General features: G+C 48.0%; 3 protein-coding genes and 1 long non-coding RNA gene across 4 annotated transcripts; all 4 read left to right on the forward strand.

Moving 5' to 3' along the window:
* The first annotated feature begins 31,753 nt into the window (after positions 1-31,753).
* On the forward strand, positions 31,754-33,820 carry LOC136489618 (putative disease resistance RPP13-like protein 1). The gene has a single exon (XM_066486197.1). It carries the CDS (start codon positions 31,754-31,756, stop codon positions 33,818-33,820), a length of 2,067 nt encoding a protein of 688 aa, XP_066342294.1.
* A 4,908-nt stretch (positions 33,821-38,728) lies between these two features.
* LOC136485698 (uncharacterized) lies at positions 38,729-40,451 on the forward strand. The gene is made up of 3 exons (XR_010766524.1): positions 38,729-39,752; positions 39,874-40,266; positions 40,355-40,451. It is a non-coding gene; the product is annotated as an uncharacterized lncRNA (long non-coding RNA).
* Positions 40,452-43,256: 2,805 nt separating this feature from the next.
* On the forward strand, positions 43,257-46,891 carry LOC136489619 (putative 3,4-dihydroxy-2-butanone kinase). The gene is made up of 8 exons (XM_066486198.1): positions 43,257-43,381; positions 45,470-45,595; positions 45,685-45,728; positions 46,079-46,162; positions 46,260-46,327; positions 46,405-46,517; positions 46,592-46,687; positions 46,814-46,891. Exons 1-8 carry the CDS (start codon positions 43,307-43,309, stop codon positions 46,889-46,891), a joined length of 684 nt encoding a protein of 227 aa, XP_066342295.1. The 5' UTR covers positions 43,257-43,306.
* Positions 46,892-52,497: 5,606 nt separating this feature from the next.
* On the forward strand, positions 52,498-53,377 carry LOC136489620 (putative disease resistance protein RGA3). Its single transcript, XM_066486199.1, has 2 exons — positions 52,498-52,797; positions 52,862-53,377. The coding sequence occupies exons 1-2, from the start codon at positions 52,498-52,500 to the stop codon at positions 53,375-53,377; spliced, it is 816 nt and encodes a 271-aa protein (XP_066342296.1).
* The last annotated feature ends 8,236 nt before the right edge of the window (positions 53,378-61,613 follow it).

Consider the following 61,613-nt stretch of genomic DNA (forward strand, 5'->3'; position numbering starts at 1 on the left):
TCAAAGCATAACTACTAAATATTATGAGCATTTTTATTCAGAATGCAGAGGCATGTTACAATCGAACTACTCACGGGGAGCATTGTGAATGATGTCCTCTACATCCACTGTGGCCAAGTTGCCATCACCCATGGTGGAGAACTCACCGATCATGTTCTAGCGCTGCCGATAGCTCATCTCTCTCGGGAACCCTAGCTCCATCACGGTCAGGTCCTCACCCAGCCAAAGCTGGGCGGCGGCCATGGTCGAAGCGGCCCCTAGGCAAATACAGTACGTGGCCACCTCCACGACCCATAGCGGCATGGTGCAGAGCCGGTCTACCAGGGTCGTCCCCATAGGCGCAGGAGGCGAAAGCACACGGACGGTGTTTCCTGCTGTAGCGTGGAGGTCCTGGAAGTGCCTGTTGCTCTCGGCCACCACCCAAGAGGAAACATGGGCATTGTCCTCGGCTACCTAGCGAACACGGATCACCTCCGTGGCCTCACCCTACGCGGCGATCAGCTGCTCCTGGACGGCTGAAAAGGAGACAAAAAATGCTACAACTTAAGACACGACGTCGCACGTAGTGAAAGAGCAAGATCATATCGTGCCGAATGCCTTACCAGTGAGGCGTGCCTGGACCTCGGCGGCAGCAAGCTCCACCGCGACTGTTTCTCGCTTCGGGGTGGCAACGGAGAGGCGTAGCCGGTCCGCCTCCCAGCTCTCCTCATGGAGAGCGGAGGTGGCCACGTCTAGCTGCTCCTCCAATGTGAGGACGTCATCCGTCCCCCGCCGTAGTCATCGGAGATAGCTGGAAGCGGGGATCGGCTCTCTGGTGGCGGCGCCACTGAGCTGCCCTCCCCGTCCCGTCACAACATTGCACGAAAGTGGGGACAAGTAGGGAGAACCTTTGGTGTCTCTTCTATTGGGCGCTTTGTTGCTCGATCCACCATTGGATGAGATGTGAAAGATGGGGTGTCGAGGCGGAGCGCCAAATGAAGAAGATAGAATGAGAAGATAGGTAAGTGTAACGAGTTTGAGAGAAAAGGAATCATGTACTTGCTTCCCTGCCTTAGCCTCTGCTTTTATAGAAGGATGGGTGAGATAGGCACTAAGCGAGAGCAGGAGTTAAGGCAAGGCCACGTCTCACACGATCTTAGTGGAGCACGCTTCTCCCGGCGGAAGTAATGGTGATGGAACGGTGTTGGATGTTGGACGGAGAAAATTGACTCGAACACGTGGCTCGACCCCTCTAGCGCTAACCACGATCTTAGGGGAGACGAAGTGACGAACCATTAGCCTATTTTATTCTTATCAACTGCTTTGAATTATCTTTTGTAATGGCGGATGGGTAATTTACATGCAAAATTAGGGCGTTCACACGGTTTATGCGGTTCACACGGTTTACAGTGTTGGGGCCTCAAATTAGTAATCATAAGACAGTATGATAAAAGATTCTTTCATTCTAAACTTTTTTCGCATTTTCATACATGGTTTACGCGATTCACATGGAGGATGACGATTCACTTCCCCGAGACGTTCGACATCCCACGGCGTGGAACCTTAAAGAATAGAGCGATCATAAAATCCCAAGTGGGGTTTTTGGAACTCACCTTGTTCTGCTCTGATCCCCCTCCCCAGTGCTCCACTCTACCGTGATGTCGCTCTCCGACCCGAGGATCCATCTTTTGCAGCCGCCTCGCGTGTCCTCGTTCAATGGAGAAGCTCCCGATGAATGTGGCTGTTGAGATTGCTAGCCGCGTTGCTACGGCTGTAGCGGATCCCATGGAAGATCTTGGTAGCCTACGGGCAACCTGTTCGTAGATGCGTGGGTGTGTGATGATGCCATAGTGGGACAGAGCATACCACTGTGGTGAGTGATGCTGCGTGGGATACACCTTGGGACCTAGAACAGGTTCTATGACCATGAGTACCGCGCCAAGCTCATCGCTAGGCTTGCTAGCGTTGGCAACCCGGAGGCCTACTTCTACGCTGGCATGCGCGCCATCTTCGTGGAAGACCGCAGCATGCTCATGCCATGGCTCGACATGCTTGAGCACTCCACCGCGATAGGCCATGATGTTGCTGCATTTGTTCTCTCCCTTGTGCTCCACAGGTCCAATAGCAGTGCCGGCAACGACAACATTGCCCAGCGGTGGTTGAGGAAGGTCGAAGGTGATGAAGTGGGCCTAGCGACAAATGTGACGTGGAACAACGAGATATGTACACGGCGCCTGCAACAAGCCATGTTCATGTTGCAGGACTTGGCTGGGCGGCCGGTGCTGGGTGAGTCTAGTCATCTGCCTCCTCTGGCCATGCCGGTGCATCGCCAGGACAGACATCAGTGCGGAGGCAGAAGCTGTGGCGTCCACGCATGATGGGAAGGTTGGGAGGAGTGGGCTATGTTCTGCAGTGAGGACTGTAGGATCCGCAATGAGTGTGATAGGTTCTTCAGATCAATGTAGTAGATTCTGTGCAGATCAATGTTGATATGTATATATCTGGATGATGGGGATTTGTATGGTAAACTCTTCATTCTCCTTAATACAATGATACACAAGTATGATTCCTTTCTAAACTCGTTACAGTTTCCTTCCTTCTCATATGAGGCGGTTTAGATTCCCTTGCACATGTTTCCAGTTTCTTAATACAAGTTATTCAAGTCATCTCCACTAATAAACATGAGCGGGGAAGGCAACAGTCAAGGTCCGCGACATCCACGGCCACCCACGTGAGTCGCGGGCGACGGAGCAGGGAAAACAATGCCGACCATTTGATTCCCTGCACTTTGCGATCTAACACTAACGCTGAATCACCATATGAAACAGCGACGGGAGGTGCAATAATGACAATTTGCAAACACAGCAAACCAATTTGCAAATTAATCAAGGCAAACACCCCAACACCATCTTAGTGAGGTACTTTATCTCATGTCTGTGTAGGTAAAATGAATAAGGTAAATACTTGATTGACTTTGGTGTGGTTTGAGCTCTATTTGTAGACCTTGGAGCACCAAACCCCTGCTGTTCCTTGGCAACTTAATTACTTTCATGATTTGATTGTAATCCACTTGTTGGTTAATAATTAAAAGTATTTACTCAAATGCTTAATTAGTAGATGCATATATGTAAGCCTTGTGATTGCTGTTTGTATGCAATAATCTGAGATGATTGATCAAGAATGTTAATGCTAGTTTAATCTTTTGGATAACATGTATACATGATCTCTTGTTAATATGGTAATTAATAAGTGTGTTGTTTATACAAGTTTCCACCCTTTGCTTAGCTTTACTTGCAATGTGTTTAAATATGTTTCATGATAGCTTTGACTAGTGATGAGTAGCTGAGTTAATAGTAGTTTACAATCTTGGTAATTAGTTGCTCATGCATAGTCTTGTTAGTAGGTTAAGCAAAGCCCTTGGTTGCACTTGTATGTTGAAATGGCTGCATGAGCAGTTCTGTTTAGTGGCTGTTTTCATAATGTTAATCATGTTTTCTATAAGTGTATTGAATATAAAAGTTGTAGAGAACTTCCATGTCTTTCTTGTCCTAAAATTTCATGATTTTAGGCCAGCTGGTTTGGGAGTTATGCCTTTTTCAAGTTCACTGTCAGTTTCTTTTTACTTTCTGAACAGGTCTGAAAGATGATGCTTTTTGGCTTAGTTAACATGTTAATAACCTTTTGGTAACAACTAAAAAGTTTCAGTACTTTTCATAAGATTTCCAAAATGTTAAGGATGACAACTTTTGGTGACCTAGAACTCCAGTTTTAAATGTTTTAATCTTGATGCCAGATTCTGTCCAATTCTGGACAGAGTTGTTTCTTTGAGCTGTATGACCTTGCTAGCAGCTTAATCACCTTTTGATGATAATAAGAAAGCTGTAGGCAAGTTCTTAAGATTTTCACAAAGTCTAGTATCACCCTTGCTGGATGTCTAAATCTTGTGTTATGATTGCTAGAAGTGGCTGTTGTGCTGCTGTCCTGGAAGTGTGTGTACCTAGAGTTGTTGTTTGATCTTGCTTTTGCTAAGTGAATCATGGCAACGCTGGAGCCCTTTTAACAAGCTAATCTTAACTAGCTTTAATAATTACATGTCTTGCTGTAGATCAATCCAATAGCTTGTATGTAAGCTTGAGATGTTTTGCTATCTTAGTATGATAGGTTTGTGTAATGCTTAATTAAATAACTTGGTTTCTGGTGCCTAAGGTAATATGATGTGGTCTTGCCCTTGACTTGCTTGACTTTTGCAATGTGGTAAGTGTTGCTTTCTTGATAAGCACATAATAGACTTGTTAACCAAATAAATAGAATGCCTTCTGTAGTTGTACAGCGAAGGAAAGTTGTACTCAACTTTCTTAAGTTAGTTTAAGTTTCTTCATGCACTTGTGCATCTTTCATCATGCATCATGTCATGCATTCCATCATGTTAAGAAAAGCATCATTTATTACGTGTAGTACATACGAGAGTGGGAAGGTTCATGTTGATCAAGTTCCAGAGAAGATCCATCCACCAGTGGTGTTGGTGCCTACTCTGACTACTGAATCTTTCTGTGGAATCTAACCTTCTCTACAACACAGGCAAGCCCGGAGCATAAACCCTCCTCTAGTATTTACAAATCTTTATTACACTTTAAGTCTTGTGAGATGTGCATTAAGTAATTAGGAGTTGGTCGAATACCATTGCTGCATGATTACCTTGATATTCAGGTATCCTTAGTTCTACCCTGCTAGTATGAATAGGTTGATATCTCTAATGCTTAGTAATGCTTAGACTTCGATAGAAGTCGAATGTTGGTTTCATCGTGCGCAAGAAAAAGGTTTACCTGGTTCTTCTCGGCTCTGTTTTTGGGTCGTGTGAGTACCATAAAATGTTAATGTCAAACTAAGATCCGACGGGACTCAATGTTATGGTAAAGGTTCTTGGGCAGACAGGCTCGCCTGGTCGTGCTTGTCCCGCCTGTGTCGATTAAGGACCGATCGTTGTAGGGCCGCTTGTGATCGTGACTTGTAGTACTGGCCACATACTCCGGTAAGCCTGATACCTCGGCTATTCCATTATGTGAAAGGCCAACTGCGCACTAGGAGTGGAGAGATGGCAAGAGTAGCATGTACACATCCTATGAATCCGCTCGGAGCGGCGCAGGGAGGTGGAGTACTGTGCTCTCGGGTAGCGTAGGACCCTTTCACATTTTGGATGATCCGAGTGAAGGTTGATATATGTAGGTTCGGGTTCGGGTCTGGGTCTAGCTAAGGACGGCTATGCACTCAGGAGGCTCACGAAGACTTGTCACATCTGAAGATTGAAGCGGAGGCGGAGCAAGGGTGACTGCCAGCGTTGAGGGCAGACACGGCGGCGTGAACCGCAGGTGACGGTCGTGTCCCGGCTCAACCTGAAGGAGAAATGTACAACCGATAAGCCAACAAGCTTCGCGGTGCCAAGGCGAGTATGGAATAAAAGATAGAAGGGAAAGAGGGCACCCGAAGGCGGCTGGCCATGGCGAGGTGGTGCTCGACGGCGCTGCGGGTCGCCGTGGTGGCAACCGGTGACGAGGCTGGTTCCAATGGCCATAGGTGATGTGGGCAGGCTCAGTGGATGTGCAAGGAGAAGACGGAGCTTTGGGCGTGAGCAATTGGATGGAGACGCAATGGCAGTGGCTAATTTGGCCAGCGAGCTGGGGCTACTCGGTGGCGGCGCAGAAAAGAGAGAGAGAGGGAAACGCTGGCGACGGGGTGGTTTAATGGAGCGGGCGGGTTCTCCAGACTCACAAGTAGGTGCGTGCCATCACGTGAGAAGGCGGTAAACAAGGGCGGCGGTCGACGGCATGATGTTCGGTGGCAGTTGCTTGCTGGCAGCACTATAGCAACTAAAACGTTCGTCTTCTTCTCCCTTTTTCGCTTGATTTCTTTACTGAACACGATGAGCTCCCTTAAGCAAAATTGTTCACTGATCTGAGCTCTCCAACTTTGCTTAAAAGATCAACATCAAAAGGTTGATAGATTTTGAGATTCTGTGATTCAAACAAGGGTCCAGGTTTTGAAAACTGTTTTACTCAAACATTTTTGGGTAATTAATTCATGATCAAACATCTATCAAACCTATCAACCAATTACATGATATCAAAGCTCAAACATCAATGCAATCAATGGAACAAAAGTTGATCAAATTTTATTTGTGAAAAGAGATCCAATAATTCACCAAAAATTGAACTTAAACATTGATATTTAAGGACTTAGGCAAAAATTGACTAAATTTGAAAATCAGCCTTAAATCCAGTCTTTGGGCTCCAAATAAAACATGTTTGATTTGAAAACATTTCCCAACTTTGCTTCCATATTAAAGAGCATATTTTAAACAACAAAGTTCATATTTACCAAATTTTAATTGTTTAAGCAAATTCTCATATATAAATTCACAAAATTTCTTAATCACAAATATAGACATTATTTCATGCAACAAAAGAAACACCACATATGCAACATATGAAACATTATATATGCAACATAAACGTGCTATACTTGAAACATGGAATCCATTAATGCCACAATACTTGATGCTTATACTTAATGATGCTCATGATCAGAATTTTAGTTGCTTTTTAACATCTAGGATGTTACAATTGTCCCCCCTTAAAGAAATCTCATCCCGAGATTGTGGAGTGCCAAAAGCCTTGGGTTGAGTAATGGAAAAGGAAATGTGTCAGGCACGTTGGCTTTGCAAGGAGTTCATAAAACAATAAGGGTTGGTTCGAAGATTACAACCGAAATGAAAAGAAGGATGTATTTAACAATGGATTAGGAAATCCAGGAGAAGCACGGATATGAATTTCCAAAAGAAGTTCCAAGGAGAGCGAAAGCACATTAATTGTAGTCTATAATGGATCATGACCATAGACCTTGATATCAGCGAGTGTCCAGCAGAACTTCATGTGGTTGCAATCCACAGGTGATTCCAGGTTTCGATGCGGTACCATGGTCACTGATCATGGTACCACCATAGGTTACAACTGTAGTAACTTTCAACCAACACATGTCGGCTATCAAAGTCAAGGGTATAGCATGTGTTGTGGTAGAAGAAGACAAGGGCTAACACATGCATAGATTGAGAAGTCAAGGATTAGCCAGGTTTTCGTATTGAGTTGGCATAGTAAATAAGTACATCCAGAAGTTCCCAAGGATTAGAAACTTATGGGGCAAAAGATTATCAAGAGGTGGTAATTGACAAAAACCTGGTACATGACGAGATTCATTGGAATAGAACAGCTATAAGGCAAAATAGCTGTCCCGGAATAAAAGAACGAAATCTTATCATCATTATATTTTAACCTCATGTGAATGATATGATCCATGCTCGTCCTATACGTCTTGACAACGTTAGCAGTACCCAAATTACTTATATAGGGCAGCATTTTATACATTATCTTTACTGTAGCAGACGGGATGTTGAGTACCACTCTGCAGAGCAATGTCGGAGAAGTTCGACTCTTAACTTGACTTGCTAAAGAAGAGTTGAAAACTTTTTGACGCCTTCTGCTTGAATCACCAGAAAGTCTTCACAAGGCCTTATAACAAGCATAAGGGAGGTTCAAGAGCATTTTTAGTTTGTTCTCAGGGTCTGTTAAACCCTTGTTGTAGGTGAGCCTCATGAGCAGCTAGGCTTTTGCCCCTGCTGCATGACGGTTTAGGAGGAGGAGTCCCAGCAGTAGGAGTTGTCGTGCACCCTTGGGCAGGGTGTCCCTGTTTTGTGTGATGTATTATAAGTGGTACCTGTTTTGCTACCCCACTGCCTTGATGGCCAAAACTTTCACAGCACTTGGCCATTTTGACTAAGTCTTTGAAAAATAGTTCTTAAGTTCAATTTTGGGAGAATTATTAAATGAATTTTCATAACTAAAATTGGTCCAAACTTTGTTCCATTGCTTGATGCTATGTTTCATCTATGATAATATGTAATTAGTTGATATGTTTGATTCATGGTTGATCACTAATTAATTGCTCAAAGTTGCTAACCCAAAACTATTTTTGAAACCCTAACTGAATGTTCTGAATCTAGTTTCAATCTACCTCTGTTTTTCTCTCTTGATGTCACTAACTAATTAGAATTAGGGGATGGTTCCTAAAGCAAAGTTGAAGATCAGATGAAGATGAAGAACTTTAATTCTTGGAGGTTTTCAAGCTTAAAATGCACAAATGACATGACCCTTAGTGATTATGCTTGATGATACTCATCATCAAGTTTTAACTGCTTTTTAACATCTGGGATGTTACAATCATCCCCCATTAAAGAAATCTCATCCTGAGATTAAGGAGTACTAAAAGCCCTAGGTTGTGTAATGGCAAAGGAAATGTGTCAAGCAAATTAACGTATAAGAAGTTCATAAAACAACAAGGGTGGATTCAAAGGTTACAACCAAGATTTGTGAAAGGTTGTAACTAACAAGGGGTTTAGGAAATTCAGGAGAAGCAGGAACATAAATTCAGGAGAAGCACATTAATTGTGCCAGCTCTAGCTCGGGCTCGACACGCAAGCAGGTGCATGTCCGCGTGTGTTAAGGTGGCAGCTGGCGGCGGCGAGCAGGAAGGAGAAAGAGAGGACAGCCGGCGGCGCTGCGCTTTTAAACAGCAAGGCAAGGCTTCTCTAGACGCGCCAGCAGCTGCTTAGGGCAAGCCACGTGGGCAGCTGCGTGCCACAGTGCGCAGGAGCGGCGAAACAAGGGCGGCGGCTGTTAGTGAGCTGCTGCGTGGCAACTGCTTGCCGGTATCACTGTTCACGCCTGAACCCATTTCTTCACCTCCCCATTTTTCCCGATTTCTCTACTATGCGCAAAGAGATCCTTAAGCAAACTTGTTCACTGATCTGAGCTCTCCAACTTTGCTTAAAAGATCAACATCAAAAGAGTGATGGTTTTGAAGATTTTGGATTTCAAACATAGGCACTTTGAAGCTAAAAACTGAACCTTCAATTAGGGTTTTGAAAACTATTTTAGTTAAGCATTTTTGAGCAATTATTATAGAGGTTAAACAGTAATCAAGCAATACAACCAAATGCTCATTAACATACCTCAAACATATTACCAATCAAAGGAACAAACATTGGCCAACTTTTATTTATGACAATTAGTTTAATAATTCTCCAAATAATGAACTTAATAACTGGTTTCCACGACAGCCAAAAATGCTAAGTGAGGGAAAGACAATATTAAATTCAGTTTTTGAAGCTCCAATTCAACTTGTTTGATTTAGAAACACCACCAACTTGTGATTCCACATTAAAGTACACACTATGCACTGCAAAGTTTTCATTTTAACAAAAATTTAATTGTTCGAGCAAATTCACCTATATAAATTCACCAAATTTCTTAATCTCTATTATTGACATCATTTCATGCAACATGTGAAAAATATTATGAGCAACCTATGAAACACTATAATGCAACATATGAAACACTAATCATGCATCATAGCAATGCTATAAATGAAACATGGAGTGCATACATGACATGATACTAGGTGATTATGCTTGATGATGCTCATGATCAAGTTTTAATTGCTTTTTAACATCTAGGATGTTACACAAGGCAAATACCACGACACTTAAAAAAATAGAGTAACAAGCATAGATCGGGAGCCTCGGGGCTCGGGCAAGCCCCAAAGCCCCAAGCGGAAGTCGTGGTGGAGCTAGGCTCGACCGGGCTTCTTCTCAAGAGGGTGCGCGCGAGAGTACCTGATGGGTATAGACCCCGAGCCCTTGGATGATCCCAGAGGGGTCGGTTGGGGGGTCTTCATCGTTCAAAAACCATTGGACCCGAGGCTTAACATACCCATATGTTAGGATCTCGTCAGGAGCCCCCGTGCCCTTCGTGGCCTCACTCGGCGTGATGGTGACGAAGGGCTGAATTCGATCTTCTGGTGACCGAACCCTCCTTGGCTGGAATGGCTTCCACTGACAAGGGTGTTGTGCCCTGCTCGGGGTCTTCTTCTACAATGTGATGGGCGTTGCTCGGCCATTGGGGTCAAGCAATGATGGTGCTGATCCCTCTATGCGACTATGTCGCATAGGTCTTTGACTCGAGTGAAGGCTCAGTGAACTCGTCTAGGAGTTGCCGATCTTCAGCCCAGAGGTGCCCCCCTTTTTTATCGGAGCCTACCATGGGTTGGGTGATCAAGAGTATCTGGGCTCTAGCTCGGGGCGATCTGATGATCCAGAGCGTCACGCCCTTCTGAGGGTTGTGGTAGTAGGTCCTGGTGCTCTTGAGCCGGCCTTCTGGGGTCGACCTTCTGCTATCATAGATCAGGGTGCGGGGAGCGCGCCGAGCCTTAGACGGGGGCCCTTGCTGGGCCTACTACTTAGCTGCTCCCGCCCCAACTTCAGAGAGTTGGTTGGTTTTTTGGGGATGCATCACCCGAGCGCCCGTCGATCAGGGTGTTGGGTTGCTCCGTCTGGGGGGCTAGCACAGTCCCCGAGGTGGGGCCTCCCTATCAGTGGGAGTGGCGGCTTTTGGGCACATCCCTTCCGTTGATGTCTTGTGCAGGCGGTTGATGGCATCTAGGCCATCATGCCTGGTGGAGGAGTTAAGGCGTGCACCACCGTGCCATCCCACTTCGTTTGGGAGATGGGATGTGGATCTAGGCCATCAATGATAGCTTGTGGGCCTGAGGGGAGTCAGATCCCCCTAAGTCCCATGAGGAGGCATGCACGGAGTGGGCAACGTGCGTGGTGGAAAGTGGAGCGGGGACTTGACTCGTTGCCAGCGGTTCCCTGACTCCGCCTTTACTGTGCGTCCGTCATCATGCAACCGCCCGAAGGCGTGCTGTGGGCATTGAAGAGGCACCTAGCCAGTTCCCCAGGGCCCCTTCTTGGCCGTTGATGGCTGGTTGGAGGGCCCGGAGCCACTCATAGCGCATCATCTGGGCTATAAAGGGGGAGCCCCGAGGGATGCAACGTCTTCAATTCCTTCCTCCGGCCCCTTCTCTTCTTCTTCTTAGATCCATCTTCTTCGACAGCGATGGCGACGATGAAGTGTGACGCTTCCCTCCAGGTGAGCCTGTCTTGGTGCGCCGGTGGTTGCGTCTCTGAGGGTGGAAGGACCCTAGCGAGGGGAAGTCTGGTTGGGTGCAACTGGATCTGGACGAAGATAGGTGGCCTGGAAGATGTCTCCGTCCCCAGCAAGCTCCCAAGAATGGGTGAGGTGGGGTCGGCCTGCCTTCACTTTGTCTGTCTGTGTGCCACAGAAGCTCGGTGGAGAGCCTCGACCGAGGGACCATGGCTTTTGCCGCCGTGGCGATGGGTCGATAGCAGTTTTTGCCGCCATATATTGTAATCGGGTCATTCCCAATTAATGAAATGAAATTACTTTCGTTTGTAATCCCATTGCTCTCAAGTCATGCTCAGAGACTTCGTCCCTCATTGGGATGGGCTATTACGATGATGGCCTCATTGGCCAAGATCGTTGTGCCCATGTTACTAGCGGGTAAGTCCACGAGAACCCCAGGTTTATGGTCGTTCCATGCCCCAGTCATGTCCCCCAGACGGTAGATCCCCGGCTTCCTGATCGAGCCACTCGTATAGTTCCCAAGCGCATCTATCGGTACTCAGGGGCTCACTGCCTCCCTCGTTGGGTCACCATGAGTAGCTCAGGGTTGGTACTCGGACATCACTCGTATAGACTAATGGGACGCTTTTAGGCATCCTGTCTACAGCCACATGGGTTCGTCTCCCGAGCGTCTTAGAACCCTCGGTGATGCCCCTTTCGGGGGCCTCCAGACCATCATGCGGTGGGGTGGCCCAGTCCAATGAAGGATCGGGAGACAGGTAGGTACCTGCAAAGAAAATGGAATGGACACAAGAGAAGGGAAAGATGACATAGCTGGTAACGCGGTGGTCGGGGCCATTCCGTTAGCGCCTTGTCGATCCCTTTCCTGGTCCTCTCGCTCCGTCCGTCCCATCCTCGCCTCACTCGGGGGCCTTCTACGGTGGTTCTCCTTCAGAAAGGTCAGCAGGTGGTTAGCTTGGTCGATGCTTTGGTGCCACCAAGCCAGCTATCGCTAGGGTGGCTCAGGATAAATGAGACAATTATTATGAAAAGCAAAGCAAGAGGGAAAGGAGGACGAGACTTATCTTGGTTTTTGTTGTTGGAGAGGTAGGCCAGCGAAGAAAATCGGCAGGCGAGCCATGGCTCGTGAGACGGTGCTTCTAGGCAGATGGCTCGGCGTTGGCCTTCTCTCATGGGGAAAGGTCAGAATTCACCTCGATCGGGTCAACCCCTTTTGGGGGGCCGAGCACCTGGATGGAGGGACCAGCCGAGCAACCATAGTTGCCTGGAACCTTGTCCACCTCGCCGATGCTCGGTCGGTCGAGCGCCGCTGCTGTCTTGGTTGCTTCCTCCACCGATTCCCTTCCTACGTCATGGCTAGAGCCATCGGGATCACTGGGGGTGATGAGCACGGCCACTTGGGCGATGCAGTCTTGCTCACTGTAGTAGGCTTGCTTGAAGCTTCCTTTGATGGTGATGACCCCATTTGTGCCAGGCATCTTGAGCTACAGGTAGGTGTAGTTGGGGACGGCCATGAACTTGGCGAAGCACGGTCGATCGAGGAGGGCGTGGTAGATGCTGGGGAAGTTAAGCACCTCGAAGGTGAGTGGCTACTTGTAGATGTTGTCTGGCTAGCCTAAGGTGATGTTGAGTCGGATGCGCCCGAGGGGCACGGCTTCCTTCCCTAGCATGATCCCGTAGAATGGTGCCTTGCTGGGGCATAGGTTGCTATTGGGGATGCCCATCTTGTCAATTGTGTTGGCGTAGAGTATGTTGAGGCCACTGCCCCCATCCATTAGCACCTTGGTGAGGCACGAGGTGCCCACGATTGGGCTGACCACGAGCGGGTAGAGCCTCGGATGTGGGACACTATCAGGGTGGTCTTCCTGGTAGAAGGTGATGGCCGTCTGGGACCATCGAAGCCGCATCGAAGCGGCAAGGGTGTGAACGGCGTTCACCTCCTACTTGGTGATGCGGCGCTGCCGGTGGGATTCGTAGGCTAGGAGCCCTAAAGATCATGAGGCAGCACTCGGCTTCCGGGAACTCATTGTCTTCCTCCTAGGCGCCTCCCGCCAGGCCGTCGTCCTTCGATGCATGCTTCTGGGCCTTGCCCTGCTAGCCAAGGGGGCCACGGATGTAGCCCTTCATGGTAGCATAGTCCTTGAGGAGGTGCTTTGCTTGCCCACTATGGAATAGGCAGGGGGGCTCAAATGCCTTCTCGAAGTGTTCTGGGCGTGCACCTTGCCCATAGGGATGAGGTCCGATGGCGTGGTCGGCCTTGGCCACCATCTCCTCCCCGCGGTGCTTCTAGTCCTTGTTCCTCCTATCGCGATGTCGCTTGGATGAGGTAGGGTCATCGCCACCGTCACCTCCGCTGAGGTGACCGACGGCCTTGGCTTTGTCGCTGAAGTTGGCCTAGACCACCTCCTCGCCGGTGGTGATGTCATGGAGCTTCCGCATTGTGTGTGGGGTCTCACGGCCGAGTGTGTGGACGAACGCCTCATAGGTCATGCCACAGATCAAGGCATTGATGATATCAGTGTCAGTGTTGTTGGGGAGCTCATTATGCTTCTTGGAGAAACGCTAGATGCACTCCCAGAGGGTCTCATCAGGCCTCTGCCTATAGTTGCAGAGGTCCCACGAGTTCTCGGGCTGATTGTACGTACCTCGAAAGTGGCCGATAAAGACAGAGCGGAGATCGCACCAGCAGCGGATGCTACTAGGCTCGAGCTACTCAAGCCAGGCTCTAGTCGAGCCTGATAGAAGCAGAGGAAGGTACTAGACAGCAAAATCATCATCTGACCCCCTGGCCTTCATGGCGAGGCCATAATCCTCTAGCCAGTGATCCGGGTTGGTCCCACCATCCTACTTGGAGATGTGCATCGGTGGCCAAAAACGCCTGGGTAGGGGGCCGCCTAGATTGCTGCACCGAACGCCGAGGGGCCAAAGTGATTTAGGGCGGTGCCCCCGCCCCATTGCTCAGGGGTACAGGACTGTGCCTGAGCATGGTGCCTGGCCTCGATGGTGTCACGGATGTCATGGTCATCGCCGATCCGGTGGTGTGCGGGGGGACGCCGAGGAGAAAGGTTAGGCCTTTGCTCCTACCGAGGCTTGGCGCCCTGAGTCCATGACTGGTCGAAGTTGTTCCTGGAGGTGTCGCCATTGCTCCCCCTGCCTGTGGGGCGTGAGCGTCGGAGCGGTCCCCATTGAGAGTGGCCATCATCTAGGACGGCTGGGAAAGCACGACATGGCGCCGGGACATCGAGCTCTCAGCCTACTGCTCGATGGCGACGCAAAGGAGCCGCTTCGCCTTATTCAGCCACTCATTGGTCTTCGGGTCCAGCGTGTCGGAGATGTCTTCTAGGCAGCAAGCGGTGAGCCGCCATATTGTATGTCGCATGGGAAAAGCAGAGGCTGCTGGGAGCCCCCGTGCGGGTGTCGTCATCGTCGTTGAGAGGGTGCACGGGTCACTGCCATGCAAGGTGCTACCTTTTGTTGGTATTTCTTAACACGAACAGAAAGGACCCGCAAGCGCACGAAATTACTATTGTAGCTTTCACCCGAAAGTATTCAGGGTACCGTATTTTCACAGGGAACGGAGGTATTTCTTCTACCTAATTCATCCAAGGACAACACAAGAGTTAGAGTTGTTAAGGGTAGAGACGGATTCCTATGGCCTTTGGGTCTAAGGACAGATAAATTCTACATTTACTTGCTCACTTCGGGCACCGGAGTGCACCTGGTCTGCCAGGCGATACCGGCATATGGCTCTATGCCATATCCAAACATGGTGGATTACGAAGGACAGACAGGGCTATCACCACCTACCGCCTACCCCTCAACCGAAGGATACGAGGCAAACAAAGGTAGCCTCTAGCCTAGACACCATGTCTACACTATCGACTACTACTCTAGCGTTCACATAGGGTTATCCGTCTTTATCAGGGCCCTCAACTAGGGTATCCACCACAGAGACAGATGATGAACCCGCAAACAAGTAAAAATAGAGCTTAACTATTCAAAGGACTTAATGCCACAAGAACCACGGACACTCACTTTAGCAGAAAGCTCCATTGAGGCACAAATGTTCATCGAGGTACAAGCTTGGGGAGACACCGACAAGTTCGGCTCTTCCACGAACTCTCCCTCACATCTCTCCCGAGCCAAGTCTACTAGCTATGGACTAAGCCTTGGAGTGTAATTCTTGTGGTGTTGCTCTTCCTTGAGGTGTTGTTGTAATAAGGAGGGCTCTACCCATGCTTTTATACAAGCTTGAGGTCGGTTTGGCGGGAGATAAAATAGGAAACTACGCAAACCATCCTTAGCAAGCCGCCATGCAACCGCCAGAGCTAGGTGGGGCCGAGCAGGCTTGGGGCGGTGCCCCTGGGTTGCCTCGTTTGCCACCGCCTTGATCTGGCAAGCTCCTGGCTAGGTCTAGACGGCTCCCACATTGGTGCCCGGCCTAGGTTTGTTGTGTGGGTAGGCTTTCTCATTTTATTCCATTGCACAGTTCTGCTTTACGTTTTCTGAATTGCGCCTTTTGATGTGTTTTCCTATGTATTCCATGTATATGTCCTAAAAATGACCAACTCACCAAAACTTATGGAATACGTTAGTGTAAAACCCTATTTACTAAGTTTTGATGTTTGTTTGTATGGAATTTGTGTAAAGTTGGTGGGTGAAAATATGAGTTAAGGGCCGCCAACAACTCCCCACACTTAGCCCTTTGCTCATCCTCGAGTAAAGTTAAGGACTTAGATGGGTCATCTCCTTGATATGACATATGAACACAAGGTATTCCAAGCTTCACCTGTACTTGAGAATTTTCGAAGTGTCTACCACATTATCTTGGGTAATTGAATAATGGAACAGCATGGATTCAAATCCCCTTGCATCAATCAATTCACAAACTTGGGTTTCCATTTGATTTTGAAAATGTAAACATAGCTTAGCTCCTCAAATGATTCTCTCAAATCGCTCATATATGTGTTTGGTTCCTCACCAAGGCATATCATAGTGTTGCCTTCTTTCTTTACTACATCTAAAAAGCTTATATGGATCTCTGGGTAGGGAAAGATATGAAGGCATACTTACTCTGCATATTTTGTTGAGTCAAAGCTCGGATCCAAGGAGAAAGATGCCATACCCTTTGATCAAGAAGTGAAAGTGTGTGGATCAAACATTTCTAAATCTATACTATACTCCTTTCGTATGAGTGATCTCTCTCTAGCTTTTAATTTTGAGACATGGCTATCATTTCATTTTTTTTATTTTTATGAGCCTTGATGTGCTCATCTTTTTTTCAATACTTTACGACCTTCATGTGTCCCTATATTTTCTTCTTCTTTGACCTTCATGTGTCCATATATTTTTTTCTTTTTCATACTTTTGCATAGCCCATGTCTCTTAAACCACATATTAAGAGAGACCACTATCTTGAAAAACATGGAGAATTTTCCTAACACACATTTTTTGTCTACTCCTAGTGTAGGAGCAGAATTTTAGGTGGATGTAGGCATGTTTTAGCATATTCCCAGTGTAGGAATAGCTTATATATGTGGGTGTACATGATCTTGATCTTGGGGGCATGATAACTTTTTCAACAAGACTTGACAAAACTCAATGCAGGAATAAGTAGCATATTTTTTGGAGATTTGGAGCTCAAAGCACTCGATATGGCTCTGGTAGGAGTTTGCATATCATTGAGGAGCATGCTATTTGAATTTTGATTTTGCAAAATAAATCCCAAGTTCTTTGCATAAGAGAGCAAGGTTCATTTTCATCCTACTATATCACATATTTCAATTACTTAGATAATATGGGGTCCCTATGATGAGTTATCCACAAGTTTAGGGATATTAGCGAGGAATAAAGAGTATGCAAATCTAATTCAAGGATAGCATAGAGATGAAGCGTTATTTGTTTTATATTTTAGATTTGTTCAGTTTTAAATTTCAAAATTCTAGAGAGATGAGGGGTAGTGTCGCACAAACCACCGTTGAAGAGAAAGAGTTGAGTCAGAAGTGGTTTGGCTAAACCATAAGTTCAGCCAATCCTCTCTTGAGCCATTTATCTTGTCCTTCTGCATGTTGAAATAGTCGATGTTTGTGCGACGTGGTGGTGGGAGATCTCGAATGAGTGTTCATCATGCTTGAGAGATCTCCCCCACATTTGTTCTTGTACCTGTTTTATTTAAAAAGAAACAAAATGAAAAGAAAAAAGATCTCTTCCCGCTGGAATAATGAAGAGCCTAAATTTTATCATTTTTATTATTATTATATATATATTTTATTATTATTATTTTAGTATTATTATCTATTAATCTATTATGTTTATATATTTTTTATTTCATTTTATTTGTTCACCAGACTTTGTATACTCAAGCAAGGCTAATGTAAAGTTTGAAAAATAAACCTAGCCTTTATTCATCTCCATTAAAGATTACTTCGATTGTTTATGAAAATAAATACTCAAAGTTTATTAATCAAATTTCAACACCATGTCAAAATTTGATTAAAGTAACCTAAGCACCATGCTTAATTTAAAAGCCTATGGATGTACTACATGGGCCCATGTGAATACACCCAACCAAAGTATACGACATAAACAAGGAAGGCATGAACTGAGCAAAATCATATGGAGACAAAATATGAGTAAAGGTGTTGGTGAATATTACATTTGCATACCTGAGTGCTTTTACCGGCAGCGTATATGGATGATGCTTGAAACTGCTGCAAATGTGGCTTGATCGCACATGGTCCTTCTCAGGCAAGTAACAAGACTAGGCCACACACACAATTAGTGTGCATAGACCATGGGCCTTGGTGGTAGTAGCAAAGGTCTAGAATAGGAGCGCACGTCTTACGGCACCTTCTCCTTCTTTTTTTTTCTTTTTTATATATATCATTTTCTTTTTCTCTCTGTTTTTTAGCTCTCTTTTTTTCTTTCTTTGTTTCATATATACATCATATTTACTTTTCTCTTTTTTTTAACAAGATAGAGCTGTCATCGTCATTTTTCTTTTTAACCAAGGTGACCTTTGGTGTGGATGGAACATGTGGCAAGGTTCTCACCATCCTCCCCCACATTTTGACTTTTGTGTAAAAGCCAAGTGTGCAGTGTTGGGGTGTCCTCTTGAGTGTGTTCTATCTCCAAAGGGCATCACGGCGTTTTAGTTGATGCGGCTCTCATGTTTTCTTGCATGTAAGTCCCTTGTTCTTTTTATTCTTAACCTAAAATGGTTAGTGCCAAGAATACCCGAAGGTGCATACTAACTTGAAAACATGTCTTGCTTTCATTGAAAGAAAAATTATGTTTTTTTATGATAATCCGGGGTATCTCCCGGCAGTGCTTGATTTATGGTCTTAAGCTCGACCATGGGGACTTCGTCTTGCAGCTATCAATGGTGATATAGTTCCTAGCTTCACCACCAAGCATTGGGCATTTTCATTCAAGCTGCAAGGTTGGCACCACAATGCCATCATGGGATTTGTAATATTTATGATAAATGAATGCATTCACAACCATCCTTCTAAAAAGCTTGGAAATGAGTAGAAGGAGGTTGGGATCCTCATGGGTGCACGTGGTTTTCAGCAAAATGAACTCTAGAGATTCCAAAAGTGAGCATGAAACATGAGGGGTCTCAAATGAGAAGCTTTCATGCTCGTCTATGGAATTCATTTCCTTGGTCTCTAGAGTCGATGCTGCAGGAATGTCCATGACACAGAAGTTTTTGTTTTCAAGAACAATGTTTGGATAGCCAGAGGAACAAGGTTCTGGCTCGAGTGAGGGTGGTAAAGGACATTCAGTTTCATTAGAAAGCCTAGATGAAACAAATGGGGAAATGAACTTCGCCTCCTCGAACAGGTCATGGTTGGGATGATGCTCCACCATTGGGGAATCTACGTGAGTGGCTGAAACAGTTTTCCCAAACTTTTCACTAAGGCTCCCATGGGAAGGATTTTCTTGACAAAGCTTTTCAACAGGGTATCCTATGAGAAGATCAAACTCGAGGGTGGCAAAAATGTGAAAGTCTATGAAAACCTCGATCCCGTTTATTATGATTGGCACGGCCCTAGCAATCCCATAACACTCAAAAATGAGTCCTGACGGGCTTTTGAAGAGTTTGATGGTCGAGACTAGCGGCATTTTGCCCAAAAGGGTTTCCGCAAGGTATTCTGACATGATATTGGTCTCGACCGTGGGGTTGTGCAGAGCTTCTACAACTGTTCCCCTTGATGAGCAAGGCATGGTTGTGGAAGGTGAAAGAATCCGAATTGCTTCGGAAGAATGTTTCACTTCCATTAATCATTCTTTTGATGGATTTACCCTAGGGGAAACTTCCTTGGGAGGATGTGTAAGCTTTTCTGCCTTAAGAGTTTCGAGGTATTGCCATAATCCTTGAATTTGATAGGGAACTCCAAAGGATGAAGCATTGTTTCCTTCGGTGTTCATGGTTTGGGTGAGGGCTCATAAGTCGAACCTAGGGATGGTATGGGCTTGGATTCGGGAGATGAGGACTTCTCAACACTCGACATGACTTTTGCCTGGAGAGTTCTAGGGTTCATGACAGAAGAAGCATGATTGGCTATGAAGTGCTCCAGGAATTCTACTTGTTTCATCATGGTTTTATGTGTAAATGACCCTCTGATGGTCATGTCAAGGTATAGGACATCTTCTATGTCGAGACCCGAACAAAAGAGTTGCAACAGCATGCTGTCAGGTAAAGACAAGTCTGGGCCAGCATGTATTAACTTTGAAAACTTGGCCTAGGCTTCTCCTATAGATTCCTTCTCATACTGCTCGAAATCAAGGATTGCCCTTGGTAGGGAGTCGATACGGGACATAGGGAAGAATGCAAGACAAAACTTGCCTTTAAGTTCATCCCAATCCCCATTCGTACTTCCTACAACAAATGTGTACCATTTTTCACCTTCCCTATGGGGGATAAGGGAAACAACTTCCACATTAGTGTTTCTTGAGTCATGCTTGAGATGCTCAGGCACGAACACATCTCCTTGAATTCGTGCAGGTGATGGCATGGGTTTTCATTTTCTAGCCCAGAGAAGGGTTGTGCCCAAACCATAGCTTTTAAACTAGGGTGGAGTTCATAGCCAGATGAACAGTTAGGTTTTGAAGGTGGCTTAGGGAACTCCCCCTTTGAAGTGAAAGGGTATAGGATAGGCGTTGATGTCATGGTGATAAAAAGGAAAGAAAATCAGGGTATCGTATTTCCACAGGGGACGGGGGTATTTCTTCTAGCTAATTCGTCCAAGGACAACACAAGAGGTAAAGTTGGAAAGGGTAGAGATGGATTCCTATGGCCTTTGGGTCTAAGGACAGATAAACTCTACATTTACTTGCTCACTTTGGGCACCGGAGCGCACCTGGTCCGCCAGGCGATACCGACATACGACTCTATGCCATATCCGAATGTGGGGGATTATGAAGGACGGACAGGGCTATCACCACCTGCCGCCTACCCCTCAACCGGAGGATATAAGGCAAACAAAGGTAGCCTCTAGCCTAGACACCATGTCTACGCTATTGACAACTACTCTAGCATTCGCGTTGGTTTATCCGTCTTTATCAGGGCCCTCTACTATAGTATTCGCCACGGGGACGGACGACGAACCCGCAGACAAGTAAGAATAGAGCTTAACTATTCAATGGACTTAATGCCACAAGAACCATGAACACTCACTTTAGCGAAATGCTCCTTTGAGGCACAAGTGTTCATCGAGGTACAAGCTCGGGGAGACACCGACAAGTCCAGCTCTTCCCCATACTCTCCCTCACATATCTCCCGAGCCAAGTCTACTAGCTATGGCCCTTGGAGTGTAGCTCTTGTGGTGTTGCTCTTCCCTGAGGTGTTGTTGGAATGAGGAGGGCTCTACCCATGCTTTTATACATGTTTGAGGTCAGTTTAGCCGGAGATAAAATAGGAAACCACCCAAACCATCCTGAGCATGCCGCCATTCAGGGGCCGAGTGGGCTTGGGGGTGGTGTGGCCGCACCCTGGGCTGGCCCGTTTGGCACCGCCCTGCTCTAGCAGGCTCCTAGCTGGACATGGATGGCTCCCATGTCGGTGCCTAGCCCAGGTTTGTTGCGTAGGTAGGCTTTCTCCTTTTATTCCATTGCGCAGTTCTATTTTATGTTTTCTGAGTTGGTCCTTTTGATATGTTTTCCTATGTATTCCATGCATATGTCCGAAAAATGACCAACTCACCAAAACTTATGGAATACGTTAGTGTAAAACCCTATTTACTAAGTTTTGATGTTTGTCTGTATGGAATTTGTGTAAAGTTGGCGTGTGAAAACATGAGTTAAGGGCCACCAACACCTTTGGCGCTCGAGCTCTGCCTCGGCGGCCTCTAGGTCCACCTGCCGAGCCCGCAGGCGATCCTCCTTGTCTTAAAGGTAGGCCGCGTGGCTGCGGGGACTCTAGTCCGGCAGTGTGAGCCCAGGCGCCTCCTCGGCAAGAACCTCACTGTCGATGTGGTAGCACATGCGTGGAGGGGTGTTGTAGTCGACATCATCGGAGTTGTACTCCTAGTCGCTCCCCAAAAGGATCTCGAGGAAGGTGCATAGCGATGCGACGTCAGTCCCCACCACGCGAGAGAGGACGACACTCCGTGGTGCCTCGCAACTCATGAGGTGCTCCAGCTCCATTTAGAAGGACGCCGCCGCGTTCTGGATCCCAAAAGGCAGGTCTAGGAGGTAGTACCAGAAGCGGTCAGGTGGTGGGAGCACTCACCGGTGGCGATCTGGTGGTGGACATTGGCCAGCATGTAGAAGGCATCAGCCATGATGGAGAACTCGCCAGGGAAGCGGACACCACCGTCTAGGGCGGTGCCGCTTGCTCTGGCGACGAGGCGGGTGGCTCCAGCCATCGTAGAGTCAGAATCACACTTGATGCTAGCCCCTACCTACCGCGCCAGCTGTCGTGGGGTCAAAACCACGACAAGCATTGTTGTTCGAGTTGGTGTCAGAGTATGGGTCTCTGATGGCTTGGGTGGACTCAAGAACACAAGAATCACAGAGAGGACGCAACGATTTATCCTGGTTTGGGCTAATCGGTACCCTACGTCTAGCAGTTGATGATCCTTATACTCAAAAGCACCCAAAATCGGGGGGTGACAACAGGGTTGTAGAGAGATTTGGTAGGGGGTTAGCTCGGTGCTAATCCTAAGGTTGCCTCGCTACCGTTGGTGCCTTCCCCTAGTCGGAGAGGAGGAAGACGACGGGATGTGGTGGAGGAGCTCTCGGTGCCCCTCAGTGGGTTGCCGTGCTCTCTATGCTGAGCGGAGGCGAAGCAATGGAATGGAGTCGAATGATCTGTCCTCTCCTCCCCCCTAGGTCCAACCTTATCCCTCATATAACGAGATAGGTCAGGTATATGGCGGTTTGGGGGAACTAGTCTACCGTCTACATGCACCGGAGTCCAGGAGGGCCTTGCAGCGACGCGCTATGGACTGTGGTGGTGTCATGGGGCCGAAGAAGCCTTGGGCGCCATCCGGCTGCTCTGTTTTGACACTCTGCGTGTCAAGTTATGTCGACTTGGAACGGCCTCCCCCAAGTGGACCTTCTGGAGTCTTCTTGGTGGTGAAGGAGGTCGGCTTAAGGGGCTAACATGCGGGCCCGGGGGCCTCCAAGCCCCTAGAGGCCGCTGGGAAGCTTTGTCTTCTTGTGTCACGCCCCGTGCGTGACCTTGTCGGAAAAGTGGCTGGCAATGCCATGCCCAAGGGGCAGCACCATGGAGCCCCCGAGCCTAAGTAGCTCGGGGCATGTCTTCTTGCGCCCGGGCCTTGGTTGGCATCGTTGGCGGGGCAGGAGCCAATGGCCGGGCCGAAGTGTTGTTGTAGATCGGGAGCCTCGGGGCTCGGGCAAGCCCCCAAGCCCCAAGCGAAAGTCGTGCTGGAGCCAGTCTCGGCCGGGCTTCTTCTCTAGAGGGTGCGTGCGAGTGTACCTGATGGGTATAGCCCCCGGGCGATCCTGGAGGGGTCGGTTGGGGGGTCTTCATCGTTCGGAAACCATTGGACCCAAGGCTTAACATACCCATATGTTAGGATCTCGTCAGTTGGCTCAAGAGCTTTGTCTGTATCTATCTGTATCTAAGGAGGAAGGAGTGTGTGGATTGCCAAGAAGGGCATCCAGGCCCCAGCTTAAATAGGCCAACCTTGAAGATGGAGTAGCAGAGAGGAGCAGTTAATATAAGCATCAGGGAAGACGAGGCATACTCCGTAGGAAAGTAATGGTGATGCAACAGTGTTGTGGGTAGTTGGGAAATGGGGAAATAACTCACGCTGAATTTACTACCACCAGTACACCAAATGGTCGTCTAGGGCCGGCGGCCATAACGCGTATCCCAGTCGGCTTGGCATTCCAAACGACGGTGGAATTCAACCCCACTACCACCGCCACATTGATGGTTTAATTTTCAACTACCGGTTTCATTGCTTACAAGGCCTCCCTATCGGTCCAACCGACGGGGAAAGTTTCACACCGACGCTTTTATCGCTACGGCAGTGAAAGTGGCGGCAGTGAAAAGTAAATCTGTAGTAGTGTCAGTTTTGTACACAGTCAACACTTGGCAAAGACACGACCGACCACCTAGTGCCAAATCATGAGAAGCCAAGAAGCCGGTGCGTGGTTGAGGTGCGTGCTGGAAAGGAAAGGGTGCCAGATAATATTAGCATATTATATGGTGGGTGAATTAGCAGAGTGTTGATATAACCAGCAGAAGAGGTGAGGTTGCAGCACTAGTTGTAAGGTGAATTAGCTGAGTTTGATATGTATTCTATGAGTTCTACTAGTCTTGTGTGCATGCTTTCAACTTATTGACAGGTTACGATAGAACACTCTAATGTAGACTATCGATTGACAACAGTTATATTATATGCATCCATGCCATGGTAAATCTTTATTTATTTCAAGTGTCTGTCATCCAAAAGTTGATAGAGCTCTATTAAATTTTGAATAAAAGTTGCAAAAAAACTATATTAAAAGTGGTGAGATAAACTATAGATTCGTTCCTGAAGTCATAAAAATGAAAGCAAATAAGACAGTTTATATATCTTAAGCTTAGGCTTCTGCTAAATACATATCCTAGGACGAAAAATAAATACTAGAAATTATAAACAAAGGTCCCCAACGTAGCCTCCATGTTAATCCTGATAAGGACCAATAGAAAAAAGAAAAACAAGAAAAGAAAAGGAGCAAGAAAAAGGAAGAAACAAGAAAAAAAAAGGCTGGGTTCCATTTGTCAATGACTCGTTCCACTTTCTTTATCCCCAGACCAAACATAACTTAAGCACGATTAATCTTCTTCTCCCAACTAAACACTAGACGGAATTATTCCATCACTTGAAATCAAGGGGGGGTATCTTTGTTAAAATTCCTAGGCCAGTAATGCTGCTTCCACCAGAGCGAGGGTGCATCCTCCTCGTCCAAGAAACAGCAGTGTATGGTGGCACCAGCTAGCTAGACACAGGAGCACTGAAGAAGATCGAGACGGAGAAGAGATTGCTTTGCGTCAGCATTCGAGGTCAAGAATTGCTTTGCCCATCAGTTTATACTAATGAATCCAAAGCGTTTTGGCGCACACAACCCTTTTGTCAGTTTTTATATACATCCAACAGAAGCGAACGAATCTCAACCTCTTGGCTCCATCAAGCAAAGCGTTTCTTCTTCACTTTTTCTTTTCCACTCCAGGGAAAGAAAAGAATTATATTCCTTGTGCACAAGGACCAACCCAAAGTAACATTCCATTCCAATCCCATCCCAATCACAAGTAAGTAGCAAGCGATTGATCTATGTATGTATGCATATGTATGCAACCAGTATCTGCCATGTGTATGTGTGCATATATATGTATGCAGCCAAGAAGCTGCCATCTTGCCTTGCAAAGCATAACTTGCCGTGTATGAGTATGACGCCTAATTCCTTCCTACTATTATTCAATCCGGAATTCGATCCTCCAGCCGGGCATGGATTCAATACACAAGTCATAGTGAATTCCAAAAGCCATGGAGTACGTAGTAGGAAATGGACTGCTCATTCCAGAAGCAAGGAATATCTGCTTCCATGCCAAGTTTACTTGGTCACTCGATCCTTGTCTCCTTTATTTTTCCCCATTGCTAATGCTAGCTATACATAAGGGGCCAGACCATACGTACTTGTCACCTTGCCTGTGTCACCGACAATCACATCCTCAAAGAGGCAAACCAGCCGAGCAGGTAGCAGCTCAAGCCCCGCGCGCCTGCAAATTGAGGTGACTCCATCCTCTCCCGTTGCTACAGAAATCAACTTCTTTTAATTTCATTTTATTTTCCAATGTCTCTTGCTAGCATTGTTTCCTCTTTACTGTTTGAAGTGCTTGGAAGTCTATGTTTGTTTTCATTCACTAGCTACCCAATCTGCCTTGCCATGGATGAGACCTTGCAGATCACAAATTGGTTAACATTAATTTAGATCTGAGTCACATGTTAATCATTAATTACATGTTCTCCTTAAATAAGCCTTGCATCCGGTTTGAATATGAGTTAGCTACCTTAAGGTCATTTAATTTGGTGCGTGCACGCTGGCCCTTAATTACTTTGGCTGTCCATTACAAGACTCGGCTATTCCGATGAGAGTAATGTGTGACGGATTACTTGTTTATGTAGGACGTCCTCTGGAGCCATGGCCGCCATCCTAGATGCTATGGCACCCTACGTGAGGAAGCTGATAGCAGACATGGCCACAGAAGAGGTGGCCATATTGCTGGGTGTGTCCGGCGAGATTGACAAGCTCAAAGATAACATGGAGACCATCAACTGCTTCCTTGCCGATGCTGAGAGGAGGCGCATCACTGAACAGATCGTGCAGCGATGGGTGAGGAAGCTCAAGGACGCCATGTACGATGCCACTGACATTCTTGACCTTTGTCAACTTCAAGCTGACAAGCACAAGGAATCTAAATGTGGCAGCATGGAGGAGAAGGCTTCGGGTTGCTTGCAGCCATTGCTCTTCTGCTTGCGAAATCCCTTGTTTGCACACAAGATAGGCTGCCGCATCAAGAAGCTCAACCAGCGGCTAGAAGGCATCTACAAGGAAGCGGACAACTACAAGTTCAATATCAGCATCGGTTCCAATCCAGAGCCGCGGAGGCTAACTGCTGCTGAGTTATCCATCTACAAGACAAGTTCACACTTCGACGAGTCTTCCATAGTCGGGGAACAAATAGAGAGGGACACAAAGGAGCTCGTCCAGGTTCTAACCAGAGATGACAAGAATCATGACATCAAAGTTGTCTCTATTATTGGCATGGGTGGTATGGGAAAGACCACCCTCGCCCAGAAGATTTTCAATGAGGCAACCATCCAAGTGCACTTCAAAACGAAGATATGGTTAAACATCAACAAGCAGTTCCATGAGGCTGAGCTACTAAGGACAGCAATCCAGCATGCTGGGGGAAACCATGGTGGGGAGCAAGACAAGCGCACTCTCACAGACACCCTCATCAACACCCTATCTAATAAGGGCAGGTTTCTCATGGTGATGGATGATGTGTGGAGCCAGAGAGCATGGAACGACGTGCTTAGTGTCGCAGTTAGAATTGCCAGCAAGAAACAACCAGGAAGTCAGATCCTAGTCACCACAAGATTTGTACACCTACCACAGCAGATGCGAGCCACGCTGCACCAACACCGTGTCAGGCCTCTAGGCAATGATGATGCCTGGTCCTTGCTCAAGAAACAGCTGCAGCCTGATCAGGTTAGTCTAACCGTCTTATCCAAAAAAAAGGCTAGTCTATCCATACTCTATACACTAGGACACCTGCTTTACTCATAGAAAGCCTATGAAGTCTCGTAGTACAATCTAAGCATTCTTGCTCAGAACAGCAGCTTTGGAGAGTAGCAAAAAGACACCAGGAAAACTATGATCTAGCAAACATAATAATCAAATTTAATAACAAAATGACACTATAGGGTCAGGTTAGCTATTAATTACTCTCTCCATCGAGAAACTCAGTGCACATCCATTTCAATGCGAAGTTTACCAATCTCCAATTTGACCTTATTTTTAGTATATCAACAAAAAGTAACAATATTTATCATATCAACTTTAGTATCATTAGATTTAACTTATGGAGAAATGAATTTACGATATATATATATATTTCAATTCATAGATGTTAATAATTTACTCTATAATTTAGTAAAACCTAAGATAGTTTGACTTAATAAAGCAGTCCACTTTTGGAATGTATGGAGTACATAATTAGATACTTTATTTAATGCCTCCACAATGATGCTCATAAGACGTGTTGGAGAAAGAAGTAAATCAATAGTTCCACTAGCGCCCAATGAGAGGCAGTTGCATCACCCGCCCTTCACTAGCATAGTAAGCATTACTACAGGCGGTCTAAACGATTTTGGGAGGCAGGCAAGCTATCCGCCACCAAACCAATGTCTGTGTTAATCACGATTAACAGAGGCGGTGCTCGGTGCCCGCATCTGTTAATTGATTTAAAATAAAACAAATAAAATATCCCAAGCCCAACGTCAAACCCATGTACAGCCCGCCGCTTCCGTGTCCGTGCCACCGCGTTCTGAGCCCACCATCGTCACGTTCGTACCATGCAAGAGAAGGGGCCACGCGCTCTGCTCGGATCTGTCACTGCAGCGGGAGCTGGTGGTCGCGCTCCGCCACTGGAGGAGGGCCTCGCCCTGCGTGGATCCACCACCGCTGCTTGAGGTGGTAGCCATGCCCCACGGCTACTGGAGGTGGTGGTCGTGCCCCACCGCCGCTAGCAGTGGTGGCCGCACCGCCACGCCACTGGAGGAGGGCCTCGACCCACACGTGCCCCAAGAGGAGGGGTCGCGCACCCCGCGCAGATCTGTCACCGCTGCCGGAAGAGGGCCACGTCCCAAGCGCCGCCGGAGGAGGGGCAGCGAATCACCTATAGATCCGCCTGACGAGATCCTAACAGACATGTATGTTAAGCCTCGGGTCCAATGGTTCCCGAACAAAGAAGACCCCCGACCGACCCCTTCAGGATCGCCCGGGGGCTTGTGGGCTATGCCCATCGGGCACGCTCGCGCGCACCCACTAGCGAAGAGAACCAACTGAGCCTCACTCAACCGCAGCCTCTGCCTAGGGCTCGGGGGCTTCCCCGAGCCGTGGGCTATCGATCTACGGCACGGCCAAGCCCGGTCCTTGGCTCCTGCCCAGCTCACGATGCCAGCCAAGGCCCGGGCACAAGAAGACAAGCCCCGAGCTACCGATGCTCGGGGGCTCCTCAGCTACTACTAATTTTTGACCCTATCGCATCACTTTGCCTTGCATCAAATGCAAATCTGATGCAATAGGTGGCTGTTGTTGCATCAATTTTGCAAATCTGATGCAATAGGTGGTCATTATTGCATTGACAGGGAGTTGGATGCGATAGTACTTCATCTCGATGCAATAGGTATGATCTATCGCACCGATTTTGTACACTAGATGCAATAGGTAGAAATTATTACATCGGAAAAATTTTGTTGCGTTACTATTGATTTTTTATGCAATATGTAGGTGGTACTGTTGCAACAGATTGATAGTGCTAAACTGTGATGCAATATATGATTTTTATTGCATCAGTTCAGGATTGTTTTGATGCGGTACATTGTCATTATTGGACCACAAGTGCCTTGGTCCAGGAAAAGGTCAACGCAGGGCATACCTATTGCTCGCTGAGCCGCGCGCCTCGTCACACAAACAGATGAGGGCTTCGTTGCGCCCTCCCTCATGTGGCCACGCCATTGCCTTCGTCACGCCCTCCCCCCACGGCGCACGCATCACGCCCTTCCCCCCACCCTCCCCCACGCCGCCAAGGGCCACTCCATGGCACTGTGCATCTCACCAAGTACGTATTGCCACGGTTGGTATATTGGAATATATTTCATTGTAAATAATTGTTGTATTGCCACACTTTTATTCATGGCCCTTGTATAGTCCTACGCATGGTCTAAAGAAAAAAAAAGGATAAGGCCACAACCGAGCCGCCCACCAAGTAGGCATGACACCAACACACTGCCCCACCAAACACACGTCACCCTGACTAACTGATGCCACCGTTGATGCCCTTTACACACCAGGAGCAATTAATATATATTTTTAAAATTTTGTCCTCATCATGATGGGTACCAATACCACATGGTTGAGTGAATTTTACATATCATAATATATTTTTCCTCATTTCTTATTAAAAAGCAAGAAAAAAGCACCCTGGGTGCCCAAACCCACAACTAGCTCTCAAAAAAGCACAAAAAAACAATAAAACATACACCTTTGGGTGCTTCTCCACAACCAAGTATTGGAGCACAGAGTTACCACAAAAAACAATAAAACATACACCTTTGCGTTGCCGAAAAATGATAGTCAGGTGCATTTTGGTCACTTTTAACTTCTCTCTCCAAAGCAGTCCTTAGAAATATTATTTTAATAGCTACATTGTCTAAGAACCAATTACCAGCATTGAAAAGTACTTTGTAGCCAAGACAACAGTGAGCAGTGTCCCTTAGCAAAGACCACCATTGAAGAGTGCCCTACCGCAAATCTTTACAATATGGCACACTTTTAATATGTTGGCCAATCTAAGTGTCCTGGTCATATAGAAGAACCATGGTCAAATTACACTTGAGCGGGCGGAGCCTCCTTGAGTGGGCGGAGCTCGCTATAGCGGTCAGCGACGTAGGCCAGGCTCCCAAAGTTGAGGACCTGGCCCGGAGCGAAGGTGCTGGCCGTGATGGAGAACTCTCCGGGGAAGCGGACGCCACCGTCTGGGGCGGCGCCGCTTGATCCAGCGACGAGGCGGGTGGCTCCGGCCACTATAGAGCAGTAATCACACTTGACGTGCTCCCCTACCTAGAGCGCCAGCTGTCACAGGATCAGAACCGCAGCAAGCATTGCTGTTCGTATTAGTGTCAGAGTACATGTCTCCAGTGTCTTGGGTGGACTCAAGAACACGAGAATCAACAGAGGGGACGCAATGCTTTATCCTGGTTCGGGCTCTCAGGTCCCTACATCCAGTAGCTGATGATCCTTATACTCAAGAGCACCCAAAATCTGGGGGTTACAACAGAGTGTAAGAGAGAGAGAGATTTGTAGGGGATCGCTCGGTGCTGATCCTAGGGAAGCCTCGCCGCTGGTGGAGCCTTCCCCCTCGCTGAAGAGGAGGAAGATGATCGGAGGAAGGGGAAGGAGCTCTCGGTGCCCCTCTCTGGGTGGATTTGCTCTTGGTGCAGAGCATGAACTGGTTTGCTGAGGAGTCCAATGATCCGTCTCTGGATCGTCTAGAATTGTGTTCTGGAATCGTCGACTAGAATCGTCCTCTCCCGTCTTAGGATCCAACCTCCCCTTACATATCAAGGTAGGTCGGGTACATGACGGTTTGTGAGAGTTTAGCCAATGGTCTACATGCGCCGGAGTCCAGGAGGGTGTTGCCGTGGCATCAAGTGGACCGTGGCGATGTCGTGGAGCTGAAGAAGCCTTGGGCATCGTCCGGCTACTCTGTTATGACACGCTGAATGTCAGGCTATGTCGGTTTGGACCGGTCTTCACCAGGTGCGCCTTCTGGAGGCTTCTTGGTGGCAAAGACAGCCAGCTTGGGGGGCTAACGCGCGAGCCCGGAAGCCCTGGAGCCCCCGAGGCTAGCGGAGGAGTTTGGCTTCTTGCATCACGCCTAGTGCGTGACCCTTTCAGAGGAGCGGTTGATAGTGCCACGTCCGCGGGGCAGTGTCGGGGAGCCCCCAAGCCTTGGTGGCTCTGGGGGTTTGCCTCGAGCCTAGGCCTTCGCTAGAACCGAAGGCTGGAAAGGAGCTAAGGATCGGGTCCATGCTCCCTTCGATCGGGAGCCTGGGGCTCGGGCGAGCCCCTGAGTCCCAAGCAGAGGCGCCGGGCATGTTCGGGCTCGGCCCAATGCCTTAGCCAGAGGGTGCACGCGAGCGCACCCGATGGGTGTAGCCCCCGAGCTATCCGGGAGGGGTTGGTCGTGGGATCTCTCGGTCGGGAACCCTTGATCCTGAGGCTTAATATATCTCTATGTTTGGATTTCATCAATAAGTAACCTATAAATATAACGTTTGTCTAAATTATCCACCTATGCCATTACAAACCATAATGTAAAGTAGTCCAAAATTTACAACTAAATTACTCAGTCTACCATTTCTAATAAACCAAAACGAAGACCCTAAGTTTGCATATAAATGAATATTTTAATGCATCAAGTGCGTCCTAGTAGATAATGCCCAGATTTCGACTTTTGACTATCCTAGTCGTTCTATAGCTAATAATACCATGTAGCTGCCACACAACAAATTTAAAACGCAAAGAGACCATTTAAAGTCCGATTCGTGTAGCCACAAGAAAACTTTTTTTTGCAAGGAAAGCCACTACAAAACTTTCTGTAGTATAGTCCTGTTTCCCAAATGAGAACATTTAAAGCCCAATTGCAATGCACGGATTCCATATATTAGTCTTATGGGATTTTGCGGATTCCATTTCAAATCGGCCCTTTCCAAGCATAGTCTTGTGCTTATTTTCGAATAAAGGACGGTACACTTCCAATATGTTGGCCAACCTACGCTTCATTGTTTTACAGAAGAAGCTTATTTGCTTAGAGAAGTACATAAGCAACCTGATAGTTGTTAGAAATAATTAAGAAGCTTTAAATTAAATGTTGGCAGGTAGATGGAATTGATCAACTGAAAACTATTGGGATGGAAATTCTTGAAAATTGTGATGGCTTACCACTTGCAATTAAAGTGATTGGAGGTCTCTTGAGCACAAGATACCCAAGTGAGCATGAGTGGAAATCTGTTTTGAACAAGCCAGCTTGGTCACTGACCGGACTGCCTCCAGAACTCGACAACCGACTATACTTGAGCTACGAGGACTTGTCACCCCAGATAAAGCAATGCTTTCTGTACTGCTCACTATTTCCTAAAGGTAAAGAAATCATTGGAGATGTAGTAACTCGAATGTGGATTAGTGAAGGATTTATCCAACCTTTGGATGGTAGTAGTATTATTTCACATGAGTATGGGTTCGAAGAGATGGCAATTGAGTACTACCGAGAGTTAATAAAGAGGAATCTTATACAACCTACAAAAGGATATGGTCTCACTGGAAACCGGTGCACCATGCACGATGTGGTCCGCACCTTTGCTGAATACATGGCAAGAGAAGAATCACTAGTGGTGGTGGTTGGTAGAGAACAGGCTGCTACTGGTATGCATGTCCGTCGCCTCTCCATAGAACAGACCGTATCAGTACTGGATTGGGGCATTTTGCAAAGGCGAGAGTCACTTAGGACATTAATTATAAATTCTAGAGTAAGCTTTCATCTTCCTGGTGACTCGCTGAGTAGTTTCTCTAGCTTGAGGGTACTGTACATATGGTCTGCTGATTCTAATAGATTGGTTCCCTCTCTATCTATGTTGAAGCACTTAAGATACCTTCACTTGAAGGAAACTGATATATCTTGGCTACCAGATGATATCCAGAAGATGAAATTTCTACTGTACATTTCACTTGGTAACTGTAAGAAGCTATGCTATCTTCCTGGCAGCATCATAAAACTTGTGCATCTAAGATCTCTTGACATCGATGGATCAAATGTTAGTGTCATTCCTAAGGGGTTTGGTGAGTTAACAAATCTGAGGTCACTTTATGGCTTCCCAGTACATGTGGACATGGATGCAAGCAATAGCTGGTGCAGTTTGCAAGAGCTGGAGCCTCTCTCTCAGCTTAGAAAGCTTACACTATATGGCCTAGAGAAGGTGCATGACAGCTGGATGGTTGAAAAGGCCATGATTAGCAGCAAGCGCCACCTTGGGTATCTAGAGTTGAACTATAGTGCAAGTGGACATACTATAGGGACAGGCGGTGGTGAGGCAGAGCAACAACAGCAACAGAGCGTGACCAAGGAAGTCTTGGAAAAGCTCTGCCCTCCAACCTGCCTGGAGAGTTTTATTTTGAAAGGGGGATACGTTGGTCGCCAGCTACCATACTGGATGTGTGCTCCAGCGTCGGCGGACCTTAAGAGCCTAAGGTATTTGTGGCTGGAGAACCTGCCTTGCTGCACCCAGCTCCCTGATGGTCTATGCTGCCTCCCAAGTTTGGAATTGCTGACCATCATAGACGCGCCAGCCATCAAGCGTATTGGCCCCCAATTCCAAGCGTCATCCTCCGTGGTAGCTAGAGGTTCCGATGCTAGTACATCTGCACCGTTTCCAAAACTGAGAAATCTGCAATTGGTTGGGCTATGTGAGTGGGAAGAGTGGGAATGGAACGACTGTGAGGAGCATATGGATGTGGAAACTGCCATAGCCATGCCTTGTCTGGGGACAGTCCAAATCAAAAACTGCAAGCTGAGCTGTCTTCCACCAGGCCTCGCCAGCAGCAAGAGGCATGCTCTGAGAGAACTAAACCTGTACAAGCTCACCAACCTGACACATGTGGAGAACATCCCTTCAGTTGTGGAACTTGACGTGTTTGACTGCCCTGAGCTGAAGAGGATCAGCGGACTCCCCACGTTGCAGAAGATTAGGATTGTTCGCTGCACAAAGCTGGAGGTTCTAGAAGGTGTCGCAGCACTCGACAGCCTTGGACTGCACAACACCACCATGGACACGCTTCCAGAATACATGCGAGCTGTAAACCCAAGGTATCTCGAGTTGGTTTGCAACAAGAAGCTATACGAATCCTCCTCATCTCCAGGTAGCTCCGAATGGGACAAGATCAGCCACATTGGAAAGCACAAGATTGCCTGCCTCGAAGATTGAGATGCAGACCAAGACTGGTAATTGCATAGCTGCATTGGAGATGGCTCGTGTGTTCAGGTAAATTTCATTCTTTCACTAGGCCGGAAGTGAGTTTTCATATTTATTAATTATTGCTTGTACTCTGATTCGTTGCAGGAAAAGCTTTCATTGGACCATACATAGAACAACAGGGCATCAAAATATATGGTGATTAAACAAAGTGTTGCTACAGCCTGCCCGTCCGACGATAGGACATCTACAATTGTTAACAATCAATTGTCTTGGAACAAAAGAAAAACACAGTGCTTGTGTTCACCTTTTCCCTGTTCAAGTCTGGCCAAAGTATGTGTATTATCATCTCTTATATTTGTAATTATATTTTTTCTCTCAAATTATTACGTATTTTCAAGTGTCATTATGCACTGACAGTGTAACTAATGTATGCAGGCATCCAGGATCCTTATGGCAGACACATGATGTTAGCTTGCACTGGCAAGTGGGACTGAGATCTGCTTGGTAGAAGCTCGTCTCCAGCATGCAGTACACATACTCTCGACATACTGCCAAATCATGGTTACGGATACCGTCTCCTGCACTCTTGTAGTCTTGACCATGTATATTTGTACACTCCATATATATTTTTTGAAGTAATAGACCTATATATATTTGCACAAGTAATGGGCCTGAAGTCGTGGATCTTGTAATGGTCCGAATGTGTGGTGATGAAAGCAGACATGCAGTAAGAACATTGTATTCTGACCTGATTGATGATAATGAAATCAGGCATCCCAATCATTATTGTTGGTCAATCTTACTGAGCCTCCTCAATGTAATGGCGATTATGGAGTTTTCCTCTCCTCTAATCTCGTGGCAACACCATATGTGTCCTCTGCTTCTGTCGCCTGCACTGCACCAATATATGAAGGCCCTCTGCTTTCTGAGGGAGACAGACGAGCCTTCACTTTGAGCTGTGACTGAGGAATATAATGGTTCATTCATAATTCTTTGGAAGCACGGGACAGCATGCAGTTCAGTCAACAGAGTAAGGATGAAGTATAACAGAGCAGAAACAAGCCAGAGCAGAGCACAGCCACCCTGTCGTCGGTTGGTTTTCGGGCCTTGCACCAGAACACCTCTTGGGCTCTCAACCTGTACGAGGAGGTTATACCAACCTGATATATATGTGCAGAACTTCCCCTCAGTTGTCGAGCTTGACATGTCCCTATGCCCCAAGCCCAAGAGGACCACTGGCCTCAGCAGATCGCAGAAGATTAGTATCCTCCGCTGTCTAAATCTGCAGGTGCTTCAAGGTGTCCCCGCACTCAACATATGCAATCGATTGTCCCATGCTCAAAAGGATCAGCAACCTCTCTAGGTTACAGAAAATCAGGATCATCGGTTGCCCAAATGAGCAGGTGCTAAAAGGAGTCCCGTCACTAGACAGCATGGAGATTATTGTTCTTGGTAGGAGGCAGCTCATCTGAGAACGACAAGATCGGCCATATCAAGTGAGTCGATTGCATTCCTGGAGATGAAAACTTTGATGTCGCTTGGTTTTTGCAGCGCCTGATCCGAAATAAAGCAAGTGCATATTTAGCCAGGGCCAGGTAGTTAATAATTTTCTCTCGCAACACATTGCTCGTCTTAGTATGTATTTTTTATGCAACCAACTTTATGTATGCAGGGATGGGATCCTGTACATTCCTTTCTGCCATTGGAGCGCGCGGGGCCAGGGATCATCATCTCTAGCTGGCAGATTTAATTTCAGTTTTCTACACTGTCACACAGAGGACAGTTGCAAAGACACGATCGACCACCTAGTGCCAAATCATGAGAAGCCTAGAAGCCGGCGTGGCCGAGGTGTGTGCTGGAAAGGAAAGGGAGCAAAACTTTTTATTTTTCCCGGCCACACAGGGACACAGCGGGGTCCCTGTGTCATTGAAGTAGGCCAGGCGGGAACAGTGACAACAGTGTCAATGAACCGAATGTGTGGCGATGAAATCTCTTGTGGCACAGTAACAAACAGCAAGCAGACATGCAGCACCAACATTGTATTAGAACCTTGATTGGAAAAGCAGAGGAAAACCTCGGCCACGCCCATATTTACTCCATTTTTTCCCGAGAGGAGAGATATCAAAAGTTTTGCCTCCAATGCAAGGTCCAATAAAAAAACATTCTTTTGTCAAGGCCATAAGCAATATCAGCAGCAGTCGGCTCATAGATGCGCATAAGGATGAAAACGGTACGGAAATATCCCATACCGAACCGCATCGTTTTCTATATTTAATCCGATCGAATTCGTATTTTCGGACAAATTCGAATTCGGTTCGAAATTCGGAATACCAAATTCAAAATCGGAACGAAAACGGTTTAGACATTTTTTTTGACTGTTTTCTACTTTTAATTCGGAATATCTCGAATTCGAAATTCGGTTTAAACCAAATTTGGCCCACTACAAGTCCAACCTTAGAAAAATTATATCTTTTTCATACGATCTCGGATGAAGATGATTTTTATATGAAAATTGTAGCTCTCGACGAGATCTACAACTTTCTAGTACTTAGTTTTTTCATTTGATGTCTTGAAGATGTTCAAAAAAATTAAACAAAGTCAGCGATATATTAATCGCGTACAAGCGCTTGTTGCCTTAAAAAATAGTATCTTCATTACGTCGTGTCGAATGGAGATACTTTTTATGAAAGTTGTAAGACTTGTTAATTATTATGTACTTGTTAATTGTTATGCACTTGGTCCTACGGGTCAATATTCCGTATTGATTTTTCGTATACCGACCGTGTTCGACATAATTCCGCTCGAATTAGTTCGTTTTCGAAATTTTTGATATTCCGTAAGTTCGTGTTCGTTTTTGTGTCCGGCTTTACCGCTTACGTTTTCGTTTTCGTATTCAAATGTAGAAGTAGAAAACGGTTGAGAGGTTTTCCGACCGTTTCCGACCGTTTTCATCCGTAGATGCGCATAGCATTTGGACCAGCGATTACCCCAGCATCCTTGGTGGCCTGCCTCTGGGAGTCATTGAAGTAGGCCAGGCGGGAACAGCGACAACAGTGTCAATGAACCGAATGTGTGGTGATGAAATCTCTTGTGGTACAGTAACAAACAGCAAGCAGACATGCAGCACCAACATTGTATGCTGATCCCAGATCCATGATGTCGGGCCACGACACTACCATACAAATCTTTTGACGTATGATTTTCCATTCACCGTGGCTGTAATCATCTTTGGTAGTAGAACCTTGATTGGAAAAGCAGAGGAAAACCGCATAATCTCACGAACACGGTGGTCACACCATATCCTCTGCTTTGTCGCTTGCACTGCACCAATATATGCAAGGCTACCCTATTCAGTCAGCAGAGGAAGGGGGAGGTACAACAGGGGAGAAAAAAAGCAGAGCAGATCCTGATCGATGACCATGGCTGTGATTCTATTTTGCCTTGTCCGTTGTCCTAACCCTATATTATGTATGTATGCATGCATGGAACACGACCTCTGCCTATCAATGTATATTATGTATGTTTAATACTTCCAAGCACATCACTTTACAGACCTCAGTCATGCGTCGTCTCCCGAGGCGGCTCAGGGGAAACACACCGCGCCGCCGCCGAAGGCCCCCAGTGCAGGCCAGACCCCGGCCGCGGCCGCTGCTCACCGGCGAGTGGCAGCGGCGGCCCGCGGTCACGCTAAAAAGGATGCTTCGGCAACATCTTCCTCCCGCTCTCTCCTCTTCCTCAACCTTCACTTCGCTCCCATGGTGACCGGGATGGCCGGTGATGAGCCCGATCCGCAACCTCTCAGGCCAGATCCGGTGTCTACCTGTCTGGGCCTGCTGGCCCCGTCCTCGGACGTCCATGGCAGGTGGTGGCCCGCCGTACGTCCTCCCATGGTGGCCGGCGACCATTGGCTACGCTGCTGCCGCCAAAGCATCTGGCTGGGCTGCTCCGCTCCACGCCTTCTAGTGCCTCCAGCCTTGCATCCGTGACCTGGCTGGGCGAATGTGGCAGCCATACGCTCGCGGCTCACAGGGCTCGGGTCGCGGACGAAACCCGTCGGCGTGGCATAGCTCAGCCAGGGGGAGCGCCGCGGACGAAAGTCATCGGGGTGGCGTAGCTCGGCCAGGGCGATCTTTGGAGCGGTGCATGGAGTCTGCACGTGCCCCTGGCGTCTGTGTCACGCTGCTGTGCTCAAGCGTAGGGTTCAGAGCCCCGACAACCCGATTCAGCCAGATTTCTACACAAATCAAATTTCAGATTTTCTCACCCTGTCTAAATGAAGAGCCCCGCGCTTCCATTTGCATAGGCAGCATCGAGCATTTTTTTGTAACAAATAAGGAAACACAAAGGAGATCTTCTCGGCATCGCCCTGTTCGTCCACTGCAACGAAGAAGTATTTGTGTGCAAATTTTACACTTCCAGTTATTGGCTCTGGCTATGTTTTGTTGGTGAACTGAAAAAGCTTTGGAAATATTGCAATTTTTCCTATGTTGTCTACCTAGCAAAGTGCAGTGCAGACTGCAGAGTGGTAATTTTAGTTTTGACAGTTTCTACAATCTGAAAATTATTAATATGGAGAGGAATGGTTATTGCCCTTGTCATGGTTTATTCTATATATTTCTCTGAAAATGGACCGTTCCTTTCCATTTTATTTTTCTAATATATGATGGTTGTTTACATGTACATCCCTGAAATGAAGCTGTGGCAATATAGTTTCCAGAGACCTCCTAAATTGGTGATTGACGGTGTGATTACTACTTTTAGTTTGCTTAGACTATAATATTTTATTTTTACTCATCTTTCAGAATCATAAATCATGACGAAGTCCCCGACCACAACTCGCAGACTAAAAGTAGTAATACAGATAGCTGTATGGTATACAAGGACAAACGTTTTTTGAAGAATAATCATGACGGGGACGTTTGTGGAGAAACGTCGTAATGAAAATTGTATTAAATATAAATATTAAAAGTGTACTTATCTTTGGATAGAAATCTGGTCGGTGGCGATGAAGTTGTCCGGTCCTCGAGCTTTCCAACCTGTCGTCATGATGGTGGTCGCGGTTGTTGTAGCGCCGTTCTTCGCGGCGATCATCATTGCGACGTGGTCTGGTGGTCGATGTGGTCGGAACTCGGCGGAGCCACTCGGGACGTGGTTGGCGTGGTCTATGGTCGACGTGGTCGGAGCTCAGCGGAGCCACTCGGGACGTGGTCGACGTGGTCCGTGGTCGGCGTGGTCGGAGATCGGCGGAGCCGCTCGGGACGTGGTTGACGTGGTCGGAGCTCGGCGGCGCTGCTCGGGACGTGGTCGTGGTCGACGTGGTGGGTGCGCAGCGTCGCCGTAGTCGAGCGGGTGTAGTCAGAGCTGGTCGGAGTCGATCCCTGTGTAGTCGCCGGAGCACAAAGAGTCGTGCACAGAGACGTGACATGTCACTGCTTGTAGGTTGATGCAAAGGTACAAAATCATGTATGTATAAACGTCCCAACAAGCTTCTTGCGTCGTCATTAAGCATGCATGGTGATGTAGATTGGATCCGTTATGCAGCTTTTTGACGTGGTCGTTGTGTTTTGACGTTGTGAGTCCAATCTGACTCGTGAACATGATGAAGCAACTCCCGTACAACCGCCCGAGATCGAATGATGTTGTATGCCTACTTGTGTAGGAGCACCTTCCCGACGACGATGACTTATGTGAGCGACTGGATGTACGAGGTCGTCGTCGAGAACATGCCGTTGATATTGAAGATTCCCATCTGATTCGCCGGAAGATCAGCACGCACAACCCCTAAAGGGGACCCCTACCTGGCGCGCCACTGTCGACGAAATATAGTCGGCAGTCCACTGAGGGGGGTGCCCGTGGTGGTAGATTATCGCGGGGCTATACTGATGAAGATGTCCAAACCAAAGACGGATACAAGAAGCGGAAGCGTGCACACGAGGATGACGTACGTAACAATCTCTCAAACAACTCAAATATCCTCTCATATTTTCTACCCGTATGGCCCATTGCATACTAAATGTAAAAAGAATGGCGTATAAAACTGATATTATATATTGCATATGCAGATCATTATAAAGGATGGAAATGAAGTACAGTACAAAGATAATGATGTACAAACGCCACGGCTAGAAGCCAATAAAAATCCAATACATGTTCTCAGTGAGATGATGGTGTTGCCTCAGTATAATAAGCCAAAGAAAACAAACAATGTACAAGTCATGCCTCAAGGTGATCCACCATCAATTTAAACCTATATGTCTTTAAATTTGGGAATTAATTAATTATTAATAAAAAATAATATCTCTCTAGATTATGCGTGTACGCAACAAGATGCTGAGGTAATTGAATATATGAAAGGAAAAAGTAAAAAGCATCTGCTTGTCAGAATCGATGATTGTTGGGGAGCAAGAGATGACATGGATTGTCTTTTTCTTGGGAATGAGCAAGTCAATGGCACGGTAAGCATGTTTAACACTTGCTTCAGCATTCACTAATGTCCATGGGAAATATCTGCCAATCTTGAAATGACAAAATAAAAACTTGTAGGTCATGAGTCTTTATATCCAATTGATGCGGCACGAAGAACACCTACTACATAGAGAAGGTGGAGATGTTTACTTGGAGAATACGCGGTTCTCTCAATTACTACAACAAGAGGGAGAGGAAGATGAGATAAAAGAGGACATGGTTGAAACAAGGGTACAAAATTATTTAAATGCTGATATGGTAAGATTTCACATATGCTAATTTAATACCCTTTCAAATGTAAGGAAATAGTTTAGATAAATGTATACAATTTCATGAAGTTCTAGGACGGCGAAAGATTGCCACCGATCAACAATGTAAGCATATATAGTCTCTAGCTATATATTGTACACTACATAGAAAAACAGTAACTTATTGTTAATCTATATACCATGCACAGCTCTCAACTTCACTGAGGATGGAATTCTTGGCAGACGTTTTGGCGAGTCGTGCAAACGAATGTTCCGACAACATCCTTGAATATCTTCAAGAGATGATTAAGGAGTTAGGCAAAATGTAACTTAGATGGTCATAATATTAGAAAATTATACGTAGACTCAAGTACAATTGTTTTTACATTAGACTATGCAAAAATAATTTTATTGTTTTAAGAGACATTCTCAAGAAAAATCCGTAGCGTTAGCACGGGCATTATACTAGTATTATGTATGTTTAATACTTCCAAGCACATCACTTTACAGACCTCAGTCATGCGTCGTCTCCCGAGGCGGCTCAGGGGAAACACACCGCGCCGCCGCCGAAGGCCCCCAGTGCAGGCCAGACCCCAGCCGCGGCCGCTGCTCACCGGCGAGTGGCAGCGGCGGCCCGCGGTCACGCTAAAAAGGACGCTTCGGCAACATCTTCCTCCCGCTCTCTCCTCTTCCTCAACCTTCACTTCGCTCCCATGGTGACCGGGATGGCCGGTGATGAGCCCGATCCGCAACCTCTCAGGCCAGATCCGGTGTCTACCTGTCTAGGCCTGCTGGCCCCGTCCTCGGACGTCCATGGCAGGTGGTGGCCCGCCGTACGTCCTCCCATGGTGGCCGGCGACCATTGGCTACGCTGCTGCCGCCAAAGCATCTGGCTGGGCTGCTCCGCTCCACGCCTTCTAGTGCCTCCAGCCTTGCATCCGTGACCTGGCTGGGCGAATGTGGCAGCCATACGCTCGCGGCTCACAGGGCTCGGGTCACGGACGAAACCCGTCGGCGTGGCATAGCTCGGCCAGGGGGAGCGCCGCGGACGAAAGTCATCGGGGTGGCGTAGCTCGGCCAGGGCGATCTTTGGAGCGGTGCATGGAGTCTGCACGTGCCCCTGGCGTCTGTGTCACGCTGCTGTGCTCAAGCGTAGGGAGAGCTGGAGTGGCCTCAGGACAAGATCCGGTTCTGAACCTGCCGTCCCTGTGTGGCGAGCGGCCTCACTGCGCAGCGGCGTGGACGGCGCGCAGCGGCGGCTGGCGGCTAGTGATCGTGGCGACTAGCTTCTCAAGCTTCGATCCGATGATTTGGTGCTGCGGCTCCTATCCTGGGCTAGTGGAGTTCAGATCCAACCCCTCCGGACTCGATCCGATGCTTCCCGGCTGTTCGCATGTTGTCACGGGCGGATCCGCGCGGGGTGTTGGGTTTGGGCGCGATGCGTCCAGCTTGAGGGCTGTGGGCTTCGGCGGTATTCGGGTGTGGCGACGTATGGTTGCGGCGGCCGGCAGGAGATCGTCGGCGCTAAGGCGCAAGAGTGGGGCTGCACTCCAGGCTTGGGACTGTTGCCGCTGCGCGCCTCCCACTATTGCGGGCGAGTCCGGGAACGACTCCGCGAGGTGCGGCGGCGGCCGGCACCCCCCTCCATTCAGGTGTAGACGCCTGTTCGTGTGCGCCTACCACCGTCGCGAGCAAGCCGACAGTGGCACCGCGCGGTGTAGTTGCGACCGGAATCCCCCTCCGTCCAAGGGCGGACGCTTGGCGGTGTGCACCTCCAACCGTTGTGGGCAAGTCTGGGAATGGCTCCGCGAGGTGGCGGCGACCGACACGCCCCTCCCTCCAGGCATGGATGCTGGCCGGTGTGCGCCTCCCATCGTCGTGGGTCAGCCCAGAAATGGCTCTGCGAGGTGTGGCGGCAGCCGGCACCTTCCTCCGTCCAGGCGTGGACGACTGTCGGTGTCACTACACCACAACACCATATCACCGTCAGACATCTGACGCCAAAACTTTTTTTATCGATGGATGATCTGACGCTAAATATAAGTAACAGACAATCTGACGCTAATTCTCCATTTAGAGATTAACTGTCTGTCGCTATAGGTAATCACCTTTAACGTCGAACTATCTGTCGCTGAAAACAGGTATAGCATCAATCCGTCTGTCGCTAAAAAAAGGGGGCCCACCTTGCTCACGCGCCCACCTACATTGAGCTCGCGCGCCCACTTGCATTTGGCATTGGCGCCCGGTGCGCCTGTCTTTAGGAATAGAACAGGCAGTGAAAAAAAATAAAAAACACAAAACCCCGAAAAAAACTATGTAGATTGGTTAAGTTCGACTCAAGTCCAGAACCGATCGTCCTGTCGCCTCGGTCCTGCGTCCGATGTGCTCAGCGCTCCTCTCCTCTCTCTCCCCCTCTCTTCTCCCATCTCACCTTAGGCAAATAGTCTCTCCAACCCCCTCCGCCTCTGGATCCCACACCCACGTGTCGCGCTCCCACCCTCCACCTTCGCTGCTCGCCTGGTCGCCGCTGGTGTGCTCCGCCGATGCCGATGCCGCTCGTCGACCTTATCATCTGCAGCTCTATGTCGGCACCAAATTCGTTAGGGTTTGGGGTTCCCGGCTTGCCGCAGGCAGCACCAAGTCTCATCCATCGCACCACCCCGCCCAATCCTGTCCTTCACCCTCCGCCAAGTCGTGGCGCGTTGAGCAGCCATTAGGGGGGCCTACTTGTGCGCCAGATCCACGGCCGCTCGTACGAGGGAGGCTAGATCCATGGCCGCTCATGGTAGGGAGACCGGTTCTGCCTCATCCTCGAGTACCTCTACCCTGCCGGCGCCGTCGTGCATTGAGAATCCAGGTGAGGTTGTCCTCCCTATCACCCCCAATCCCCATGCTGCTACCTAGCGTCGCTGCTACTGTGCACCTAGAGTTCGGCCGCTGGAAATCCTCTGCTCGTTGCTCTGTGCTTGCTGCTCTGTGCTGCCACTGCGTGTAATCTAGGTGTTTTATGAAATGTCAATGCAAGCTAACTGTTGTTTTGCAATTGACTGCTATGTGCTAGCCTCTGTTGGATGGTGTTGTGATTAAATGCATCGTCATACAAGAATATGTAATGCTCTTCCCACCTGGCCCTTGTCTGTTTTTTTGTACAGTTGTTTTTGTAGGAGTTAGGCAGTAGAGAGATGATAGAAGTGGCGAGAGAACAGAACAAACATTTAACTGGTGTTGAGATTTTCTTAACCCATAGATGACAAAATGGTTGGGAGTTGGGACATTTACTTGCATCAAATTCAAATTACTATCCTTGGCTGTAAGATCATATAACCTACAATCTGAACTTAGCACTCCTACATGACAGAAGCACTACATAATTAATCAGTCTTTGGACCACGTAAAGGTTCAGTCTAGAAATTAGCACTAGCATGTGTGACTGTGTTACAGGAAAAAAAAACCCAAATTTCTATTTCAACTTTAAAAAGTCTGATAATATTAGTTACCTAGTTCCAACATCTATTGCTTGCCTTAAACACTAGTGACGGTTGCTTGAAACTGGGTCATGCTTGAGTGAGTTTGATTCAGGGTATTTTTGGCCTGAGCTAGTTCACTTTTTTAGTAGTTGCTTTTGTTAGGACAATGGTCTGGACATCTTACAGAGCAGAAAAGTAGCTCAATTCTCTCACATGCCTTCTCATAGATGTTCTGACCTTGGTTCTACTAATGGGAGCCCATTTTGTTCTAAAACTAGGATGGTGTTAGTTTTGCTTCTGTGTCACTGAAACTAGTTACTGTGAACATACTCATAGAACAAGCACTACATGGTTTTGAAAGAGAATGTTGGCTGAAAAGTATATCTTCCTCACAATGTGATTCTTCTGCTGCTGATTTGTTTGGAGTAAGCAGGACGCCAGCTGTCTAAGTAAACACAGGTAACTGAATTTCACAGTAGGATTCAATTTGTGCAGAATTTGCTCCACTAACCATTTTCTGCCTAATTTTTAGCATGTTAAAGATTCTGGAGCTCTCCATACATCCTTGGACCAATAATGCCAGCCTGTTTCTTGGTGTTGGATCCACACGCTTAACTAGCAGATAAGGTGGAGGGTAAGTTCTAGCGTTTGTTGCCATTGGTTACTTTTTTATTTGAGTGATAGCGGTAGTAGTAAGTGCACTAGTCTCAGCAGGTAGCTAGCTAGCTATGTAAAAATCCTCTCTAATTTGTCCCATACATATGCACGCATCACCAGCTTATACTTATATGTAATGTGACATATATAAAATCCTCTCTAATTTCTTTCTAGTAAGTTTTTGCTCTATCTAGCTGCTATAACCTTAATTTCTTACTAGTAAGTTTTTGCTCCACATCATGATTTAAATTGCTCATAGTGGGGATTTAAATTTGCTGAAGACTTATTTACATTAGGAATCCTTATTTTGCTTCAATCTCTTCACTAAAATGTTTAAGTTCACACTTGCGCTGGAATCTTGGGTGAATCTGCTCTTATTTTCTAACTTGATTCATTCCTTTGCCTATAACAAACATGGAGTGGTTTTATTTGTTTGTTTTCTTTTCGCTAAATTATAGCTTGCATTTAACTGAATTGTTCAGTCTTATGTCAAGAACCAAACAAAAAGGTAGCACTGTTTGATGATCTCTGGGTCAGCCCCCTTCACCCTTTTCTTTTGGCATTGTTTGTAGTTGTCGCCAAGTACTTGTCTCTTTCATCTGAATCATTTAACTAGATAGTAATATATATCAACCACAGTTAATGTGTTTTCCTTAGCACGTTGCAAGAGCAAACCGTGGGCTCTGTTGTCATTGTCCCTTTTCACATAACTTTCAAGACTGTTCTGCATTTTTTTGTCTTTTATCACACTGCCATATGCATTTGCAGTCCCTCAGTTATCATGATTTGTTATTCTTCTGCAGATTTTTGCTCCATCTCAGGAGCTGAGCAAGCAAGGGTGTATCCTGGAGGCTGCTATTGAAGCAAGTGCTACTGCAATTATCAATCTCAAGGATAGCCTAAATGAATGGGACAGTAAAGTGGGCGATGGTGACTGTGGAACCACAGTGAGTTAAATTGTGTTTACCAATTCAATTCAATGCTTATTTGACTACTGCTATTTTAGGATTGAGTAATTCACTGCTGTTCTTTTCAGATGTATAGAGGTGCAACAGCTATTCTTGAAGATATGAAAAAGCGGTAAGTTAAAAGCACTACAAATCATTGGCAAGAAGTTTTTTATTCTTGAAATGTAGATTAGAAATATGATAATTGTGCTGCTGACATGTGATAAAAAAGACGATATATGAACTCCCACCTGGTTTTACTAGCTTTAGTATATAACGCTGGTTCCTGTCCAGTGGAAATCATATACATGATGCTGATGATTCTCATTAGTTCTATCACTGTATCACACTTCATTTCCAGCCAGTGTCTTTTTCTGTATCATTTTCCTGATATTATAATCGGGTCAGCTAATTTTATGATATAATTCATTTTTTTTCATGTAAAATTTGACCAAAATTTAGTGCATTTTTTCTCTATTCCAGTTACCCTATGGATGATGCAGCTGGAACAATAAATGAAATTGGGGCAACAATCCGAAGGGTGATGGGTGGAACAAGTGGAATCTTGTATGATAATTTGTGCTTTCGGTGCCCATTTTTTCCTTATTGAATGTATGATTACTACGGAGTAAACTTACGGTTCCTATTTCCTAATATACTCCAGGTATGACATACTCTGCAAGGCTGCCTATGCAAGCTTAAAGCAGAGCTCAACTGTCACTGCAAATAAATGTAAGCAATGTGCTTGATCTTTCTGACCATATATCATGAATTTTACATACTAAATAAACCTTGCTGCTTTTCTGCAGGGGCTGATGCTTTAGAGGCATCCGTTGCTGCTGTTAGCAAATATGGTGGTGCCAGCGCAGGATACCGCACAATGTTGGATGCCCTAATTCCTGCTTCTGCTGTTCTGAGACAGGTTACTTCTTGATTCTACTTTATCTTCCTGCACAATTGTCCATGGTTATCTGATAAAATTACTGTGCTGAGCAGAGACTTGAGGCTGGGGATGATCCTGTGACTGCTTTCATCGCTTCTTCTGAAGCAGCATCAGCTGGCGCTGAATCCACCAAACAAATGCAAGCAAAGGTATATAATCTCACTCACCCTACTCCACATACTTAATGTTTAAGCTCTGTACAACCTTACTATTGCAGGATCATCGAACAAGAATGGTTTTTATGGTTCTGGCCTAAGAATTAATTTTTACTGCAGGTAGAGACTCAGGAATTACAAGTGGAAATCAAGACAGGTATATCTACATCCATGATCTGCTTAGCTAAAGCAGCTTGAGCTATTGTAAAGTTTTGGAGGATGTTCTTCTTGTCCCTTCTTATGATCATTATGTTTTGGAGGATGTTCTTATTGTCTCCAGAGGAAATAAATGAGATGGTGAGCTTATCTATGTGAGTTGTTGTAAAGTTTTGGTCAAATTTGTGAAGATGCATATATGTTTGTTGAAGTTGAATCTTAGTTGTGTAGTGGTATTTGTATTATTGTGGACAATTGTTGATGGATCCATGTTTCAGGTTCATGAATGAATCTATTTGTATGAGAAATGTGCACAATGATGTTACTTTTGTATTAATTTGCAACCAAATGGCCTTTTATTTTTTTAATGAATTTAAATGATCTCGTCAAACCATCTGTCGCTAAAAACATTTGTAACTTCAAATTGTCTGTCGCTATAGAGTCCTGCCAGGCTATCTGTCGCTAAAGAGTAGCAGCAGACTATCTGTCGCTAAAAAATTCAGGGCAACGGACTGTCTGACGCTAAAAGTCCTGTCTGACGCTAAAGATTTTTAGCGACAGGACTTACAACGTCTGCAGAAGTCTGTCGCTACAACTTTTTAGCGTCAGACTGTCTGTCGCTATAGCCGCTTTTAGCGTCAGACCGTCCATCGCTAATTTTGGTGTTGTGGTGTAGTGTGTGCGCCCCTCCCACCAACGCGGGCGAGTCCAACAGCGACTGAGTGCAGTGTGGCAGCGACCGGCACCCTCCTCCTTTGTCCAGGCACTGACGCTTGGCTGTGCGCACCTCCCACCATCGCGGACGAGTCTAGGAACGGCTCCATGAGGTGTGGCGGCGGTTGGCACCCCCATCCGTCAAGGCACAAACGCTTGCTGGTACGTGCCTTCCACCGTCGTGGGTGAGTCTGACAACGCCTCCACGTGGTGTGGCGCCAACTAGCACAACCCTCCGTCCAGGTGTGGACGCTCGCCGGTGCGTGCCTCCCTCCGTCGCGGGTGGGTCAACAGGAGCACTGACGAAGGTTCTGGGCGAAAGCTCAGCTCAGATTAGTTTGGGCTAGCGACGAGGATGTTCTTGTTGAATGCGTCACTGAAGAACTTGCTGCTCCGTCTCCATGGTCGGCCCATTCAACCCCTCGTCGCAAGGCTCGTGCGAAAGCCTTGCCAAGATCCTGCGGCGTCTCCTCTTGCTGTCATATACCTCACTGAAGGCATCGTCGAAGAGTTCCTTTATCTTGGTGTTGAGATTTTTTTTCTCCTCTCTTTTTGGTATATTTGTGGATATGCCAGGTTCTAGCCCTTGTGTTGGGGCTGTTATATTGGTTTTAGTGTGGTTTTCCAAAATAATCAGATGATAGGGTTTTCTCCACGTTCCCTAAAAACAATGTTGTTGATGATAAATCAATACTATCAAGGAGGGAATCTCTCCACTCCCTAGTTTTCTATAAAAAAAATACATGCAAGCACGGGAAAAGCGGCACATCCTATCTCTATATAGTATATGTGAACAGAGCAAAGAGTCAGTGGATCAGAGCAGCTGCAATGCCGAGGCACCTGTTAGTAGAAGCGTAGGCTAGAAGAGGAATTTGGGAAAGGAAAAGCAGAGCACGGTAGGAGTGCTTAACAGAATTCAGTTATGGTTTACAATTTTCATAATCCTCTGTCCTCTCTCTTCTCCCTTTAAGTACTCGGTAATGCGGGGAAACGACCATCCGTCCGCCGGACACTCCATTGGTGGGCCGCGCTGCCAGCTCAAGACCCCCCGCTCCTCCATTTCTAAATAAAAAAATTCGGCCGTCCACGTACTCATTGCTATCTGCTCACTTGCTCCTATCCGCTCGCCTGCCGCCTCTAGTGCTCGGCTGCTAGCCCAGCCAGTCGCAGCGCGCGATCGCCTCTGAGGTGCATCGCTCGGCTGCCGGCCCTGCCAGGCACGGCACACGGTTGTCTCTGAGTCGCGATGCTTGGCTGCTGGCCCCGGCGCAGCGCGTGGTTGCCTCTTCTAGTCGCGCGGCCGCTGCCTCCCACCACTTCGTGCGGCCGATGCCTCCCTTCTACATCGTGCAGCCGCCGCCTACAAGCGTTCGCCATGCCGCTGACTCCGGTGAACTCCACACACAGACGAGCCTCCATTCTTCCAAGCAGCAAGGAGATGTTGCGCTGAAAGCGCATGTTGCAAGCGTACGTTTCTGGTGTTTCAGAGGTATGTTGCAAGTGTTTCATATGAATGTTGCAAGAGTAGATCGGGATGTTGCACGTTGTACACGTATGTTGCAAACATCTGTTTAAAATGTTACATCTGTTATTTCAGACGTACGTTGCAAGTGTTTCTTTGCATGTTGCATATGTTTCACGCATATGTTGTAAGTTTTTTTGTGGATGTTGCATATGTTTTGAAATGGCTTTTTCAAGTGTTTTCATGTGTTTTTTCAAGTGTTTCATTTTATCTTCAATCGCATGTTGCAAATGTTTTATTTCGATGTTTCAAAAGTAGATCGGGTGATGCGGCTGGGGACTGACCTGCCGCAGCCGCCGAGCGGGCGCAAACATCCAGGCGGGGAAGCGGAGGGGGCACGAGCGGTACCGCATGGGGTCGGCCAACGCGGTACAACAGATTTCCTTGGGCCTGAAATTGTGTAGAGTGCTGAATGTAGCCCAACCCTTGTGTTCACAGTTTGGCATCAGTGTATATATTCATATTATTTTGCTCCTATATTTCTAGCACTAGTAGAGATGGGGACATGTATTATTTATTTTTAATGAAGGAAATGTTGTGTAACAAAAACCCCACCGCAAGCAGACATGCATGGAACACAAACAGGGAAAAACGAGGCTGTCCTTCCTGTGCTTTCCCGATCCCTGCAAACACCTTATCCTCTGCTTTGTGTGGATTGCTTTGAACCTGACAGGTTACCAACACGTACTGAGACGTGTGCATCCATTGCATGGGAAATATTTATTGCATCGTGTGTCATCCAAGCCCCAAGCAATATAATGTGTGGTGTGGGCATCCAGCCTCCAGCAGCGACACAGCGTGGCAGATCAGTGCGATTGACAAAGATGAAGCAGCAGAGACAAAGCCAAATTCTTTCCGTGATCTGTCTGTCTAACAAACCAACTCACAAGCAACAGATAACAAGCTGACCGGCCTTTACGCAAGCGTAGATGCTAGCTATCACAGATTAAATTATTATTAGAAACCTTGCAATTGATTTGTTACTCTGGTCATCAAGCAAAGCATAGCTTGCGGTGTATAACCCCTAATACCTTTCCATTCAATTCGGAATTCGATCCAGCTGCCGGCTGCCGGCATGGTATATATGCCAATGTGTAAAACTGAGAAATTCCAGTGATTCCACAAGCAAGGAATTGTGAGTGAGATAGAACAAGTCTCTAAAGGAGTATTCCAGTTCCATCAATCTATGCTTCCTTGCCAAGTTTGGCACTCTCTTGATCCTTGGCGTGCATGTACCTACGAAGCATTATATCGTCGTCTTCCTTTTTCCCTTTTTCTTTTCAGGTCCACCTACCTATATATTATTATTCATAAGGGCCGTACTTGTCACCTTGCCTGTGTCACCAATAATCACATTCTCAAGAGCAGTTAGCCGCCCAAGACTCAAGCACCACCACCGGCAAATTGAGGTGACTCCATCCTCCCTCCAGCAACTATATATACTTCAGCAATACTACTACTTTTAATTTCACTTACATTTCTCTAATGTCTCTTGCTTTGCTTGCAACGTTTCTTCTTTCCTGTTTGAATTGTAAGTCTATGGTCTGTTTGGCTCAACTATTAGAGGTGGAAAAGCTACTGTGAGAGCTGTTGTGAGCTGTGTGTTGTGAAAAAACTATAAACTACACTACTACAGAAAAGATTAACCCAGGAGGGCGAAAGTAATTAACCGAGGTGGGCATCACAACCGCCTCGGTGGAAAGGTCACGGTAAATGAATCTTTCCCGAGGCGGTTGAAACGCCCGCCTCGGTTAAGCAAATAAAAAAACAAAAAAAGGAAAAATCCATTGACAGGTCCAACGAGCCCATCCACGGGCCTGCCGAGCCCATCCATGCACCGTCGCCGTAGCTCACTGGTACCGGCCTTCCCACGCCACCGCCGCCTCGTCCGCTCTCGGATCCGGCCTCCCTGCCACCGGATTCGGCCTCCCAGCAGCCGGATCCAGGCTCCTCCTCGCCCACGCCGTTGGATCTAGGATCCGGGAGGGGCCTGAGAGAGAGAGAGAGAGAGAGAGAGAGAGAGAGAGAGAGAGAGAGAGAGAGAGAGAGAGAGAGAGGGAGGGAGGGGAGAGGGGCGCCGAGCCGGAGGGGAGGAGGGGTGCTGTCACTGCTGCCAGCTCGGTGGAGGGGCGCCGCCGATGCCGCTGCTCGGTGGAGGGGCGTCGCCGCCGCTGCCTGCTCGGTGAGGGGTGCCGCTGCCGCTGCTGCTCGGTGGAGGGGCGCCACTGCTGCTGCTTGGTGGAGGGGTGCCGCCACCACCGCCGGAGGGAGAGGGAGCCTACCGCCCGCACGAGGCCACGCCTCCACCACCGCACGCCGCCCGCAGGAGAGAGGGAGGTACCGCCGAGAGAGAGGGAGGGAGGGAGTGCCGGGCAAAGAGAGGGAGGGAGGGAGTGCCAAGCGCCGTGCGCGTTACGGAGTGAGGGAGCGCCGGGAGGGAGCGGGTGCGGCTGGGAGGGAGGAAGTGGAGTGAGCAAGGAACCCTAAGTCTTGGTTATATATATATGAGCCCAATAGACTAATGAGTATGGGCTTTGCCTGGGCTGGAAGCTGGGCCACTATTTACCGAGGCGGGCCTTATAATGTGACCGCCTCGGTTAATGTATTAACCGAAGCGGTTGCGTTAGGAAAACCGCCTCGGTTAATAAATATTAACCGAGGCGGTCGCGTTAGGCTGCCAGCCTCGGTAAATTGATTTTGCGAGGCGGTTGCCTGTGACTGCCACGGTTAATAAAAAATGACTGCCTCGGTTAATACCAGGCATTAACCGAGGCGGTTTAAAAGCGCGCCCGCCTCCGAGCCCAATTTCAAAACGCCTCATAAAATCTTTTTGTGTAGTAGTGCTATTAGGTTAAAACAAGTATGAAACGTATCCCATCTATCTTTCTACCTTAAAACAGCCGTGAAACATTTTTCTATTGGCACCCATTTGAAAAAGCAGAATGCTGAAAGCCAAAAGCAGAGTCCATGGTGCTACGAAAAATGCACTACACGAAAGCAGCTCCTTCTGGAAAAGCACATTTTGGTTCCACTCGTTTGGTTCGTTAGGTTGCTTGTGAACTATGTTTGGTCTGTGTGACACTAGTTTTGCAGGGATCATGTTGGTTTTCGGAAACATTGGCTTACTAAGACCATATGTTGTAACTCTTCTTTCCTCTTAATGAAAAATGTACTTACTAAGATCGAGTCACATCTTAATCATTAATTATACTCCTTAAAATAAGCCTTGCATCCAGTTTGAATATGAGTTAGCTTAAGGTGATTTGGTGCATGCACGCTGGCCCTTTTTTACTTTGGCTGCTGATTACATGTAATGTAACAAACGAAAGACTACATGAGCCTGCAGCTATTCAGAAGAGACTAATAATGTGTGGCGAATTACTTGTTTCTGTGTAGGACGTCCTCTGGAGCCATGGCCGCCATCCTGGATGCTATGGCACCCTACGTGACACAGCTGATAGCAGACATGGCGAGAGAGGAGGTGGACATATTGCTGGGTGTGTCCCACGACATTGAGAAGCTCAAAGATAACATGGAGAGCATCAAATGCTTCCTTGCTGATGCTGAGAGGAGGTGCATAACTGAACAGATTGTGCAGAGATGGGTGAGGAAGCTCAAGGACGCCATGTATGATATCACCGACATCCTTGACATATGTCAACTTGAAGATGACAAGCACAAGGAATCTAAATGTGGTAGCATGGAAGAGAAGGCTTCGCGATGCTTGCAACCATTGCTCTTCTGCCTGCGGAATCCTCTGTTTGAGCACAAGATAGGAAAGCCACATCAAGGAGCTGAACCAGCAGCTAGAAGACATCCACAAGGAGGCGGACAAGTACAAGTTCAATATTGGCCTTGGTTCCAACCCAGAGCCAAGAAATCTAACTGCTGCTAGGTTATCCAGCTCTAGGACAAGTTCACAGTTCGACGAGTCAGCCATAGTTCGAGAACAGATAGAGAGGGACACAAGAGAAATTGTTCAGGTGCTAACCACAGATGATGATAACGATCATAGCATCAAAGTTGTGTCTATCGTTGGTGCAGGCGGCATGGGTAAGACCACCCTCGCCCAGAAGATCTTCAACGACGCAACCATCGAAGAGCACTTCAAAAAAAAGATATGGCTAAGCATCACCCAACAATTTGATGTTGTTGAGCTACTGAGGACAACAATCGAAAATGCTAGGGGAGACCATGGTGGGAGGCATGACAAAAGCCCAGGATCTTCAACCGGCTCAACAAATCCGGCGGACGGTGGGTCGCGGAGCTCCCCTCGGTACTCTGGAGCCTAAGGACATCCAGCAGTCGGGCAACCGGTTACACGCCATTTTTCATGGTCTACGGCTCCGAAGACATCCTCCCAACCGACCTCGACTACGGAGCGCCAAGGTTCAAGGCCTACAACGAGCAGGGAAACGAAGCATCTATGGAAGACGCCATGGACCTGCTTGATGAAGCACGCGACATCGCCCTGCTCCGTTCGGCCAAATACCAGCAGGCGCTACGATGGTACCATAGCCGACACGTGCGGGGTCGCGCCTTCGGCGTAGGCAATTTAGTCCTTCGCTGCATCCAGAGCAACAAAAATCGCCACAAGCTTTCGGCGTCATGGGAAGGACCGTACATCATCGCAGAAGTACTCCAACCTGGCACCTACAAGCTCAAGACTGAGGATGGCAAAGCCATCGCCAACGCCTGGAACTTCGAGCAGCTATGTCGCTTTTACCCTTAGTCTTTCCGTTCCAAAGCTTCCAATATGCTTATCAAACTAAGTAATGTTTCTTGCAAAAACAGAAAAATGTTACCTCCTATCGGGTTCGCTTCTGATCTGATCAGTCATCAGTAACACGCAACCCCGACAGCTACCTAGGGTCGGGTTTTACTCGGGGGCTGATAGGAGTACATATACTCAGGAACATTCTCCCATCCGACCCTTCTTTTTTAAGACAAGACCTAGAAATAAGAGTTGCCGAAAACTAACGATGAGTAAAACTGGTTGGAATGCAAAAAGCCTACGCCCCGTTGGCTACGACATCGCTTGCTCACCAGCGTGATCATTACTTAGTCGCTCGCAACTTAAGTTTGTAATGCCTTAACATAAAACAAGGGTCGGATCGCAACAAACTTTATGTATATATACTCAGGAACATTGTCCCATCCGACTCTTCCTTTTTATGGCAAGACCTAGAAATAAGAGTTTCAAAAACTAACGATGAGTAAAACTGGTTGGAATGCAAAAAGCCTATGCCCTGACGGCTATGACATCGCTTGCTCACCAGCATGGTCATTACTTAGTCGCTCGCAACTTAAGTTTCTAATGCCTTAACATAAAACAAGGGTTGGATTGCAACAAACTTTATATATATATAGAAAGGCCAAACAACGTTTATAGCCATAATAAAAGTCTTTACAAAAAGACTGACGCTAGACTCAGCTATCTAACTAAACACCCTTGGGCAGGATTTCTTCTCTGACCTTCTCCGCCAGGTCCTGCGCTGGGAGAGCCGCTTCCTTCTCAATTTCGTCCAGCTCGACGTCAGTGTAGCTAGGCGCGAAGCCCTCACTGATCACCAGCAGGTCGATGTTGACATAATGGGAGAGGGCGATGGCGAATGCACGATGGACACCGGTGTATAGGGCCTCCCTTGCAAGTGCGCGTGCCCTATCTGGGATTTGGGTAACTCATACTACGAGCGAGCTTGTCTCCACGGCCGGGGCGACCCCGAGGTCGTCGAAGACCAACCCGACGGCAGCGCACAAGTCATCGTGGTCGTCGCTCTTCGACTAGAGTTGACCCCACACCTCGGAGAGTTCCCTCTGGAGCACGCCAACATCCCCGGCCAAGGCGGCGGCTAGGCCCTCAGCTTCTTCTTTCAACTTCTGCTCGTTTTCGAGCATGCGCCGAGCGTCGGCGCTCTCTTGATGGGCAAAGTCAAGTGCCAGGTGGAGTCATCCAAGCTCCGCAGCATCTTCCCCGGCCTTGGCAACGACAACCTTGAGCTTGTCCTCAGCCTCGTTGGCGTGTTGGCGGGCTTCCCGTTCCTTGGTCTAGAGGCTCGTCACCTCCTCTTGCAGTCGTGGCACTTCGACAGCAAGCCCCCAGACCCCCCTCTCACAACGTAGGAATAGGGACTTCTCCCGGCTACGCATAGCAAGGGACTATGAAAAATCAGGTTATAATTATATAAACAGGGCTCGAAAGTAGAAAATGTGAAGACACGACAAACCTGGCCGGCAGGGGCGACACCATCCTTCAACACCCCCAATGCGTTGGTCAGAGAACGGACTGTGGACTCAAGTCCCGAGCGCACGCTCGTCCAGTCCTTCACCTCCGTTGGGTCATCGAGGGTGAACACCGGGTCGCTCGGGTCTAGCCGCCTGGCCCAATGGAGCCGGTATCTTCCCCACGTGAGCGGATCATCGCCTAGTTAGACAAGGGACTAGGAGGGCCTAGCCCCAACCGAGGGGTCGGCTGTCGCAACCGTCGGCGTTGGCTCGATGGGAGCCGACGGTACCTCCTCCGTCACCGACGCTCCCTCGGGAGCGGACCCTTCGATGGCAGAGGAGGCTGGCAGCTTGGGCTTAGAAGTCCGAGCCATCACCGCGTCTGTAGGGGATGCCTCGATCGCGCCTCCTCCCGTCTGCTCCACCTCAGGCGCGTCGACCGGCACGGGCGCCGATTCCACGAGAGCCTCCTCCGGCGCAATCGGCGCCTTCGCCTCCCCCGCTTCCTCAGGCGGTGCCGTGTCTACCTCAGTACCATCACAGCGTGCCCCTGGCACCACACTAGTCAGCACCTAGGGGATTGGCCGACGCGCCAGGATCTTCTATGGCGCCAACTCCAGGAATTTGTTGGGGCCGGTCCTACGGAAAGCACCAATGTCACACGACGAAATCCGAGAATGCAACAAAAGGAACTCATTAACTCACCTCGATGCCATTATCCGAGAATGTTTCGAGGACTGGTCGCTCGACTCCAACACCGCCACGTCGACAATTGACTGCTTCGATCCCCCGGTGGGGTCGGTCGAAGCGGGCGGACTTGCTCCTCTGACCTCGGGGGCGCGTCCCCGCCCCCTCCCCCGCCCCCCGCTCATCTTGGAGGCGCATCCCCTTCGATTTGCGTCGGCCTGCTCATCCTCACGCGCAAGCGCACCCCATGGGATGTCGAGGTCGGACTCGTACTCCTCCTCTTCCTCCTCCTCATCGCCGTCGCTCTCCTCCTAGCCTTGCTGGCGCTTTCCACATTGTAGCCTCGCTCGCTCCTTCTTCGCCTTCTTCCGCTCCTTCGCCTTCGCCGCCTCAGCCGTGGCATGGTTCGCCGCCCTCCTAGCCATGTCCTCTGTCAGTGGTAGGTCGGACTCACGAGCAAAGAGGCCAGGCTGCAAATCCCGATGCTTAGAATCTAAGAACAGAGGAGGGTCGGTCAAGGAAAGAAACTCGAAGAAGGCTTACCAGTTCGACAAAACCCGTGTCTGGCCGCATCGCGGGATGCCCCGGGACCAGGTACATCGGGGCGAGATCCATAGATGGATCCACCAGGCACTCCATTGCCTCCTTGATGCGTTGTGCCATTTCGTCGACACTAAGGGCCTCACTAGAGAGCATCACCATCCCTTTGGGCGCGGAATCCAGCGTCATCTTGTACATCGGAAGAGCGCACGCCATTAGCGGCGCCTGCCTCCGGACATGGTACGCTCCGATGATGCCGGTCCCATGAGGACCGTGGCCCTTTAGAGTTGCGGTGGCTTTGAGAAGGTCACCGAGCCTCTTCTACTCCTTCACGATGGGCCCGTACCTCCACACGTCTGGCGCCTCCTCGATCAGGCGGCCAGTGAAGATCGACAGGGGGGCGGTGTCGTCATTCTTCAGGTAGAACCAGAGCTTATGCCACCCCTTGTTGGACTTCGACAATGGGATGGACATGTACTCCGATGATCGGTTGCCTCAGAGACGGATGCTCGCACATCCAATCGGCACCGCCAGGTCCGGCTTCTTCTCCTTCTTCTTCTGTAGCTCGACGGCGAAGAAGTACTTCCACAGCTCGAAGTGGGGCTCGATCCCCAGATACCCCTTGCACAACGCGATGAAGGCTGATATGTGTTGAATCTCGTTGGGATTTAGATGCTGCAGCTCAAGCCCAAAGTAGTGCAGCAGCCCTCGGAGGAATCAGTGGGGAGGAGTCATGAACCCGCGCTCGTGGAAGGGGACGAAGGAGACGACGTAGCCATCGGGTGGCGATGGCTCATCCTCAACACTAGGTATGATCCACTCCATCGCCATGGTCCTTGCATAGAGAAGGCCCTTCTTAACTAGACCCTCAATGCGCATGTGGAGAACGTCGGAGCGAAGCCACAGCTTAATCGAAGAACGGGGATGGTAATGCAGAAGATCTGGAGGTGGCAAGGGCTGGAGAGCGAGAGCTTCACCGGCGGTGGAGCGGAAACAGGGGAACAAAGGCTAGAACTCGAGTGAAAGGCAGAAAGACAGGAGGGGCAAGGATGCGGCTACGCGTACAGAGGCTAGGGAGAAATGGCTCCATTTATAAGGTAAGGGCAGAACAGGCGAGGGGCGAACTGTCCGCCTAAATTAACATGCCCTATGCCTTGCCAGATCCGTTTCCTTCGGGAGTCGTGCCCTCAATGTTCCACGCTGCATCAGTCGCATTGCTGCCTCGAGAGACGAGCGCATGCCTATCCAAATCTTCCCCTGAAGGATCCACCGGGTGACGGTTCACCTTCAAAGCCTACGGGCCACCGTAGGTAAGTGGGATACGGAGGTGAAAATGCTCCCACGGCCCATTAACACCCAGGAGTTCGAAGGTTAACCCACCAGTGGGTTCACGGCCGCTCTAGGGCACCCTAGAGTGAGGGGAGGTTAAGGACCGGCCCGCTAGCGGCCAATACCTGAGGTGCGTGAAGCACCATGGGCGTCCCGACCCTCGTTTCAAGTCTTGGATGATGCAAGGTACATGGTTTTTCCCCAAAGAAAGGCATCAAGCCCTCGGACTGGTCGAACGGATCCGAGAACTATATGGACTGGCCACTAAGAATCTAGAGTCAGTCACCAGCTGATCTCGAACTAGGCCCCCATGAAGGGGATGCCGGGGCTCCACTCGAACAAGCCCGTTAACAACTCACCGTTCTAGCCATGAAGGGGAAAGCACGTCATGGCTCAGTCCCTCCGTTCTAGCGAATGGACGCATGACGGATGACGATCACAACATGAACCGACCCCCTGACCGGACCCCTAATACACGTGGGGGCTTGGGGGCTCGGCATCACAAAGAGACCGAACACGCGGTCGCAGACAAACGATGAGTCACCTCCAGTTGTGGAAACCGCGAACGGAGTGATGCAAGAGTCTACAGCCCCAAAAAAGAGTACCAAGGTGCTCAGCCTCTGACCGACTCCCTAGTCGTCCACAAGCTCGGGGGCTACACCCACCGGGTGTGCTCGCGCGCACCTAGTGGAAAACGGATTACCAACGAGTCTCCTCCTCAGGGGCTAGGTGCCAATATCCCTCCGGCGCGCCTTTGCGGCCTTCGCCAGTCCTACCCACGGAGGCTGGGCACCCGTAGTCACCTTGCATGCCTCCAAGGCCTTTGCCAGTCCTCCACATCAAGGCTGGGTGCCTAAATCCTACTTGGTTACCCTATGCAGTACAACAAACCAAGGAGGAAAACACCGAAGTTCCAATAACGACCCCCTTCCACGGCACAACGGCCATAGGAGCAACAAATCGCAAAAAGCGTTTGCAGGAGTGTCTCACTCCTCCAAAGGCTTAGAGGCTACTGTCGGATACCTATACCCGGGTATCCGAACCAAAGGATTAATGAGCGTCACGTCGGCTCATCCGATGGTTAAGGACGCAATTGTGGCCTCGTCCGACCCCTAGGGGCCGGGACACGCCTCGTCCAACTCCGAGGACGAGGTTTTCGCCTCGTCCAACCCTAAGGCGTGGGCTTCGACTCCGAGGACGAGGTTTCTGCCACGTCCGACCCCAAGGCGTGGGCTGCGACTCGTCCGGTCCCACGGGGAGGGCTCCGCCTCGTCCAACCCCCGAGGGTCAGATTCCGTCTCGCCCGGCCCCCAGGGTGAGATTTCCTTCTCACCCGTTCCCTGGGGGTCAGATTTGCTATCGGACAAAAGCAGTGGCCCTAGGGTGGCACCCGAACCGCTTCTACCACTACGGCGTGGAGGTGCACACCCGGGATCACATCTCGGGCGCATCCTGATGCGACTGGCAGTCGCATCAGGCCATGCTGGGAGACTCATGTCGCCTACCGCATGAACAGGCCGGCACTGTGCTGCCAACTCCCTGCTTGACCACCGTCCAACGCCAGTCGATCGGCGTCAGTTGACTAGAACTATACCGCCAGCCCCCTGTATGGCCTCTGTCAGGGGACCCTTTGACCATTCCGTCTGCTCGGATGGGATGGAAGACAAGAACGGCGGACGACGCCCACACGTATGCTACAGCGGCCAATAGGACCCCGGTGCGACGCCGCTGCCACCACGATGATCTACAGGGTCAGCGGGACCCACGCGAAGAGGAGGACGGCACACCCCCGGAAGCCTTATTTCTCTTTCTTTTTTTCCCTCTTCCCTTCTCTCGGTCTCTGGTATCCTGTTCTCTCCCCTTGGTCTATAAAAGGGAAGGCAGGGCACCGTTCGGGGAGAGATCCATCGACCGATAGATCGAGCAAGTAGAAGCATCGAGCAATCGAACCACAGAGACTTGAAAGCTCCTTCCTCTCTCGCCAGTTTGTAACCTCCTACTACAAACTCAGTGCTGGTAACACAACTAGCCCGAAACTGGACATAGGGACACCATCCGGGTCAGACGCGTAATATACAAATTTACTAGTCGGCTGTTCGAAACACCGACAATGTGTCTATGTGCATGCATCCAATGTTTAAGAGAGATGTAGTTTTTCTTTCCAATTATTCCTTCTAAATTTAAGCAATAGTTTTATTTGTTAGATGGACACGTGTACCAAACTTATTCTGGGTGCCCAATGTTACTCCATGGGACCATCCCAGCCTAATTTTTTTTCTAAGATGAGAGACATCAAAAGTCTTGCCTGCAATGGAAGGTCAAATATAAGAACATTAATGCCAAGGCCATAAGCAATAGCAGGAGCTGTCGGCTCACAGATGATGGCCAAGTGCGCATAACATTTTGACCAGCGATTACTCCCATCATCCTTGGTGGCCTGCGACTGAAGTAGGCCAGGCGGGAAAAAGGTTCTTGAATCAGGTGTGTTGATGAATGAAACATGAGAGTACTAGTTATACTGTTATGAGCTCGTTCACTGGTCTGAACTTTTCAGACCAGCCGGCTGGTTTCCCACTCATTTCACTGTTCATCAAACCAGTCAAACAGTGTTTTCTCTCACAAAACCAGCCAGTTTTAGCCAAGATTCCGCCAGCCGAACTTGAATCAGGTGAAGGTACAGAAATTATTATTATTATATATACCCAGACGAAGATAACATGAGAGCAGGAAGGAGACGAGAAAAATAACATGAGAGCATCCGACGCTGAAGCAGGGGAGGGAAGTGGAAGCGATGTACGCAACTCTAAAGTAAGGCATAACTTGCCATGTGCGCAACTCTGACCTGCTGACGGCATGCATGCTGTCTGTGTAAAAAAAACCCTGCCGTGAGATTCCAGAAGGAAGGAATTGCAAGTGAGACAGAACAACTCTAAAGTTTGGTTCTTAAGAGTGTGTAACAAGCATTGTATCTTCGTCTCCTTTCTTCCATTAACATAGCGGCTGTGGTGGCAGATGTATTGCCTTTAACAAAAGCGGCTGTGGTGGCAGTTGTCAGCAGCGTGGAAACCCAAGCTCTCCATCTACCTAGATCCAAAGCCCAGTATCAGTTCCAGAAGCAAGGAAAAGAACAAACTATCAAGCAAGCACAAATTAAGTTATTATTATAGTTAATTAACAGTACGTGCATTTATCAATCATCAGGCAAGGCATAACGTGCGTGCAATATATATAACAGCAGCATGCAGATTCCATTCTAAGTTTGGTACTCGATTCTTGTAGTGTATAGCAAGGATTGGATCGTCGCCTTTTTTTTTTCCATTTTCCAGCTGGTCCATCTTATATATATAAGCTAAGGCTCATGCCGGATGCCTTGCCATTTGCCTTACACCCTCAAGAGCAGTTAGCCCAACTGAGACGCAAGCAGTACCTGCAAATTGAGGTGCCTCCATCCTCTATCCCGAAACTATATATGCAGTGAATATTTTAAAGTTCATTTCTGTAATGTCTTCTTACTTGCTTGCTTGCATTGTTCGACCATCCTTTTCCATTATATTCTCTAAACTTCACCTATATCTGTATTTAGAGAACCATGCCATAAATATTTCCCACATATATCTCTAGGTTTTGTTCTGTATACTGTAATACCTTATCACCATTTCTCTTGTGTGAAAATTTCATGAGAGAACTACCATATCTTGAATTTAGAGAGCAGTGTAGCCTCGCCATTTTCATCAAAAGCGTAGCCTC

This window comes from Miscanthus floridulus, chromosome 10, assembly GCF_019320115.1.
Source record: "Miscanthus floridulus cultivar M001 chromosome 10, ASM1932011v1, whole genome shotgun sequence".
Lineage (NCBI taxonomy): Eukaryota > Viridiplantae > Streptophyta > Magnoliopsida > Poales > Poaceae > Miscanthus > Miscanthus floridulus.

Coding starts and splice junctions, on each gene's coding strand:
- LOC136489618 (XM_066486197.1), top strand. CDS start 31,754: ATGGAAATTCTTGAAAATTGTGATGGCTTACCACTTGCAATTAAAGTG.
- LOC136489619 (XM_066486198.1), top strand. CDS start 43,307: ATGGTAGGGAGACCGGTTCTGCCTCATCCTCGAGTACCTCTACCCTGC. Junction 46,163..46,259: donor GGTGGAACAAGTGGAATCTT/GTATGATAATTT, acceptor AATATACTCCAG/GTATGACATACTCTGCAAGG. Junction 46,518..46,591: donor CTTCTGCTGTTCTGAGACAG/GTTACTTCTTGA, acceptor TGTGCTGAGCAG/AGACTTGAGGCTGGGGATGA.
- LOC136489620 (XM_066486199.1), top strand. CDS start 52,498: ATGGCCGCCATCCTGGATGCTATGGCACCCTACGTGACACAGCTGATA. Junction 52,798..52,861: donor GTGGTAGCATGGAAGAGAAG/GCTTCGCGATGC, acceptor AGCACAAGATAG/GAAAGCCACATCAAGGAGCT.